The sequence below is a fragment of the Eurosta solidaginis genome, chromosome 2, assembly GCF_040869045.1.
Source record: "Eurosta solidaginis isolate ZX-2024a chromosome 2, ASM4086904v1, whole genome shotgun sequence".
NCBI lineage: Eukaryota > Metazoa > Arthropoda > Insecta > Diptera > Tephritidae > Eurosta > Eurosta solidaginis.
Window position 1 is genome coordinate 150,289,070 of NC_090320.1, and position 72,089 is coordinate 150,361,158.

General features: G+C 42.9%; 2 protein-coding genes across 2 annotated transcripts; both read right to left on the minus strand.

Moving 5' to 3' along the window:
* Positions 1–11,647: 11,647 nt before the first annotated feature.
* RpS27A (ribosomal protein S27A) lies at positions 11,648–43,373 on the minus strand. The gene is given in 4 exon segments (XM_067766328.1): positions 11,648–11,834; positions 41,935–42,024; positions 42,026–42,276; positions 43,245–43,373. Coding segments are annotated over 3 exon segments (471 nt in total). The 5' UTR covers positions 42,257–42,276; positions 43,245–43,373; the 3' UTR covers positions 11,648–11,684.
* Ip259 (NSA2 ribosome biogenesis factor-like IP259) lies at positions 42,329–43,376 on the minus strand. The gene is made up of 2 exons (XM_067766327.1): positions 43,245–43,376; positions 42,329–43,175 (listed from the first exon to the last, which is right to left on the minus strand). The coding sequence occupies exon 2, from the start codon at positions 43,155–43,157 to the stop codon at positions 42,378–42,380; it is 780 nt and encodes a 259-aa protein (XP_067622428.1). The 5' UTR covers positions 43,158–43,175; positions 43,245–43,376; the 3' UTR covers positions 42,329–42,377.
* Between the last annotated feature and the right edge of the window lie 28,713 nt (positions 43,377–72,089).

Sequence of the window (72,089 nt, forward strand, 5' to 3'; positions counted from 1 at the left end):
TTGGTGAACACACAGACGCAATTGTTCCGAGAATTCAGAGCCGTAACAAAATCCTCAAATCCCTCGCTGGCAGTACTTGGGGAAAAGATAAAGAAACGCTCATGACTACATACAAAGCAATTAGCTAGCCGATTACGTGCTATGCGTCACCCATATGGTCGCCAAGCCTAAAAATTACCCACTGGATGAAGCTACAGGCCTGCCAAAATACTGCTCTCAGAATCGCCAGGGGCTGTCTTCTTATGTCCCTAGAACACCATCTGCATAATGAGGCGAGAATACTCCCCATCAGGGAGACAAATGAGATGTTGACCAAACAGTTCCTGTTGAATACCCAGAAAGCTGAGCATCCCAACAGACATCTGATTCATGAGCCAGCACCGCCTAGGGCTTAAGGAGTCATCTCCGTAAGCATTTTGAGGAAATACGGCACCTGAAAACCCAGCCGTATGAAGCGAAAAACCCAAGCAGGTCCTTGGTGAACTCCACAAACAGGCGTCGGACCTTTATGCCGGGAATTGCCCGGTGAAACCAGTACTCAAAGAAAAGTATCCAAAACTCGCGGAAGAGGAACGCATACTCCCTAGGGAAACGCGTGTCACTCTTGCTCAACTTCGTTCTGGATACTGTAACAGGTTAACCTCTTACCTATCCAGAATCAAACCCGACATACAAAATGTATGCCCCGCTTGCAATGTGTCCCCACATGACGCCAACCATCTCTTTAATTGTAATGTGGAACCAACGCCTCTAACATCTCTTTCCTTATGGTCCCCCCTGTTGAAACAGCAAGTTTCCTTGGACTCCGGTTGGAGGATATTGATGACAATTTGTGATCGGTCGCGGCTGTTAGGTGGGGCGAAGCACTGCTACTACAACAACAACAAAAACAACAACAACAACAACAACAACAAGTCCCTATCGAATCCGTCTAAGCGCAAAGACAAAGTTTCCATCGCCTTTGGCGATAAAGTGCTGTCGGATGCGAAAAATGCGCGATCGCTTTCTGCCGACAATATATAATGCATTCTACGGTCGACAAAGATAGACGGAGGGCCAACAGACACGCACATAAACATAAGTTCAGCGCGTCACCAATTACCATCACCGCCAAAGAGGTTGAGGATGCCATCGGTCATGCTAAACCAGCCAAAGCAGTGGGCCCAGACGTCATAGCCATGCCGATGCTTAAAAGCCTAGGGAAAGAGGGTTTCAAATATTTAGCACATGTCTTCAACCTGTCTCTTTCCACCTTTGTCATACCCGAAAAATGGAAAATGGCCAAGGTAGTCCCGCTACTAAAGCCTTGGAAACCAGCTAACATAGGAGCCATATCGCCCGATATCTCTCCTATCGCCAGTAGCCAAGACGCATGAAGCCATTTTGCTCCCCTACTTCAAAGCAAATTTGCAGCTAGCCTGCCATCAGCATGGCTTCAGAAAACTCCATAGCACCACCACCACGCTAAATGTCATCAGCACCCACATAAATTGCGGTTTAAATCAAAACCCCCACCATAGAACAGTACTCGTAGCGCTAGACCTATCAAAAGCTTTTGATACGGTCAACCATGGCACGTTACTGCAAGACCTGGAAGGGTCTACCCTTCCCCCATGTCTTAAAAGATGGACCGCAAATTATCTGGGTGGTCGGCAGACATCGGTGCAATTTAGAAATGAAACATCAAAACCAAGAAGAATTAAACAGGGGGTGCCACAGGGTGTTGTCCTATCCCCACTTTTGTTTAATTTCTACATATCTAAGCTACCTTCGCCACCGGAAGGAGTTACTATCGTTTCCTACGCCGATGACTGCACAATAATGGCCACAGGCCCAGGCCAGAGATGTTGTTGTTGTAGTTGTTGTAGCGATAAGGTTGCTCCCCGAAGGTTTTGGGGAGTGTTATCGATGTGATGGTCCTTTGCCGGATACAGCTCCGGTAACACAGCACCATTAAGGTGATAGCCCGACCATCTTGGGAACGATTTATATGACCACGTTAAACCTTCAGGCCATCCCTCCCTCCACACCCCCAACTTCCATGGGGAGCTTGGGGTCGCCAGAGCCTCGTCTGTTAGTGAAACAAGATTCGCCGCGGATAGGTGAGGCTGACAATGGGGTTTGGAGAAGCTATATATTGCGCTGGCAACCTGAAAGGTTGCACTACACAACCCCTTGAATCTGGTATTTTAGTCGCCTCTTACGACAGGCATACCTACCGCGGGTATATTCTGACCCCCTAACCCGCTGGGAACCCAGGCCAGAGATCGATGAGCTTTGCAACAGAATAAACGGCTACCTCCCTGATCTCTCCAGTTTTCCCTCCCTGATCTCTCCAGTTTTTTCGCCTCGCTAAACCTGGCAAAATCACCGACTAAATCCTCCGCTACCTTATTTACAACATGGACGTCCCAAATGTCGACCATTTTGAACATCCACGTCGATGGCACTACGCTACCGACAGTCCTACACCCCAAAATCTTGGGTGTGACGTTTGATCAGGATCTACACTTTGGTGAGCATGCAGCCGCAATTGTACCGAAAATCCAGAGCCGTACTAAAATCTTCAAATCCTTTGCTGGCAGTACTTGGGGAAAAGACAAAGAAACGCTCATTACCACTTACAAAGCAATTGGCCAGCCGATTGCATGCTACGCGTCCCCTATATGGTAGCCAAGCCTAAAAATAACCCACTGGAATAAGCTACAGGCCTGCCAAAATACTGCGCTCAGAACGGCCACGGGCTGTCTTCTTATGTCCCAAGAACACCATCTACATATTGAGACGAGAATACTCCCTATCAGGGAGAGAAATGAGAAAACAGGTTAAACTCTTACATATCCAGAATCAACCCCGACATACAAAATGTATGCCCGCTTGCAATGTGTTCCCACATGACACCAACCATCTCTTTAATTGTAATGTGGAACCAACGCCTCTGACACCCCTTTATGGGCCACCCCTGTCGAAACAGCAAGTTTCTTTGGACTCCCATTAGAGGATATTGATGACAATTTGTGATCGGTCGCAGCTATTAGGTGGGGCGAAACATTGCTACATCAACAATAGCGCCTTTTGCGCTCAGATAAATTACAGATTAAATCAGGATAACCCCATCATAGGACGGTGCTCGTGGCACTTGACCTTAAGGTGCTAGCCCGACCATCTCGGGAACGATTTATGTGACCACATTAAACCTTCAGGCCATCCCTCCCCCCCCCCACCACCAAGTTCCATGATGAGCTTGGGGTTGCCAGAGCTTCGTCTGTTAGTGAAACAGGATTCGCCGCGGATAGGTGAGGGTGACAATTGGGATTGGAGAAGCTATATATTGCGCTGGCAACCTGAAGGGTTGCGCTACACATCCCCTTGAATCTTATATTTTAGTCGCCTCTTACGACAGGCATACCTACCGCGGGTATATTCTGACCCCCTAACCCGCTGGGGGGACGTATTAACAGTCGACCCTTATTGTCAGTTATTACCAATTTTATCCCCCTTCCACGAAATAAGAGTGAAATATTTCCACTGCTCTGCATAAATATTATTGCTGTGGCATTTATTTATCTTCGGGTTTTGAAAAAACGAATGTTAGTTGGCATTTTCCGCAATAATGTCTATCTTCGTGAGCTGCCATGAAAACGCCTGCCCCACAGTTTTCTCCCGGGCATTCCCGTCGAAGGCGATGAATTTTCCCGTTTTCGTCAACCTAAATGATCAAGTATTAACGTCGTGTTATTGAACAACAAAAATTAATTTCGCTCATTTGCGAATTAAAACTTTGGTCAAATTTTCGATTAGTGCACCTGTTTTTGACAGTAAATATAAATAAGAGTTCGCACAAAAAATGTTACTTATTCATGCCCGACGGAGCTCGCGCTTCAAACCCTAATTTTCCATCGTACATGTTCTATAATTAATAATTTATTATTTTATTATTATTTTCATAAAAGAAAACGTCTACCAATTTCTACGTTCATTAAAACTAGACCCTGTTAAATACTGATTACCCGTTTGATTGATGCATTTCTTTAAAAGCCATTTAATTGTTACTTGCTATTATTTTCTATTTTTAAACATTACCTTCCAAATGATTAAAAAAAATCAAGTCATGATTTTTTACGATTATTATTTATTTATTTTTGTTTTTTCAGCTTTGTTGAAAGAAACACTATCGTTTGTTACATGCAAGGGATAACTTTTTACATAAAAGAACATTTGAGGATGCAATAGAAAATTGTAGGCGCTTATAAATACGACACACGTATGACCTAGAAATAACTAAATCTATATTCCCCATGCCACCTGCTGTCCAAGGGGCTATCGCCCTGATATCAGGACGCTACTCTGTGGTGAAAACACACAGCAGAGCCAGCTCGCCTGACATCTCAATCGTCAGTGCAGGGCTCACAGTTGCGTTGATTGGCAGCCGTTGTTTACTTCAGCTTCCGAAAACCTGCCCATACTCCTTTCAATAGAGCGCCCTGCCAATTTCATCACCTCCGAAAAGCAGACTTTCATTAATTTTAAAAAAGCCAATTGGGAAGATTATACAACCTTTACAAATCAATCTTTTGCTGCTCTTCCTATTCCGACTGATGTCCGGCAAGCCGAGCGTGCGTACCGCAAGGGCATCGATTCAGCTTCTGCACGCTTCATTCCCGCATTTCCCGGCCAAAGCCCAAATTTAGCAAGATAACGTGACCTAGCGAAACACCTTTACCCTAAAGACCCCTAAATTAAGTCTTAACTTGGATATCATGTGGCTGGTAAATGGAAATAAACGTACGGTTCTATGTACCGGATTTTTCCCGACAAAGGGCTGTGATTTCAGTGTAACCCCATTTAATTTGTTGCGTCCCTGGTCGCACGTATTGGATGGAGCGAAGCACTGCTACAACAACAAATGGGAGGAGCACCTAAGGAACTGCAACCTCTCTGCGGGTGTATATTGTGGCCAACCGTCAAATCCTTGACTAATCCAACTAAACACAACGATAAATATAGCCTTCGGCACGAGCGCCTTTTGCCGCTTCCCAAGTCCGTCGGTTCTATGTACCGGAGCGACTTGGGATTTTTCACGACCAAGGAATGCCATTTCAGTGTAACCCCATTTAATTTGTTGCGTCCCTCCCACAAATTGTCATCCTCCCAGCAGCTCCTTGCAGCGGGACTGCTTCATATTCTTGCTCCGGGAAGGTATCGAACCCAATCCGGGTCCGTCTCCTGACCCCGGTCCTGAGAAATGGTTTTGCTGCATCTGCCGGAAAATAATCTTTTTAGGACGGTCATACTCTTGTCAGTGTGTCTCGTGTAAGGGATGGTTGCATCGGACAGGTTGTTCTGGGCTAGACCCCAAAACCAGACGTCCACGTAACTTCCATAAATCATTTGTGGCTCCTTGCTGTTCACGCCCTAGGACGTCCCGTAGTCTGCGCCTTAGCGCCCCGCCCCCCGCTACCTTCCAGCAGCCCCGCTGCTAAGCAAGCCACAAGTACCCGCTGTTGCTCGCGCCCCACGGTGTCACCAACTCACACGGCTGCTCCCACTCATACCTACAATCTCCGTAGTAGACTCGGGAGCAATGCCGAGCATCAGCCCCTGCCCCTCTTCTTCCTCTCCTGTTGTTGTTGTTGTGTTTGCCAGCACAGAATATATACGTTTGCGACATCCGCCCAATGCAGCTCCTGCCTTGGGTGGTGCCACTTTCCTAGATGTTCTGGTCTCCGCGACGGCAACCCGCCGACGGGTTTCATCACGCCATGTTGCCAGGTCGCAAACCCAAATCATCCGGGTACCCCAATGCTTGCCCAAGGACGCCCAGTCCCAATGCCACAACAGCAATTGCGTCCTAGCCTTCCTCAACCCAGGCGTAGTCACCCGTCACTTACCCCCAGAGTGGCAACGTCTCCCCCTATGCACTGCAGAATTCTGCAGTTAAACTGTAATGGACTAACTGGGAAGATTACGGAGATAGTCGATTTCATGAAGCGGCACAGCACCCGCATTGCTGCGATTCAAGAGACTAAACTCACAGCAAGATCTGCATTGCAGACCTGCTTTGGGTATAATGTCCACAGAAAAGATCGCGAGAGCGGAAATGGAGGCGGCCTCGCGTTTATCATACACCACTCTGTGCAATATTATATATTTGATCCTGGCATCGACCGCAGGGACAATGTCTTAGAACGTCAAGGCCTATCTGTCCGGTCAGGCGATGCAAATCTAGAAATCATCAACATCTACATCCCTCCTGCCACCTGTTGCCCACGTGGATGCCGCCCTAATATCAGCGCCTTACTCACTGGCAACAAACGCATTATCTTAGGAGATTTCAATGCCCATCACGATCTATGGCATTCAAATTAGCGGGGTGGGGTGAGATGTTGGCGGACCAAATAGAAGAAACTACGTTCTGCACAATAAACGGAGACGCCCCCACACGTATGGTAGGAAGCTGCCACAGTTCGCCAGATATATCAATCGTGAGCGCAGAACTCGTAAACTGCGTCAACTGGCACAGCCGATGGTAACATTGGCATCCGACCACCTGCCCATACTTATTTCGCTCGAGCGTACTGCCGACTTCATCGTCACAGAAAAACGAACTTTCATAAACTTCAAAAAAGGAAAGTGGGACGAATATAAATCTTTTACAGACAACCTCTTTGCTGCCCTCCCTATCCCGACTGATGCCCGTCAAGGGGAGCGTGCCTTCCGCAAGGTCATTGAATCCGCCTCGGCACGTTTCATTCCCGCCGGGAGAATTCCCGAAATTCGGCCCCACTTCCCGGCGGAGGCCGCAAACTTAGCGAGAGAACGTGGCCTTATAAGACGGCTTGATCCAGGTGACCCCCAAATAAGGGATATAAAACAACGCATCAGATTGCTTGTGGATGAACACAAGCGTGGGAAATGGGAGGAGCACCTAAGAGGTTGTAACCTCTCTAACGGTGTGGGTAAACTTTGGTCCACCGTAAAGTCCCTATCGAATCCGTCTAAGCGCAAAGACAAAGTTTCCATCGCCTTTGGCGATAAAGTGCTGTCGGATGCGAAAAATGCGCGAGCGCTTTCTGCCGACAATATATAATGCATTCTACGGTCGACAAAGATAGACGGAGGGCCAACAGACACGCACATAAACATAAGTTCAGCGCGTCACCAATAACCATCACCGCCAAAGAGGTTGAGGATGCCATCGGTCATGCTAAACCAGCCAAAGCAGTGGGCCCAGACGTCATAGCCATGCCGATGCTTAAAAGCCTAGGGAAAGAGGGTTTCAAATATTTAGCACATGTCTTCAACCTGTCTCTTTCCACCTTTGTCATACCCGAAAAATGGAAATTGGCCAAGGTGGTCCCGCTACTAAAGCCTTGGAAACCAGCTAACATAGGAGTCATATCGCCCGATATCTCTCCTATCGCCAGTAGCAAAGGCGCTTGAAGCCATTTTGCTCCCCTATTTCCAAGCAAATTTGCAGCTAGCCTGTCATCAGCATGGCTTCAGAAAACTCCATAGCACTACCACCGCGCTAAATGCCATTAGCACCCAGATAAATTGCGGTTTAAATCAAAACCCCCACCATAGAACAGTAATCGTAGCGCTAGACCTATCAAAAGCTTTTGATACGGTCAACTTGGCTCGTTACTGTAAGACCTGGAAGTGTCTACCCTTACCCCATGTCTTAAAAGGTGGACCGCAATTATATCGGTGGTCGGCAGGCATCGGTGCAATTTAGAAACGAAACATCAAAACCAAGAAGAATTAAACAAGGGGTGCCACAGGGTGGTGTCCTATCCCCACTTTTGTTTAATTTCTACATATCTAAGCTACCTTCACCACCGGAAGGAGTCACAATCGTTTCCAACGCCGACGACTGCACAATAATGGCCACAGGCCCAGGCCCACAGATCGATGAGCTATGCAATAGAATAAGCGGCTACCTCCCTGATCTCTCCAGTTTTTTCGCCTCGCGAAACCTGGCATTATCACCGACTAAATCCTCCGCGACCTTATTTACAACATGGACGTCCCAAATGTCGACCATTTTGAACATCCACGTCGATGGCACTACGCTACCCACTGTCCTACACCCCAAAATCTTGGGTGTGACGTTTAATCAGGATCTACATTTTGGTGAACACACAGACGCAATTGTTCCGAGAATTCAGAGCCGTAACAAAATCCTCAAATCCCTCGCTGGCAGTACTTGGGGAAAAGATAAAGAAACGCTCATGACTACATACAAAGCAATTAGCTAGCCGATTACGTGCTATGCGTCACCCATATGGTCGCCAAGCCTAAAAATTACCCACTGGATGAAGCTACAGGCCTGCCAAAATACTGCTCTCAGAATCGCCAGGGGCTGTCTTCTTATGTCCCTAGAACACCATCTGCATAATGAGGCGAGAATACTCCCCATCAGGGAGACAAATGAGATGTTGACCAAACAGTTCCTGTTGAATACCCAGAAAGCTGAGCATCCCAACAGACATCTGATTCATGAGCCAGCACCGCCTAGGGCTTAAGGAGTCATCTCCGTAAGCATTTTGAGGAAATACGGCACCTGAAAACCCAGCCGTATGAAGCGAAAAACCCAAGCAGGTCCTTGGTGAACTCCACAAACAGGCGTCGGACCTTTATGCCGGGAATTGCCCGGTGAAACCAGTACTCAAAGAAAAGTATCCAAAACTCGCGGAAGAGGAACGCATACTCCCCAGGGAAACGCGTGTCACTCTTGCTCAACTTCGTTCTGGATACTGTAACAGGTTAACCTCTTACCTATCCAGAATCAAACCCGACATACAAAATGTATGCCCCGCTTGCAATGTGTCCCCACATGACGCCAACCATCTCTTTAATTGTAATGTGGAACCAACGCCTCTAACATCTCTTTCCTTATGGTCCCCCCTGTTGAAACAGCAAGTTTCCTTGGACTCCGGTTGGAGGATATTGATGACAATTTGTGATCGGTCGCGGCTGTTAGGTGGGGCGAAGCACTGCTACTACAACAACAACAACAACAACAACAACAACAACAAGTCCCTATCGAATCCGTCTAAGCGCAAAGACAAAGTTTCCATCGCCTTTGGCGATAAAGTGCTGTCGGATGCGAAAAATGCGCGATCGCTTTCTGCCGACAATATATAATGCATTCTACGGTCGACAAAGATAGACGGAGGGCCAACAGACACGCACATAAACATAAGTTCAGCGCGTCACCAATTACCATCACCGCCAAAGAGGTTGAGGATGCCATCGGTCATGCTAAACCAGCCAAAGCAGTGGGCCCAGACGTCATAGCCATGCCGATGCTTAAAAGCCTAGGGAAAGAGGGTTTCAAATATTTAGCACATGTCTTCAACCTGTCTCTTTCCACCTTTGTCATACCCGAAAAATGGAAAATGGCCAAGGTAGTCCCGCTACTAAAGCCTTGGAAACCAGCTAACATAGGAGCCATATCGCCCGATATCTCTCCTATCGCCAGTAGCCAAGACGCATGAAGCCATTTTGCTCCCCTACTTCAAAGCAAATTTGCAGCTAGCCTGCCATCAGCATGGCTTCAGAAAACTCCATAGCACCACCACCACGCTAAATGTCATCAGCACCCACATAAATTGCGGTTTAAATCAAAACCCCCACCATAGAACAGTACTCGTAGCGCTAGACCTATCAAAAGCTTTTGATACGGTCAACCATGGCACGTTACTGCAAGACCTGGAAGGGTCTACCCTTCCCCCATGTCTTAAAAGATGGACCGCAAATTATCTGGGTGGTCGGCAGACATCGGTGCAATTTAGAAATGAAACATCAAAACCAAGAAGAATTAAACAGGGGGTGCCACAGGGTGTTGTCCTATCCCCACTTTTGTTTAATTTCTACATATCTAAGCTACCTTCGCCACCGGAAGGAGTTACTATCGTTTCCTACGCCGATGACTGCACAATAATGGCCACAGGCCCAGGCCAGAGATGTTGTTGTTGTAGTTGTTGTAGCGATAAGGTTGCTCCCCGAAGGTTTTGGGGAGTGTTATCGATGTGATGGTCCTTTGCCGGATACAGCTCCGGTAACACAGCACCATTAAGGTGATAGCCCGACCATCTTGGGAACGATTTATATGACCACGTTAAACCTTCAGGCCATCCCTCCCTCCACACCCCCAACTTCCATGGGGAGCTTGGGGTCGCCAGAGCCTCGTCTGTTAGTGAAACAAGATTCGCCGCGGATAGGTGAGGCTGACAATGGGGTTTGGAGAAGCTATATATTGCGCTGGCAACCTGAAAGGTTGCACTACACAACCCCTTGAATCTGGTATTTTAGTCGCCTCTTACGACAGGCATACCTACCGCGGGTATATTCTGACCCCCTAACCCGCTGGGAACCCAGGCCAGAGATCGATGAGCTTTGCAACAGAATAAACGGCTACCTCCCTGATCTCTCCAGTTTTCCCTCCCTGATCTCTCCAGTTTTTTCGCCTCGCTAAACCTGGCATAATCACCGACTAAATCCTCCGCTACCTTATTTACAACATGGACGTCCCAAATGTCGACCATTTTGAACATCCACGTCGATGGCACTACGCTACCGACAGTCCTACACCCCAAAATCTTGGGTGTGACGTTTGATCAGGATCTACACTTTGGTGAGCATGCAGCCGCAATTGTACCGAAAATCCAGAGCCGTACTAAAATCCTCAAATCCTTTGCTGGCAGTACTTGGGGAAAAGACAAAGAAACGCTCATTACCACTTACAAAGCAATTGGCCAGCCGATTGCATGCTACGCGTCCCCTATATGGTAGCCAAGCCTAAAAATAACCCACTGGAATAAGCTACAGGCCTGCCAAAATACTGCGCTCAGAACGGCCACGGGCTGTCTTCTTATGTCCCAAGAACACCATCTACATATTGAGACGAGAATACTCCCTATCAGGGAGAGAAATGAGAAAACAGGTTAAACTCTTACATATCCAGAATCAACCCCGACATACAAAATGTATGCCCGCTTGCAATGTGTTCCCACATGACACCAACCATCTCTTTAATTGTAATGTGGAACCAACGCCTCTGACACCCCTTTATGGGCCACCCCTGTCGAAACAGCAAGTTTCTTTGGACTCCCATTAGAGGATATTGATGACAATTTGTGATCGGTCGCAGCTATTAGGTGGGGCGAAACATTGCTACATCAACAATAGCGCCTTTTGCGCTCAGATAAATTACGGATTAAATCAGGATAACCCCATCATAGGACGGTGCTCGTGGCACTTGACCTTAAGGTGCTAGCCCGACCATCTCGGGAACGATTTATGTGACCACATTAAACCTTCAGGCCATCCCTCCCCCCCCACCACCAAGTTCCATGATGAGCTTGGGGTCGCCAGAGCTTCGTCTGTTAGTGAAACAGGATTCGCCGCGGATAGGTGAGGGTGACAATTGGGATTGGAGAAGCTATATATTGCGCTGGCAACCTGAAGGGTTGCGCTACACATCCCCTTGAATCTTATATTTTAGTCGCCTCTTACGACAGGCATACCTACCGCGGGTATATTCTGACCCCCTAACCCGCTGGGGGGACGTATTAACAGTCGACCCTTATTGTAAGTTATTACCAATTTTATCCCCCTTCCACGAAATAAGAGTGAAATATTTCCACTGCTCTGCATAAATATTATTGCTGTGGCATTTATTTATCTTCGGGTTTTGAAAAAACGAATGTTAGTTGGCATTTTCCGCAATAATGTCTATCTTCGTGAGCTGCCATGAAAACGCCTGCCCCACAGTTTTCTCCCGGGCATTCCCGTCGAAGGCGATGAATTTTCCCGTTTTCGTCAACCTAAATGATCAAGTATTAACGTCGTGTTATTGAACAACAAAAATTAATTTCGCTCATTTGCGAATTAAAACTTTGGTCAAATTTTCGATTAGTGCACCTGTTTTTGACAGTAAATATAAATAAGAGTTCGCACAAAAAATGTTACTTATTCATGCCCGACGGAGCTCGCGCTTCAAACCCTAATTTTCCATCGTACATGTTCTATAATTAATAATTTATATTTTTATTATTATTTTCATAAAAGAAAACGTCTACCAATTTCTACGTTCATTAAAACTATACCCTGTTAAATACTGATTACCCGTTTGATTGATGCATTTCTTTAAAAGCCATTTAATTGTTACTTGCTATTATTTTCTATTTTTAAACATTCAGGGCTGTCATGGAATCCAATTGTTGTCGGAATCGGATTTAAAAACGACAAAAAAATTACTTTGGTGTCATAAAATCCAATTTTACCGGTTTAATGTTCGGTTTTAGGTGTCACAGAATCCGATAATATCGATTTTGCTATCGGAAACAAACCAATCAACTAAATGCTGTTGGATTTCATTTTTTCATAGTTGTTTTTCTCTTGCAGTTGAATATTTTCTAAAAATGTAAGTAAATAAAGGTTTATTTTATAAAAATAAATGAAAATTTACATACTTTACATTACTCTTAATAGGGTAAAGCATAAAAATTCAATGCAAAACAGTTTTGATTGAATTTATGGAGAAACATCCAGATATTGCGAAGGGCTTCACGAAGCACATCATCTAAAACCGTTGACACAGTGCTTCTTCCTACACTCATGCTAGAATCCTTGCCAACCGATCCTTGATAGGATCCTTCAGCTAAATATCGTAAGGTAGCAGCTAGTTGCAGCACTGGTAGAACTTTCGAGCGGGTTAAGCGCCTTTCAATGGTGTCCAATACCATTCGGAAAGCCTCTTTGTTTATGCGATATTATTCAATGTAACTGCAAATCTTCTATATATATAAAAAGAAGTGTACATTTTGATTGTCACTCCATAACTCGAGAACGGATAGAAAGATTACCATGACATTTTTTGGAAAGATACAGGAAGGAGAGATGATGGTTAGTTGATTTTGAAATCCCAAATCGGTTTAGCCATTCTTGAGTTATGATTTTTTTTTTAGAAAAAATTCAATCTAATATATAAAATTTTTTTGTCACGGTTTTAGAGGCTTAACTCCTCCGAAACGGCCGAACCGATTCTCAAGAAATTTTGTGAGCATATTGGGTAGGTCTGAGAATCGGCCAACGTCTACCTTTTTTTTCGCTACGTGCCTAGGGTCTTGAGATCAAAACGTGGACCCGGGTACCCCTAGAATGTGTTTATACAATATGGATATCAAATGAAAACTGTTGATGAGTGCTATAGTACAGGATAATTTTCACACCCCTGGGTGACTAGGGTCTCGAGATATAGGCCAAAACGTGGACCCGGGTACCCCTAGAATGTGTTTATACAATTTGGATATGAAATGAAAGCTGTTGATGAGTGCTATAGTACAGGATAATTTTCATACATCTGGGAGGCTAGGGTCTCGAGATATAGCCCAAAACGTGGACCCGGATGCATATAGTGTGTGTATTATGGATATCAAATGAAAGCTGTTGCTGAGAGCTTTAAAGTAATTTTCATTGTGATATTCGATTTAGTCACATCAACCTGGCAAAACTGATAAATATGCATGCGAAGCCAAAATAAAGACATGAACTAATAATACCCACATACCTATTTACACGTCCTATTCGATTTGACTGAAATTTGGTATATAAATTTGCCTATATTAGTATTTACGATGCTTTTTTTCTGGGAAGTATACCAGAGACGGACTGGGACTGGGATTAGGACTAGGGCTGGGACTGATACTGAGACTTGGAGTGGGACTGGGACTGAGACTCGGAATGGGAATGGAACAAAATACATACCACCCTCTGGGACTGGCAATAAGGGATGAAGAAGAAGGAGAAAAACTTGAGAGAAAAGAAAAGAGAGAAGGAGGCTGATAAAGAGATAGAATGAGACGAAGATGGAGATGAAGCAAAAAAGACGGAGGGAGGAGTGAATAAAAAGATTAGGAAAAAGTGTAGAGGGGTAGGGCAGAGTTAGACGGAAAAAGGTTATTAAAGAGTATGCAGATAGGCCAAATTTAGGGCAGAACGTCTGCCAGGTCTGTTAGTACACTATAAATATTTAGAAACCCACATTAGGAAACATTTTTAATTACGCTGTCTCTGGCAACTCAAATGGATTGCTGCGATCTCTCACAATTTTTCTTTTGACCTTCTCGCAACTTTCTTCTTCCAATAACATAAATGCTACATCTGCTGATGCCACTTTAATGTCAATAAATTTGTTTATTTCTGTTTAGATGCACAAAACAATTATTTTATAAAATTTTGCCAAAAAAATTAACATCAAAATTGCCGGTGCACCGATAACACTGCAAAACAGCTGATTCGAACATCGCTTTTATTTACATTCGAAAACAGCAAAACCAATACGGTTTTATGACACCAATTTAAATCAATATTGGTTTGCAATTCCGACAAAACGCAAAACCGCCTTGGATTCCATGACAGCCCTGATTACCTTCCAAATGATTAAAAAAAATCAAGTCATGATTTTTTACGATTATTATTTATTTATTTTTGTTTTTTCAGCTTTGTTGAAAGAAACACTATCGTTTGTTACATGCAAGGGATAACTTTTTACATAAAAGAACATTTGAGGATGCAATAGAAAATTGTAGGCGCTTATAAATACGACACACGTATGACCTAGAAATAATTAACATCTATATTCCCCCTGCCACCTGCTGTCCAAGTGGCTATCGCCCTGATATCAGGACGCTACTCTGTGGTGAAAACACACAGCAGAGCTAGCTCGCCTCAAATCTCAATCGTCAGTGCAGGGCTCACAGTTGCGTTGATTGGCAGCCGTTGGTTACTTCAGCTTCTGATAACCTGCCCATACTCCTTTCAATAGAGCGCCCTGCCAATTTCATCACCTCCGAAAAGCAGACTTTCATTAATTTTAAAAAAGCCAATTGGGAAGATTATACAACCTTTACAAATCAATCTTTTGCTGCTCTTCCTATTCCGACTGATGTCCGGCAAGCCGAGGGTGCGTTCCGCAAGGTCATCGCTTCAGCTTCTGCACGCTTCATTCCGACATTTCCCGGCCAAAGCACAAATTTAGCAAGATAACGTGACCTAGCGAGACACCTTTATCCTAAAGACCCCCAAATTAAGAGTCTTAACTTGGCTATCATGTGGCTGGTAAATGGAAATAAACGTGTTCTATGTACCGGATTTTTCCCGATCAAGGGCTGTGATTTCATTGTAACCCCATTTAATTTGTTGCGTCCCTGGTCGCACCTATTGGATGGGCCGAATCACTGCTACAACAACAACAAATGGGAGAACCTAGGGGACTGCAACCTCTCTGCGGGTGTTGGTATATTGTGCCCAACCGTCAAATCCTTGACTAATCCAACTAAACACAACGATAAATATAGCCTTCGGCACGAGCGCATTTTGCCGCTTGCCTAGGCCGTCGGTTCTATATACCGGAGCGACTTGGGATTTTTCCCGACCAAGGACTGCCATTTCAGTGTAACCCAGTGTTGCGTCCCTCCCACGAATTGTCATCCTCCCAGCAGCTCCTTGCAGCGGGCCTGCTCCATATTCTTTTGCTCCGGGAAGGTATCGAACACAATCCGGGTCCGTCTCCTGACCCCGGTCCTGAGAAATGGTTTTGCTGCATCTGCCGGAAAATAATCTTTTTAGGACGGTCATACTCTTGTCAGTGTGTCTCGTGTAAGGGATGGTTGCATCGGACAAGTTGTTCTGGGCTAGACCCCAAAACCAGACGTCCACGTAACTTCTATAAATCTTTTGTGACTCCTTGCTGTTCACGCGCTACGACGTCCCGTAGTCTGGGCCTTAGCGCCCCCGCTACCTTCCAGCAGCCCCGCTGCTAAGCAAGCCACAAGTACCCGCTATTGCTCGCGCCCCACGGCGCCACCAACTCACACGGCTGCTCCCACTAATACTTACAATCTCCGTAGTAGAGTCGGGAGCAATGCCGAGCATCAGCCCCTGCCCCCTCTTCTTCCTCTCCTGTTGTTGTTGTTGTTGTAGCAATGCTCGCCCCACCTAATAGCCGCGACCGACCACAAATTGTCATCAATATCCTCTAACGGGAGTCCAAGGAAACTTGCCGTTTCAACAGGGGTGGACCATAAGGAGAGGGGTGTTAGAGGCGTTGGTTCCACATTACAATTAAAGAGATGGTTGGTGTCATGTGGGGACACTTCTTCCTCTCCTCTTTTCCGGCAGCAATTGTGTAGGTCAGGGAAACAGACTCTTAGTCCCTACCTCCCTTTGCACCGTTTGCCAGCACAGAATATATACGTTTGCGATATCCGCCCAATGCATCTCCTGCCATGGACGGTGCCACTTTCCTAGATGTTCTGGTCTCCGCGACGGCAACCCGCCGACGGGTTTCATCACGCCATGTTGCCAGGTCGCAAACCCAAATCATCCGGGTACCCCAATGCTTGCCCAAGGACGCCCAGTCCCAATGCCACAACAGCAATTGCGTCCTAGCCTTCCACAACCCAGGCGTAGTCACCCGTCACTTACTCACAGAGTGACGACGTCTCCCCCTATGCACTGCAGAATTCTGCAGTTAAACTGTAATGGATTAACTGGGAAGATCATGGAGATAGGGATTCAAGGGGTTGTGTAGCCCAATATATAGCTTCTCCAACCCAATTGTCAACCTCACCTTCGAGCGGCGAATCCCGTTTCACTAACAGACGAGGCTCTGGCGACCCCAAGCTCCTCAGGGAACTTGGTGGTAGGGAGAGAGGGGTGGCCTGAAGGTTCAATGTGTTGCTGTAGCGATAAGGTTGCTCCCCGAAGGTTTTGGGGAATGTTATCGATGTGACGGTCCTTTGCCGGATACAGATCCGGTACGCTCCGGTAACACAGCACCATTAAGGTGCTACCCCGACAATCTCGGGAACGATTTATATGGCCACATTAAACATTCAGGCCATCCCTCTCTCCCCACCCCCAAGTTCCATGAAGAGCTTGGGCCGCCAGAGCCTCGTCTGTTAGTGAAACAGGATTCGCCGCGGATAGGTGAGGTTGACAAATGGGTTTGGAGAAGCTATTTGTTGCGCTGGCAACCTGAAGGGTTGCGCTACACAGCACCTTGAAACTGGTATCTTAGTCGCCCCTTACGACAGGCATACCTACCGCGGGTATATCCTGACCCCCTAGCCCGCTGGGGGGCCCCGCGTTTATCATACACCACACTGTGCAATATCATATATTTGATCCCGACATCGACCGCAGGGACTGTGTCTTAGAACGTCAAGGATTATTTGTCCGGTCGGGCGATGCAAACCTAAAAAATCATCAACATCTACCGTCCTCCTGCCACCTGTTGCCCCAGTGGATATCGCCCTAATATCAGCGCCGTACTCACTGGAAACAATCGCATTATCTTAGGCGATTTCAATGCCCATCACGATCTATGGCATTCAAACTTGCGGGTGGACAGTACGGGTGAGATGTTGGCGGATCAAATAGAAGAAACGACGGTCTGCACAATAAACGGAGACGCCCCACACGTATGGTAGGAAGCTGTCACAGTTCGCCGGATATTTCAATCGTGAGCGCAGAACTCGTAAACTGCGTCAACTGGCAGCCGATGGTAACATTGGCATCCGACCACCTGCCTATACTTATTTCGCTCGAGCGTTCCCCCGACTTCATCGTCGCAGAAAAACGCACTTTCATTACCTTTAAAAAAGGAAAGTGGGACGAATACAAATCCTTTACAGACAACCGCTTTGCTGCCCTCCCTATCCGTACTGATACCCGCCAAGGGGAGCGTGCTTTTCGCAAGGTCATTGAATCCGCCTCGGCTCGTTTCATTCCCGCCGGTAGAATTCCCGAAATTCGGCCTCACATTCCGGCGGAGGCCGCAAATTTGGCGAGAGAACGTGACCTTATAAGACATGCTTCCGGCGACCCCAAAATAAGGGATATAAACCCACTCATCAGATTGCTTACGGATGAACACAAGCGGGCGAAATGGGAGGAGCACCTAAGCGGGCTCCTACGAAGACAGTCACCTTGTAGCGGTGCAGGGGCTTATGCCGATCGCATTTGATACTAATTGGTCAGATGGGAGCGGCGCAACCGCGCTCACCTGACAAATGTGATCGAATGCTATCGGTAACCAGGAACTGTCACCTCCTAATCCAGGGTGTCATGCGTCACCGTGCCCATTGGACTGGTTTGCAGGCAGGAGGTCCACAACACCGGCTGTATTATAACGGCGCCTTCCCAACACTGGGCCACCTTGGGGAGTAATCATGGCCTTACCGCGTCAAGGGGCTCTGCCGCGCCGGACGAACCCAGTTCCCCATATAAATAATTTGACAACTACGCTTGCCACGTCAAGCATGTTGTCGTACGACAAATAATGAACAAACAACCCAAAACAACAACAAAAAAACAAACAGCAACAGCAACGCAACAAAGAAAACGGGCTCCAAGAAGAGCAGCGGGCAAAGCAGTAGCAGGCCACGCAAGTACTCCAGGAAATTCCTGGAGAGCCTCTCGAGAGAGGAGGCAATGATCTTTTTAGAGCATATGAGGGACAATGAATCTCCCTCTACCAGCGCTGGAGTGCGTAGAGAACCGGCTCTTAAACCCGCAAACCCTAAGGGCAACACAGAAACCCAAGGAAAGCAACGCGGGCCAGAAGAGCATAATAAGCAAAAGGCGACGAAACCCGCGATCCCCAGAGGCATCTCGGCCACTGGTGAGCAGCGCGGGCAAATCAAAAAAGGGGAGCAGGAGGGGCAGGCGTCCAGAAATAAACCCGCGAACCATGGAGGGCCCAGTACCACCATAGAGCATCGCGGGCCCCCGAGGAAAGAGGTACACCAACTAAGCGTAGCTCCGACGGTACCTCTACACAAATGAGCGAAGGTAGCAAAAACAACCATAGCAGGCCCTCTAGGGAGCCGAGTAAACATGGGCGCTCACCGTCGAAGCAGGCTTCTGGAAGCAGCTCACAAGGCAGCTGCGATAGGTCCCAGAAAGGGAGCGACACCGAGCGAAACCGGGAAGAGTGGAAGCGGCCCAACAGAAGGCATAACAGGGGCAGGCAACCTGCACTACCACCACCGTGCAGACCAGGATCGCTTACAGATAAACGGCGCCTGGGACTAAGTGGGTCTGGTATAAAATGGTATCTCCGATATCTTGAGGAGGGCCTGTCGCCCAGGGAAGCAAGAGCCAGGGCAGACGAGCACAGGCATAAACCAGCCCACGAGCACAGTACAGCGACCGCCGAACGGAGAAATAGAGTCGGAAGTAAAGAACAGCCAGCGGCAGCTGGCCAGCATACACCCGCTCCCGCTGAAAAGCGTAGGATCGGTCAGATCACACCGGAGGAAACTCCCAGTTCAAAGAGGCAACGGGCCCATGCTCCGCAGAACACGGCAACCATGCGCCTGGAGAATTTGACCAGGGCGACTGGGAGACCCGCTGAAGCTGCACCAAGACAGCAGAGCTACTCGGATGCCCTCAGGGGTACCTGAGTGGCTGTGCTGCCCAGGAACTACCCAGCGGATGCCCTAAGTCAAGAGGACCTGACAAATCTCCAGGAGCTGATTATGGATGGAATGTTCAGGGGGTGTGGGCATACTCTAGTATTTTGCGGGGTGTACTTCCGAGCAGGGCTCCTCCTTGTTGACTGCGAGGACGAGAAAACCGCAAGGTGGCTCGAGGAACTAGTGCCAACACTCGAGGGGTGGACAGGGACAGAATTATGCACAAGGCGCGGGGATGACATACTGCCCACGCATAACGTGACAATGTTCCTCCCCAGGAGTGCGGACTGCCCCAGAGAATTTGCGATCCGGCTCCTCGCTAACCAGAACGAGGGCCTTAAGACGCAGAGGTGGCGCGTTATAAACAGCAGCGCGGAAGAACGGGCCTACGTCTCGACGTGGGCATTGATGAAGAATCCTACCAGCTCACACGTAGGAATGGATTCAAGCTGCACTACAGGTACGGCTTGATCCAAGTAAGACCCTGGAGGCAGAAGCTACCAGGGAATAGTGAGCGGCAGGAAGACAAGGCGGTAGAGGGCGTCGACATAGACAAGATGCGGACGAGGCCATGTCGGACGCGAGCACCGACACCATCAGGGCTCGGGTGACTACAAACTCTCCTACCCCAGCGAGTAATAGCGATGAGGTCGCGGAACAAACAGACCAACAAATACCCACCACACAGGAGCTCATTGAGGGCTTGGACCTCCAAGAGCTGGCACTGGACAAGCGGGATGATAGCGAAAGCGGGCTGTCGGATTACGAAGACCCGATGAGGCCGGCCGGGCCAAAATGACCGGCTTAAGCATGCAGATAGCCCAGATCAACCTCCACCACGCCATTGCAGCTTCGGCTGTACTGGCGAGGAGGTTTGCCTCGGATGATCTGGGAATAGCCCTCATACAGGAACCTTGGCATACAAGGGACAGGGGAGGGGCCTTAATGTAAATAACATTAGAGTAATTTGGGATCTCTCCCAGCAGAGACCTAGAGCATGTGTAATGCTTAAAGCAAATATTAACTATTTTCGCATTACAGAGTTTTTAAGTCGAGATCTGGTGGCGGTACAAATAGATGCGAAAGTCAATGGTGGAGACTCCAGCATTGTGCTAGTCGCAGCCTACTTCCCGGGGGACGACAACATGGTCCCCCCAGATAACGTACAGAAGCTGGTAGCTCACTGCAGAAGAGCGAAACTTCCTCTAATCATAGGAAGCGATGCTAACTCCCACAACACGGAGTGGGCAGCAGTGATACCAACCAAAGGGGTGAGTGTTTGCTAGAATATATAGCCAGCAATGATTTAAGTATATACAACGTCGGGGGTAAACCGACGTTTGTTACGAGAGCTAGGACAGAAGTCCTTGATATAACACTCGGTAACAACCTAACTGAAAATATGATCTCGAAATGAAGGGTCTCAGAAGAACCCTCCCTTTCAGACCACAGAATCATAAGGTTTGAGCTGGGCGCTATATCGGGGCAAACCAACCCTAGAAGAAATCCCAGGAAAACAGACTGGGGCAGCTACAAAAGTATTTTAGAAGCTAACATAGATAGTCTTAAGAGTAAAGGCAGAAGTACCAATTGTACCGAGTTAGAGAGCAGGGTGGAAAGGGCAAACCAAATAATGATAAGATGCCTATGACTCCAGTTGCCGTGTCTCATTGATTAAGGGTAAAAAGGCAACCCCCTGGTGGTCGTATGACCTTACGTTGCTAAGGAGGAAAGTGAGGAAACTCTTTAATGAGGCAAGGAGAACCGGCAACTGGGAGGAATACACCCAAAATCTAACTAAGTACAATAAAGAGATAAGAAAAGCAAAAAGGGAAAGTTTTAGGAATTTCTGTGAGGGAATTTCCAGCACGCCTGCAGCGGCAAGGCTACACAAGGCCCTAGCCAAAGAGCAGAGACAGACTAACATAGCAATTAGGCTCCCAGACGGTACCTATACCGAAACGGTGGAAGAGCGAGCAAAGGCCTTGCTGCAAGCGCATTTTCCTGAGGCCTCCCCGCAAGTACCGGAATCTGTATTCCCCAGAGTTAGACCAACCCCATCAGACTGGCAACTAGCCAACTCCCTCTTTTGTGAGGCCAGAGTCAGATGGGCAGTGGAATCTTTTGAGAAATACAAATCTCCGGGGGTGGATGGCATCTACCCGGCGCTAATGCAGCAAGGGACACAGATCATCCCACATCTCGCCAGGATCATGAGAGATAGCCTGGCACTGGGATATATACCCATGATGTGGAGAAGAGCCAAAGTAGTATTCATACCAAAAGTAGGTAAAAAGGACTATTCACAAGCAAAGTCCTTCAGACCAATAAGTGTAACCTCCTTTGTCTTGAAGGCAATGGAAAAGATAATAGACCAAGAAATCAGGTCGAACGCCCTCAAGAGCTAGCCAGCATGCCTACAGAGCGGGTAGGTCCACGTTCACAGCTCTGTACCAGTTAACATCTGAAATACAGAGGGCGTTCGAAACAGAGGAAACAGTGCTTTGCGCTTTCTTTGATATCGAGGGTGCCTTTGACAACACATCTCACGAAAGCGTAAACATAGCACTGCATAGAAGGGGAGTTCAGATGCCTATCCAGAGATGGATTGACTATCTACTCCGTACAAGAAGCCCAAGTAGGCAGCAGCGCAGTTAAGGTTATTACCACGAGAGTGTGCCCCCAGGGAGGTGTCCTGTCAACCTTTCTGTGGAGCCTAGTAGTGGATGAACTCCTGCAAAAGCTATCAGACAGTGGCATAAGATGCCAAGGATATGCTGACGACATCGTTATAATTGCAAGAGGTAAATTCGAGAGTACGCTCTGTCACATAATACAAAGAGAATTGAACATTACAAGGGAATGGTGCGCCAATGTGAGGCTTAACATCAACCCATCTAAGACAACCATCATCTCCTTCACCAGAAGAAGGGTCCTACCAGCCCTGAGAGCAATAACAATAGATGGCGTGGCACTAGAATATGGAGCCGCAGTGAAATACTTGGGGATCATTTTTGACACCAAGCTCTTATGGAAACAACACTTCGACTCCATGAAGACTAGGGCCACGGGGACCATCATGGTATGCAAATGTCTAGCAGGCAAATCATGGGGCTGTAGCCCACACGTGCTAATATGGATGTATACCATGATAGTAAAACTTATGATAACACATGGCTCAATAGCCTAGGCATCGAGAACAACTCGGGCGACGACGAGGCAAGCACTGTCAAAAGTTCAGCGACTGGCATGTGTGTGCATCACGGGAGCTATGCGCACATGCCCCACAACAGCGCTGGAAGCTATCCTCGATCTAACCCCGCTGCATATATCGATAGAGCAGTCAGCCAAGCGAGCCCTCCTTAATATCGTCAAGGAGGGCTCGGGCAAAGGTAGTCATATCGTCCCGGAATGTGGAGGAATTGAGAGAGATCCCAATCTCTCAACTCCCGAGGGATGATATCTTCAGGCAGATAGTATATGAGACAAGATATAAAGTAGAACTGGGAGACAAGGTACGTGGGAGGAAAACAGAATTGAGAGCATTCAGCAGCTAAACAGGATAGTATGGTATACCGATGGCTCGAAGACCCCAGAGGGGACTGGATCTGGAGTCGTTGGACCCAGAGCCGATATCAATACCCCTGAGAGCAAACCTGAGCATTTTTCAAGCGGAGATATTCGCCATAAGCCAGTGCGCGGACCTGAACCTTCAGCGAAAATACTCCAATGAGAAAATTGTCATACTCAGTAACAGTCAGGCCGCCCTCAAGGCCATTTCGGCATTTGAAATAAAATCAGCACTAGTCCTTGAGTGCGTGGAAAAGCTCAATCAACTAGGAGCACACAACGTACTACTGTTGGCCTGGGTTCCTGGCCACAAGGGAGTCGAGGGAAATGAGCAGGCGGACAGTCTGGCCAGAGAGGCAGCAACGATACGACCTATTGGTCCTGAGCCGTTCCTGCCAGCAGGCCCGCAGGAAATTAGGGGGCATCTATTAGCAGAAGAAAAGGAAAAGAGGGAAGAACAATGGCGTAATATATCAGGCCTGAGACAATCTAACCTACTGTTAGGGGGTTTCTGCACTACTCGATACAGGGCATTTATAGGCCTCACGAAAAATAACCTAAGAATTCTAACAGCTATTCTTTCAGGACACTGTAGACTGAACAGCCACATGCAAAAACTGGGTATAATATCGAACAACACATGCCGATTTTGTGATCTTCCTTGAGTGTGATGCAATATCAAGACTTAGAGCTAAGTTTACGGGCTCACCATGGCCAGAGCATTCTCACATCAAATCCCTCACGCCAGGTGAACTGGGTTCATCAGAGATGTCGGCTTGGATGAGGTGTTGTGAAGCAGATGAGGGCACAATAGACCAATGGTCGCAGTGGGATCCTCAATTAATTATCTATCTTACAGTGGACCAAAGTTTACCTACACTGGCAGAGAGGTTACAACCGCTTAGGTGCTCCTCCCATTTCGCCCGGTTGTGTTCATCCACAAGCAATCCGTTATTTGGGGGTCGCCAGGATCGGCGGGACGCTCGAGCGAAATAATTATAGGCAGGTGGTCGGATGCCAATGTTACCATCGGCTGCCAGTTGACGCAGTTTGACGATTGAAATATCCGGCGAACTGTGACAGCTTCCTACCATACGTGTGGGGGCGTCTCCGTTTATAGTGCAGAACGTCGTTTCTTCTATTTGATCCGCTAACATCTCACCCCTACTGTCCACCCGCAAGTTTGAATGCCATAGATCATGATGGGCATTGAAATCGCCTAAGATAGTGCGATTTTTTCCAGTGAGTACGCCGCTGATATCAGGGCGGTATCCACTGGGGCAACAGGTGACAGGAGGGATGTAGATGTTGATGATTTCTAGATTTGCATCGCCTGACCGGACAAATAATCCTTGACGTTCTAAGACACTGTCCCTGCGGTCGATGTCGGGATCAAATATATGATATTGCACAGTGTGATATATGATAAACGCGAGGCCGCCTCCATTTCCGCTCTCGCGATCTTTTCTGTGGACATTATACCCAGAACAGGTCTGCAATGCAGATCTTGGTGTGAGTTTAGTCTCTTGAATCGCATCAATGCGGATGTTGTGCCGCTTCATGAAGTCGACTATCTCCGTGATCTTCCCAGTTAATCCATTACAGTTTAACTGCAGAATTCTGAAGTGCATAGGGGGAGACGTCGTCACTCTAGGAGTAGGTGACGGGTGGGCGCTGAGGCGCAGACTACGAGACGTCCTAGGACGTGAACAGCAAGGAGCCACAAACGATTTATAAAAGTTACGTGGACGTCTGGTTTTGGGGTCTAGCCCAGAACAACCTGTCCGATGCAAAATATCCCTTACACGAGACACACTGACAAGACTATGACCGTCCTAAAAAGATTCTTTTTGCGGCTCCGTCTGCAGGGCCTGCTGCTGTTTCTACTGACGGCTGCCCTGTTTCTTCTGCTCGGCCCGTAAAAGATGCTGCTAAACTCAGCAAGGTTGCCTTTGCAAGTGCTTCCTTAATTGCTGCAGATAACATTGTGGATGAAAGTATTGTTGAAATCGAAACTTCTACGTATGGGGATACTGCTGCAGCCCGGCCTGCCGACTTGGGCGGTGATTCCAATTCTCCAGCTGCGTCCCGACGAATGGACTCTGCAAACATCATTGGCATTACAGGTGCTGGCATTTTGGGCCAAGATCTTAATCATGTGGCCTCCATTTCAACACAGCCTGCTGTTTTTCAAAATGATCGAAGATAAGTGACAGCCGTTCCGCCTCGTAAAGTGATCTTTGTATCAAGGCTGCATGCATCACTATCGGAAGATGACATTTCTAATAATATTATTAATCAATAATATCTTTATCGTTTCTTCTATTTGATCCGCTAACATCTCACCCCTACTGTCCACCCGCAAGTTTGAATGCCGTAGATCATGATGGGCATTGAAATCGCCTAAGATAATGCGATTTTTTCCAGTGAGTACGCCGCTGATATCAGGGCCGTATCCACTGGGGCAACAGGTGACAGGAGGGATGTAGATGTTTATGATTTCTAGATTTGCATCGCCTGACCGGACAAATAATCCTTGACGTTCTAAGACACTGTCCCTGCGGTCGATGTCGGGATCAAATATATGATATTGCACAGTGTGGTGTATGATAAACGCGAGGCCGCCTCCATTTCCGCTCCCGCGATCTTTTGTGGAAATTATACCCAAAACAGGTCTGCAATGCAGATCTTGGTGTGAGTTTAGTCTCTTGAATCGCATCAATACGGATGTTGTGCCGCTTCATGAAGTCGACTATCTTCGTGATCTTCCCAGTTAATCCATTACAGTTTAACTGCAGAATTCTGAAGTGCATAGGGGGAGACGTCGTCACTCTAGGAGTAGGTGACGGGTGGGCGCTGAGGCGCAGACTACGAGACGTCCTAGGATGTGAACAGCAAGGAGCCACAAACGATTTATAAAAGTTACGTGGACGTCTGGTTTTGGAGTGTAGCGTAGAACAACCTGTCCGATGCAACTATCCCTTACACGAGACACACTGACAAGACTATGACCGTCCTAAAAAGATTGTTTTTGCGGCTCCGTCTGCAGGGCCTGCTGCTGTTTCTACTGACGGCTGCCCTGTTTCTTCTGCTCGGCCCGTAAAAGATGCTGCTAAACTCAGCAAGGTTGCCTATGCAAGTGCTTCTTTAATTGCTGCAGATAACATTGTGGATAAAAGTATTGTTGAAATCGAAACTTCTACGTATGGAGACACTGCTGCAGCCCGGCCTGCCGACTTGGGCGGTGATTCCAATTCTCCAGCTGCGTCCCGACGAATGGACTCTGCACACATCATTGGCATTACAGGTGCTGGCATTTTGGGCCAAGATCTTAATCATGTGGCCTCCATTTCAACACAGCCTGCTGTTTTTCAAAATGATCGAAGATAAGTGACAGCCGTTCCGCCTCGTAAAGTGATCTTTGTTTCAAGGCTGCATGCATCACTATCGGAAGACGACATTTCTAATAATATTATCAATCAATAATATCTGCACTAAGCTTGGAGTTGAAAATAGTGGCATCAATGTCTTCAAGTTTACTTTTAAATATGCGAGAGACATATTTTCCTTCCAAATATCGGTTCCTGATAAATACTTTGATAAGGTACTGGCGGCCACCCTGGTGTGATGGTAGCGTGCTCCGCCTATCACACCGTATGCCCTGGGTTCGCACCCCGGGCAAAGCAACACCAAAATTTTAGAAATAAGGTTTTTCAATTAGAAGACAATTTTTCTAAGCGGGGTCGCCCCTCGGCAGTGTTTGGCAAGCGCTCCGGGTGTATTTCTGCCATGAAAAGCTCTCCGTGAAAACTCATCTGCCTCGCAGATGCCGTTCGGAGTCGGCATAAAATATGTAGGTCCCGTCCGGCCAATTTGTAGGGAAAATCAAGAGGAGCACGACGCAAATTGGAAGAGAAGCTCGGCCTTAGATCTCTTCGGAGGTTATCACGCCTTACATTTATTTATTTATAAGGTACTGGATACTTACTTTTGGCCGACTCATTCTGTGGTTCATGTATACTATAAAAAGCATGTCAATACGTCAAAAAACTAATGCCCCTATTACGGTATACAACTCAACTTAGTTGGGTTGCAATTAAAACAACTCAACTTTCAGGCAACTCAACTCCTGTTTGGTATTACGCATTACAACTTATTTCAGTTGAAGTTGAATTGGTGCTGCCAACCTAAGAAAGTGATGATTTGACAGATAAATGAACAGCTGATCAATTTGTGACGAAAATTTAAGCATTTGCAAAAGTGATTTTGTTATTACAGATATTATATGATATGAAATCTATTTTATAATGGCGAAAATGTTGGTGATTAACATGTCGCGAATACGGAAAACATTCGCTTGATCATTCCAATCCCTTGGAGCTCTCAAGCACCAAGTAGGAAAATGTTTATTTCACAAATGATGAGCTTCAAATGAAGTTATTTTGCAGATTTGAAAGGAAGCATTTTGCTCATTACTAAACAAAATTAAGGACCATTTCCGGATACGCGTTCTAGGGAAGGCTGTACACCTATTTTAAAATTATGCACCACACTCCGATTCCTTGCTGATGGCAGCTATCAAAAATGCTGTGGAAATGATTTTGGTGTTGGACTGGTTTTAGATATTATTGAGGAGCATATTTGTACGAAGTGGATTAAAACCCATACACCAAAAATTGTATTTTACTCGAAACAGGATTCCCAGGAGTAGTGATAAGTATCATAGGGACTCAGGTTCGCATTATTTCACCTATTTTGCCTATATCCGAACTACGGGCAGCCTCGTCCAACTTCGAAATGTCACTCCATAAAGTCAAAAAGTTATTCAATGTAATCCTTCGTTTAAACGTTATTTTTTCTATAAATGTGTACAAAATTGTTGATTATTGTTTGATTAAAAAAGGTGTAACTAACGGCTTTAAATTTTTTGTTTTTTTTTTTGGTAACGTTTTATGAGCCCGTGTACTATCTAACTCTTATCAAAGGTGGTATCAAAAGACGCGTTTCGATCTCCGTTTTTGGGATTCGAAAGCGGAAATAAAAAATTTTATTTCTGTCGAAAAATATTTACAAAAACCCACAAAATGGCCCGAGGGTCCAAAATATGAGGCCCGATCCACAGTTTTTTTGCACATAACATCTTTCTGCGTTGGCGGTCTTTGGCCGCGATTTGTAAAAATAACCCTGGGTGGGTCTCACGCCTTCCTGCATTAGTGTGTACAAAAAATTTGGCAAAATACAACAACCACATGAAATTAGATTTTTAGAAATTAAATTTTTAATTTTCTTTTCGGATTCTTTAATCGGAGGTCGAAACGTGTCTTTTGACACCAACTTTGGAAATTTTTGTTAAAAATTAGGTCGTGAACCGTCTTGTAAAACGTTACATTTTTTCAAAACAACTGCAAAATTGTAGGAGACAACTGCTACTAATCAGTTGTAAGATTTTGACGTCTTTGACAACTACACCAACACAAGGTTGTAAACGGTAATGCCACAAAAAATTGTTAGACTAGACAACTCAACCGACATTTTTTTTGACAGGTTGAGTTGTAATCTGTAATACCAAATTGCGAAATTTCAACCCAACCAGAGTTGAGTTGTAAACGGTAATAGGGGCATAAGAGACCTGTGCTGTGAGAGCAGCACATACCTTGATAGCTGTCAAGTTATCCTGTTCAAAAGGTCGGGGAGTTGACAATATTTCCATAAATGGCTAACAAAAGCAATTGAGTATCTACTATCAAAATGTCTCCGGAATTCGAACTAAGTCTAACGTAATGTACAATATGAGTTCGCATGCGGACTATTACGTGTTCGTTCTTATCGAAACCTGGCTAAATCCTTAGTTCCTTGATGCTGAGTTTTTTGACTCTAACCTCTTTTCTGTATACCGCAAGGATCGCGATTTTTCCAAAACTGACCTCTCTAGAGGTAGTGGAGTTTTAATTGCCATACGCCGGCACATCAACTCGTCGCTTGCGGAGCTGAAGGATCAAGACTCGCTTTTGGACCAACTGTGTCTCAGTTCGCGGCATCTCTGAAATTTTTATCTGTGCGTCATACATTCCACCGTCTAGTCTAGACTCACTTTATAAGTCTCATGTAGATAATATTACTGATTTAGTTCGTTATTGTGATAGTGGTAACTTTTGCATATTGGGTGACTTTAATTTACCTGTTGTTGTTGTAGCGATAAGGTTGCTCCCCGAAGGCTTTGGGGAGTGTTATCGATGTGATGGTCCTTTGCCGGATACAAATCCGGTACGCTCCGGTACCATAGCACCATTAAGGTGCTAGCCCGACCATCTCGGGAACGATTTATGTGGCCACATTAAACCTTCAGGCCATTCCCTCCCTCCCTACCCCCAAGTTCCATGAGAAGCTTGGGGTTGCCAGAGCCTCGTCTGTTAGTGAAACAGGATTCGCCGCGGATAGGTGAGGTTGACAATTGGGTTTGGAGAAGCTATATATTGCGCTGGCAACCTGAAAGGTTGCGCTACGCAGCCCCTAGAATCTGGTATTTTAGTCGCCTCTTACGACAGGCATACCTACCGCGGGTTGTTGTTGTTGTTGTTGTAGCGATTAGTTACTCCCCGAAGGCTTTGGGGAGTGTTATCGATGTGATGGTCCTTTGTCGGATACAGATCCGATACGCTCCGGTAACACAGCACCATTAAGGTGCTGGCCCGACCATCTCGGGAACGATTTATATGGCCACATTAAACCTTCAGGCCATCCCTCCCTCCCCACCCCCAAGTTCCATGAGGAGCTTGGGGTCGCCAGAGCCCCGTCTGTTAGTGAAACGGGACCCGCCGCTCGAAGGTGAGGCTGACAATTGGGTTGGAGAAGCTATATATTGCGCTACACAACCCCTTGAATCCCACCTACCGCGGGTATATTCTGATCCCCTAACCCGCTGGGGTAATTTACCTAACATTGATGGTCTTACGTCGACAATAACTACTTATTGGTTCCGAACAATGTAAACACCACTTCTGAGATTTACCTTATTGACAGTTTCTCAAGTGTTAGTCTTTCTCATATCAACGGCTTCACCCATCAACTGTCGAAAATTCTTGATCTTGTCTTTCTTAATGATAATTTTAGCTGTACGGTCACTGAATGCCTGGAACCGTTGTCGTGCTCTGGTTTGCACCACATTCCGCTTATCCTCGAAGTAGAATTCTATAACTTCGAAAGTATTGGAACTCTAAATGAGGATCCTAGTTTTTCATTTAGACGTAGAAATTATGACTGTATATATCAGGAAGTTTTTTCCGTTGATAGGGAAACCCTTTTTCTGAGATGTGATCTTGCTCGTTGCTTCAGTTTATTTAAAAACGTTGTAAATCAAATCTGCATAAATATATACCTCAGAAAATGAAGCGGTGTTATAGAATACCATGGTATACTAGAAAACTAAAGAGGCTTAAGAATCAGAGGAATAGGTTTTACAAAAAGTTCAACGCCACTAAGCTAATGGCGTATAAAGAAAAATACCTGCGTTATTTCAAATCATTCAAAGCGTTAGGCAAGAGGCTCCATGGTAACTATGTTCGTAATTTTGAATCTGACATTAAAGAAAACCCTCTTATGTAAATTCCAAAAAAAGATGCTCAAGTATCCCGGCTTCAGTCATCTATAATTCTGAGCATGCTTCATCAGCAGCTGAAGCGGCCAATCTTTTTGCAGCCTTCTTCTGCTCCAATTTCGTTACGCCACCGCAGGAGACCCGCAGGAGTTGCCCACTGTGGTTGACAGTCCCATTAACTTTGGTGCGCTGACTCTATCGATTGAAGATATGGTCGATGGAATCCAGAATATTAAACCATCTACCCATACTGATATTGACGGCTTATCGTCTTATCTTTTGAAAAATTGCTTGGCTCTGGCATCCCCCCTCCTTTTAATTTTCAACAAATCTTTAGAGTGCGGCGAATTTATTGATGCGTGGAAGATAACCTTCATCAGCCCGATTTTCAAGTGTGGTACCAAGAACAATGTCGCGAATTATAAGCCCATTGCAAAATTATCATCTGTTTCAAAATTATTCGAGTACATCGTGAAACAAAAAATGTACTTTGCTGTTAAACCTCTAATCACTGAAAATCAGCATGGTTTTATGGCCGGTAGGTCCACTGTAACAAAGCTATCTTCTCTGATTTTTGCATATCTTCTTTTAATGACCGTTGTCAAGTTGATACTGTGTACACCGATTTCTCAAAAACATTTGATAAAGTTAGTCATTCAATCCTGATTTCTAAATTGACTCGCTTGGGCTTCCACTCGATGTTTTTATCATGGATTAAATCGTACCTCCACCAGCGTAGCTGTGTTGTGGTTATAGACAATAACTCTTCAAACCCATTCACAGCCACCTCCGGGGTCCCTCCTCAAGGTAGCATACTTGGCCCGTTACTTTTTGTAATTTTTATAAACGATATTTCCACCTCCTTCCAGCACTCTAATTTTCTATTATACGCTGATGACCTAAAGATTTTCAATACCATCACAAACTCGGACGACGTGATTAAAATTCAATCTGATTCAGATAACGTTGCTGTCTGGTGTCGTGCCAATAACTTGCCACTAAATGATAGCAAATGCTTTCTTGTAAGCTTTTCTAAATCACGTGGCCTCATTCCCACTTCCTACTCTCTTGATGGTATCCACCTCTCAACTCTTAAGGAGATAAAGGACTTGGGTGTTGTCTTTGATTCGAAATTTTCTTTCACGGCCCATATAAATTCTACTATTGCTAAGGCGTATTCACTTATGGCTTTTATTAGGCGTTCCTGCACAGACTTCACGGATCCCTACACCCTCAAGTTATTGTTCACTGCACTAGTTCGTTCGAAGCTGGAATATGCCTGTTTTATTTGGAGGCCATATTATGAATGCTATATTGTTAGGCTTGAACGTGTGCAGAAAACGTTTGTTCGGTTCGCGCTGCGCTCGATGAACTTTTCTGAACCGATTCCATCTTATAAATCCAGGTGCTCACTTATCAAACTAGAGTCCTTGGAATGCAGAAGAACTGTCCTATCGCTCACGGTTGTTTGTGATCATTAATGGTGTGGTTCATGCACCTTGTCTCCTTAGGAGTCTCCGATTCCATATCCCTATAAGGCCTCTTCGTAATGTACCTATTTTCTATACGGATTGTGTCCGAACCCTCTATGCCTCAAACGCACCTTTGCTTAGAGCTATGACCGACTTTAATCGCATCTCTGATTCTTCAGCTATTGATTTTGCTCTTCCTAAGTTTACTTTTAAAACAATACTTATTGATATCTTTTCAAACTGATTAATGTTCTGGTCAATCTCTTCATAGTATGTAAGTTTTATTGTGTATATACTCAACTTATGTACTATACTATTAAATAATTATCTAATTTTAATTAAACATTGTTATCTAGTCTGTAAGGGCTTTAAATGCCATAGACTGAAATAAAGAAATAATAATAATGTCCGCAGAAAAGATTTCGATTGGAAATGAAGGCGGTATCGCGTTTATCATACACCCCTCAGTGCAATACAATGTATTTGATGCCGACATCGGCCGCAGGGACAGTGTCCTAGAACGTCGCGGCTTATCTGTCCGGTCAGGCGATGTAAACCTATAAATCATCAACATTTACATTGCTCCTGTCACCTGTTGCCCCAGTGGATACCGCCTTAATATCAAAGCACTACTCACTGGCGATAACCGCATTATCTTAGGCTATTTCAATGGCCATTACGATCTACGGCATCCTAACCTGTAGACGGACGGGTGAAATGTTGGCGTATCAAGACATTATGCAAAATAAACGTAGACGGCCCCACTCGTATTGTAGGAAGATGTCACAGTTCGCCAGATCTGTCCATCGTGAGCGCAGGTGTGTAAACTGCGTCAACAGACAGCAGATGGTAACATTGATATCAGACAACCTGCCTATACTTATTTCGCTCGAGCGAACCGCCAACTTCATCGTCAACGTGCTTTCCGCAAGGTCATTGAATTCGCCTCGGCGCGTTTTATTCCCGCCGGAAGAATTCCTGTCGAACATTTTGAACATCCACGTTAATGGCACCGCGCTACCGATTGTCTTACACCCCAAAATCATAGATGTGACGTTCGATCAGGACCTGCATTTGGTGAGCATGCAGCCGCAATAGTACCTAAAACCCAGAGCCGCAATAAAATCCTTAAACCTCTTGCGGCAGTACCTGGGGGTAAAGATAAAGAAACGCTCATTACCACTTACAAAGCAATTGGCCGGCTGATTGCATGCTAAGAGTCCCCGATATGGTCGCCATGCCTAAAGACCACTCACTGGAAGAAGCTACTGCCCTGCCAAAATACCGCCCTCAGATCCGCCACGGGCGGTCCTCTTATGTACCCAGAACACTTTCTACATAATGAGGATTGAATACTCCCAATTAGGGAGAGAAATGAAATGCTTGCCAAACAGTTTCGGTCGCTTCCCAAGGCAGTCGGTTCTATGTACCGGAGGGACTTGGGATTTTTCCCGACCAAGGACTGTCATTTCAGTGTAACCCCATTTAATTTGTTGCGTCCCTCACACATTTTGTCATCCTCCCAGCAGCTCCTTGCAGCAGGACTGCTCCATGTTCTCTTGCTCCGGGAAGGTATCGAATCCAATCTGGGTCCGTCTCCTGACCCCGGTCCTGAGAAATGGTTTTGCTGTGCCTGCGGAAAAGAATCTTTTTGGCATCGGACAGGTTGTGCTGGGCTAGATCCCAAAACCCGACGTCCACGTAGCTTTTATAATTCTTGTGTGGCTCCTTGCTGTTCACTCCCAAAGGCGTCCCGCAGTCTACGCCTTAGCGAATCCCCCCCCCCCCTTCTACCACCAGCAGCCCTGCTGCTCAGCAAGCCCCAAGTACCCACTGGTGCTCACGCCCCATGGCACCACCAACTCATACGACATCCGCTCATACCTACAACCTCCGTAGTAGAGTCGGGAGCAATGCCGAGCATCAGCCCACGTCTTCTTTCCCCCTCTTTCATTTCATTTATTTATTGACAGTATTAGCACACTAAGATCTTATATGATCTTTTATTGTGCAACAATGGTTACATAATAATGAGTATAATTTTTTAAAACTTAAAACTTAAAAATGTATATATTATTCCATAAAGTAACAAAAGTGAAAACATATAAGTTTAACAAGAATTGTGACAAAGACATTTAGCAACAATGATTGACTAGATTAATAAGTAGCTGAGGGTCAATTCCCTAACTGTGAAAAAATTAAAAATGTACACTCATTGAAAACTCATTTGCACACATAATTTACTCTTTAAATTTTCATGCGATTGTGTAAATTATTGTGCACATTGTTTTGCTGAATGAGCGCTGAACGTAAAAGTCTTATGTCAGTGAGAAAATATTCATCAAACGCCATGAAAAAAATGTCATTCTGTAACAGTGCGTATGAGTTTTGAATGTCACAATAGTGTACACTGGCTGCCAAGAAAACGCACGAAGTTTTTATCAGTGAGTTTTTTTGTTCACAGTTTTGCTTTACAGAATCAGAATTTCAAAGTTTACACAATTTCTTGTGTACACTTTAAAACTCACAGTTAGCGAATAGGGCCCCTGAACTCATATTCTAATTTGTATAAACCTTACCAAAGGAAGAAAATATAACATTCTTAAGGTTGCTTCCACTTAAGCTATTGCGAACCAAGTTGGGGATAGAGTTCCAAATGCGGATAGCATTTCTTTTCCGGCAGAAATCGTGTAGGTCAGGAAACAGACTTAGTCCCTACCTCCTTTTGCACCGTTTTCCAGCACAGAATACATATGTTTGAGACATCCTCCTAATGCAGCTCCTGCCTTGGACAGTGCCATTTTCCTAGATGTTCTGGTCTCCGCGACGGCAACCCCCCGACAGGTTTCATAGCGCCATGTAGCCAGGCCGCAAACCCAAACACACCGAGTACCCCAATACTTACCCAAGGACGTCGAGTCCCAGGGCCACAACAGCAGTTGCGTCCTAGCCTTTCAGAACCAGGGCGTAGTCACCCGTCACTTACTCCCACAGTGACGACGTCTCCCCAGTTGCACTTCAGAATTCTGCAGTTAAACCGTAATGGATAACTGGGAAGATCACGGAGATAGTCTATTTCATGAAGCCGAACAACATTCGAATTGCTGCGATTCAAGAGACTAAACTCACAGCAAGATCTGCTCCGCAGACTTGTTCTATGTGCGCTACACAGCACCTTGAAACTGGTATCTTAGTCGCCTCATACGACAGGCATGTTGTTGTTGTTGTTGTTGTAGCAATGCTCGCCCCACCTAATAGCCGCGACCGATCATAAATTGTCATCAATATCCTCTAACGGGAGTCCAAGGAAACTTGCCGTTTCACAGGGGTGGACCATAAGGAAAGGGGTGTTAGAGGCGTTGGTTCCACATTACAATTAAAGAGATGGTTGGTGTCATGTGGGGACACATTGCAAGCGGGGCATACATTTTGTATGTCGGGGTTGATTCTGGATAGGTAAGAGTTTAACCTGTTACAGTATCCAGAACGGAGTTGAGCAAGAGTGACGCGCGTTTCCCTGGGGAGTATGCGTTCCTCTTCCGCGAGTTCTGGATATTTTTCTTCAAGTACTGGGTTCACCGGGCAATTCCCGACATAAAAGTCCGACGCCTGTCTATGGAGTTCACCAAGGACCTGCTTGTGTTTTTTCGCTTCATACGGCTGGGTTCTCAGGTGCCGTATTTCCTCAAAATGCTTACGGAGATGACTCCTTAGGCCCCTAGGCGGTGCTGGTTCGTCAATCAGATGTCTGTTGGGATGCCCAGGTTTCTGGGTATTCAACAGAAACTGTTTGGTCAGCATCTCATTTCTCTCCCTGATGGGGAGTATTCTCGCCTCATTATGCAGATGGTGTTCTGGGGACATAAGAAGACAGCCCGTGGCGATTCTGAGAGCAGTATTTGGGGCAGGCCTGTAGTTTCTTCCAGTGGGTGGTTTTTAGGCTTGGCGACCATATGGGTGACGCGTAGCACGTAATCGGCTGGCTAATTGCTTTGTATGTGGTCAAGAGCGTTTCTTTATCTTTTCCCCAGGTAATTCCAGCAAGGGATTTGAGGATTTTATTACGGCTCTGAATTCTTGGAACGATTGCGGTTGCGTGCGCACCAAAATGTAGATCCTGATCAAACGTCACACCCAAGATTTTGGGGTGTAGGACAGTCGGTAGCGTAGTGCCATCGACGTGGATGTTCAATATGGTCGACATTTGGGGCGTCCATGTTGTAAATAAGGTCGCAGAAGATTTAGTCGGTGACAATGCCAGGTTTCGCGAGGCAAAAAAACTGGAGAGATCAGGGAGATAGCCGTTTATTTTATTGCATAGCTCATCGATCTCTGGGCCTGGGCCTGTGGCCATTATTGTGCAGTCATCGGCGTAGGACCACTAGGCTACCCTGCTTCTATTTGTCTCCTTGCTTCATTCAGTTTATCTTATTACTACTCTAACAACACAACTGAGACATTCTGCCTCTATTAATTTGTGTGTATGTAGATTTGTTTTCGTAAAGATTCTTTTTCATTGCTGCCGACCACCCAGATAATTTGCGGTCCACCTTTTAAGACATGGGGGAAGGGTAGACCCTTCCAGGTCTTGCAGTAACGAGCCATGGTTGACCGTATCAAAAGCTTTTGATAGGTCTAACGCTACGAGTACTGTTCTATGGTGGGGATATTGATTCAAACCGCAATTTATCTGGGTGCTAATGACATTTAGCGCGGAGGTAGTGCTATGGAGTTTTCTGAAGCCATGCTGATGAGGGGCTAGCTGCAAATGTGCTTGGAAATAAGGGAGCAAAATGGCTTCAAGCGTCTTTGCCACTGGCGATAGGAGAGATATCGGACGATATGACTCACCTACGTTAGCTGGTTTCCCAGGCTTTAGTAGCGGGACCACCTTGGCCATTTTCCATTTCTCGGGTATGACAAAGGTGGAAAGAGACAGGTTGAAGACATGCGCTAAATATTTGAAACCCTCTTTCCCTAGGTTTTTAAGCATCGGCATGGCTATGCCGTCTGGGCCCACTGCTTTGGATGGTTTAGCGCGACCAATGGCGTCCTCAACCTCTCTAGCGGTGATGGTAATTGGTGACGCGCTGAGTTTGTGTTTATGTGCGTGTCTATTGGCTCTCCGTCTATCTTTGTCGACCGTAGGATGCATTATATATTGTCGGCAGAAAGCGCTCGCGCATTTTTTCGCATCCGACAGCACATTATCGCCAAAGGCGATGGAAACTTTGTCTTTGTGCTTAATCGGATTCGATAGGGACTTTACGGTGGACCAAAGTTTACCTACACCGGTAGAGAGGTTACAACCTCTTAGGTGCTCTTCCCATTTCGCCCGCTTGTGTTCGTCCACAAGCAATCTGATGCGTTGGTTTATATCCCTTATTTTGGGGTCGCCTGGATCAAGCTGTCTTATAAGGTCGCGTTCCCTCGCTAAGCTCGCGGCCTCCGCCGGGAAGTGGGCCGGATTTCGGGAATTCTCCCGGCGGGAATGAAATGTGCCGAGGCGGATTCAATGACCTTACGGAAGGCACGCTCCCCTTGGCGGGCATCAGTCGGGATAGGGAGGGCAGCAAAGCTGCTGTCAGTTGCAGATTTATATTCTTCCCACTTTCCTTTTTTGAAGTTTATGAAAGTGCGTTTTTCGGTGACGATGAAGTCGGCGGTACGCTCGAACGAAATAAGTATGGGCAGGTGGTCGGATGCCAATGTTACCATCGGCTGCCAGTTGACGCAGTTTCACGATTGAGATATCTGGCGAGCTATGACAGCTTCCTACCATACGTGTGGGGGCGTCTTCGTTTATTGTGCAGAACGTCGTTTCGTCTATTTGATCCGCCAACATCTCACCCCTACTGTCCGCCCGCAAGTTTGAATGCCATAGGTCGTGATGGGCATTGAAATCGCCTAAGATAATGCGATTGTTGCCAGTGAGTAAGGCCTCGATATTAGGGCGGTATCCACTGGGGCAACAGGTGACAGGAGGGATGTAGATGTTGATGATTTCTAGATTTGCATCGCCTGACCGAACAGATAGACCTTGACGTTATAAGACATTGTCCCTGCGGTCGATGCCAGGATCAAATGTATAATATTGCACAGAGTGGTGTATAATAAACGCGAGGCCGCCTCCATTTCCGCTCTCGCGGTCTTTCCTGTGGACATTATACCCAGAGCAGGTCTGCAATGCAGATCTTGCTGTGAGTTTAGTCTCTTGAATCGCAGCAATGCGGATGTTGTGCCGCTTCATGAAATCGACTATCTCCGTAATCTTCCCAGTTAGTCCATTACAGTTTAACTGCAGAATTCTGAAGTGCATGAGGGGTGACGCCGCCACTATAGGGGTAAGTGACGGGTGACTACGCCTAGGTTGTGGAAGGCCAGGACGCAATTGCTGTTGTGGCCTTGGGACTGGGCGCCCTTGGGCAAGCATTGGGGTACCCGGATGATTTGGGTTTGCGACCTGGCAACATGGCGCGATGAAGCCCGTCGAGGGGTTGCCGTCGCGGAGACCAGAACATCTAGGAGCTGCATTGAGCGGATGTCGCAAACCTATATATTCTGTGCTGGCAGACGGTGCAAACGGAGGCAGGGACTAAGAGTCTGTTTCCCTGACCTGCAGATTGCTGCCAGAAAAGAGGGGGGAGAAGAAGACGGGGGCAGGGGCTGATGCTCAGCATTGCTACCAGCTCTACTACGAAGGTAGTAGTTATGAGTGGTATCAGCTGTTTGAGTTGTTGGCGCCGTGGGGCGCGAGCAGCAGCGGGTACTTGTTGTGGCTTGCTGAGCAGCGAAGCTGCTGGAAGGTAGTGGGGATAAGCTTAGGCGTAGACTACGGGACGCCCTTGGGCGTGAGCAGCAAGGAGCCACAAAAGATTTATAAAAGTTACGTGGACGTCGGGTTTTGGGATCAAGCCCAGAACCTGTCCGATGCAACCATGCCTTGCACGAGACACACTGAACAGAGTATGACTGTCCTAAAAAGATTCTTTTCTGGCAAATGCAGCAATACCATTTCTCAGGACCGGGGTCAGGAGACGGACCCGGATTGGGTTCGATACCTTCCCGGAGTAAGAGAATATGTAGCAGTCCTGCTGCAAGGAGCTGCTGGGAGGATGACAATTTGTGGGAGGGACGAAACAAATTAAATGGGGTCACACTGAAATGACATCGTCACAGAAATACTCACTTTCATAAACTATAAAAAAGGAAAGTGGAAATGAATAGAAATCCTTTACAGACCGCTTTGCTGCCCTCCTTATCCCGACGGATGCTGGCCAAGGGGAGAGTGCTTTCCGCAAGGTCATTGAATCCGCCTCGGCTCGTTTCATTCCCGCCGGTAGAATTCCCGAAATTCGGCCTCACATAGCGGCGGAGGCCGCAAATTTAGCGAGAGAACGTGACCTTATAAGACATGCTTCCGGCGAACCCAAAATAAGGGATATAAACCCACGCATCAGATTGCTTATGGATGAACACAAGCGGGCGAAATGGGAGGAGCACCTAAGCGGTTGTAACCTCTGCCGGTGTAGGTAAGCTTTGATCGACGTGAAGTCCCTATCGAATCCGTTTATGCAAAATGACAAAATTTCCATCGCCTTTGGCGATAAAGTGCTGTCGGATGCCAAAAAATCGCGAGCGCTTTCTGCCGACAATATATAAAATGCATTCCACGGTCCTCAAGGAACTTGGGGGTGGGGAGTGAGGGATGGCCTGAAGGTTCAATGTGGCCATATAAATCGTTCCCGAGATGGTCGGGCCAGCACCTTAATGGTGCTGTGTTACCGGAGCGTATCGGATCTGTATCCGACAAAGGACCATCACATCGATAACACTCCACAAAGCCTTCGGGGAGTAACCTAATCGCTACAATAACAACATAGACGGAGGGCCAACAGATACGCACATAAACATAAATTCAGCGCGTCTCCAATTACCATCACCGCCAAAGAGGTTGAGGATGCCATCGGTCATGCTAAACCATCCAAAGCAGTGGGCCCAGGCGGCATATCAATGCCCATGCTTAAAAGCCTAGGGAAAGAGGGTTTCAAATATTTTGCGCATGTCTTCAACCTCTCTTTCCACCTTCGTCATTCCCGAAAAATGGAAAATGGCCAAGGTGGTCCCGCAACTAAAGCCTGGGAAACCAGCTACCATAGGAGAGTTGTTGTTGTTGTAGCAGTGCTTCGCCCCACCGAATAGTTGCGACCGATCACAAATTGTCATCAATATCCTCTAACGGGAGTCCAACGAAACTTTTTGTTTCAACAGGGGTGGACCATAATGAGAGGGGTGTTAAGAGGCGTTGGTTCCACATTACAATTAAAGAGATGGTTGGTGTCATGTGGGGACACATCCCCGGTGAATCCAGTACTCAAAGAACAGTACCCAAAACTTGCGGAAGAGGAACGCATACTCCCCAGGGAAACGCGAGTCACTCTAGCCCAACTTCGCTCTGGATACTGTAACAGGTTAAACTCTTACCTATCCAGAATCAACCTCGACATACAAAATGTATGCCCGCTTGCAATGTGTCCCCTCATGACACCAACCATCTCTTTAATTGTAATGTGGAACCAACGCCTCTTAACACCCCTCTCATTATGTTCCACCTTTTGAAACAAAAAGTTTCGTTGGACTCCCGTTAGAGGATATTGATGACAATTTGTGATCGGTCGCGGCTGTTAGGTGAGGCGAAGCACTGCTACAACAATGACAACAACAACAACAACTAACGCCTCTAACACCCCTCTCGTTATTGTCCACCCTGATGAAACAGCAAGTTACCTTGGACTCCCGTTAGAGGACATTGATGCCAATGTAATAGGTCGCATCTATTGGATGGGTCAAAGCACTGCTACAAGCACAACTTTTTTAAACTTGGGAGTGTCAAAGATCTGCTGTGATCACAGAAACATCTAGTAACTGAATTATGTGTTACATCTACGAATGTACTTGTAAGTACAAATTTTCCTGTGAACAAACGGCAAAAACAATCAAAAGTAATACAAAAAAAACATTATCAGAGGTTAAAAAAAAATCAAATATTAACCAAAAAAATCAAAAGTAATCAGTTTTTTTCAATGGGAATCAATTAGTAAATACATTATTCGGAGAAAACAGTTGAAATAAACATTGGCATTTAAAATAGGCATCCAACTCATTGATTACTAAGGCTAATTCAAAATTAACAGTAGCCAGTTTCTGTAACTTTTCGTTATTTTTTATCGCTTGTCTAGTAACGATTTCGTCAATACCATTGTTTCTATATCGAAAGAATTCACCTTCGATATGATCGTGGTGAGCTATGTGAAAATGATAAATGATGATTAGCTGTGTACCATACGCCTAGGTACCAAATATAGCATTTGGCAAACGGAGCGTATTGGTCGCACTAGCCCGTACCCGTGGTTATGTTCTTGCGCAAGTCAGCAAAGGCTCACGGGATCCAATCGTGGCAACTATAGGGTATTAATATTTAATTTTTCTTTATCATGATTTTATTTTTATACCAATTAGTTTTAAAAAAATTATCAATAAAACTATAAACTAGCGGTTATTGCAATTAGTTTGCTTTTAACAATAGGCAGCGTTATTATCTCAATCTATAAGAAAACACATTTATACCACACTTATAAAACTACTACCCAGCGATAACTACGGAGTATTGCATTTTCCGTTAAAATTTGTTTCGAAAGTATACAGAAACGGGCTACAGGTCCGATCAAAACAAATCGCATATATTTTACTCGGAATCGTGAATGGTGCACTAATCGAACATGCAGTCAAAACTTACAGGTCATACCTTGTAATATTTTAAAACTGCAAGCTTAACCTTCTTTCTTTTATGTTTGATTTTCTTTGGAGTGGAGTAGTTCTTCTTCTTTCGTTTTTTTAGCTCCTCCTCTGAGACGCAATACTAAATGCAAAGTAGATTCCTTTTGAATGTTATAATCGCCCAAAGTTCGTCCATCTTCCAGCTGTTTGCCAGCGAAAATTAAACGTTGCTGATCAGGTGGAATTCCTTCCTTATCTTGAATCTTTGCCTTAACATGTTCAATAGTATCGGAAGGTTCAACCTCAAGTGTGATGGTTTTACCGGTAAGGGTTTTAACGAAGATTTGCATTTCTGACCAATTCTAAAATCCTACGGAAAAAAAACAAATTTGCTATCATGATTATACAGAGAAAAATCAGAGTTAATTAAAAATATTTTCAACTTTATTTATTGACAAATTTGTGTTTAATTTAAAGGAGCAAAACTGCATTTATGACACCATCATTCTCGGGATTATTTGTTACTTGGGCATATTTTCCCCACACCACCTTCCCCGTTTGTGTAACAAGACCAAGATCTGAAATATTTACTTCAATGACAGTTCCTTTTGTTATTACTCCTAGCGAAGTTAACATAGAGGAATTCGGGTTTTTCTTAACACCTATTATAGGCAGGTAGAAAGTTGTTTTTAGTTCTGGATGTGTAACATGAGCTTTGTTCATTCTCAATCCCGAAGGTCTTATAAACCTTTCAAATTTAGGAGGTTTCCTTGTGAAATTCCCTCCAACGAATGTTACTTTGGTTATCAAACGCTTCCAAGACTTTCGTTTCGATTTTCCAGTTTTTATTTCTCTGAATACTTCTGAATCTGATTGTGCTCTCACTTTTGGTATTGGTACATCCCATTTTCCCGACTTTTCTTTTCGTTTTTGTTTAATCATACTAGACAGGATTTTAGCATTAGATTTCAACCCTCTATCTAATAAATAGTGTGGGATTGCACCTTCGTCAAAATTTTCACTTCTTTTTTTGCACTTTTTCTCTTGATGCGCCTTGATAGCTTTGGATATTTGTATTTTTTCATTTTTACGCTCTTTATTAAAAAGCTTTGCTTTAATTCCCCTCAATTTCTGAGCTTTGCGGGCTCTTTCTTTAGGAAGTCGCGCCTCTTTCTTACGCTTACGCTCATCATAATCAAGTCGCCGACCATAAAGCTTACGGTGGCGTTCCATATATTCATTTTGTGGCATGTTTAATTGCTCTTAACCCTAAAAATTGGATTATATTTAACGACTATGGCAATGACCTAATATATTTCACTTTACTATTTGACTTACCGAGTGCCTTTAACCCGACGGAAGAATAAAACCTTCTAGAAACTAGTTAAATTAAAATTTCTATCCAAAACCATAATCAACTCACCGATTTACTTTAAGGGCACGAAAAGAAAAGGAAGTCCAAATTACCTACACCGGAAATGCTTTACTTTATCACATTATTTCTACAAACGCATTTTTGATTTAAACACTAGCTACGTAATATTGTAAACTAATAACCACTGATGACATGATATGAAACTTTTATTATCTCTCAATTCGTTTCCAGAAATGGGTCTTGAAGTTCATTCGATTGTAAACAAAAGTTCGTTCGTTTCCAAGAATGGGTCTTGAACATCAGATGGCTATAGAGTTGCCTAAACTACCAAAAAAAAAACTCCAAGAAATCCGTTCGGTTTCATTATTTTCAAAAAATCAGCAAGTAAGGTGATAAAAACTTATTAAAATTTATAAAAAAGGCAAAGTTTTGTAGAAATATTTTGTGGTAGATAAGTGAAAAAATATGAAATAATATATTTCGATTGCGTTGCTTTGCTTTGTTGCGCTGGCACCGCCATAAGATAATAATGAACGGCTAGCCCCTTTTTCACTTTGATGCGACCAAAATGTTTATTTACATACATATGTATATCCACATACAATAAAAACGCAAAAAATTTATAAGAAATTACGAAATTATATCACTTGGTGAAGTATCTGCGTTGTCGTCCGCAAAAGGCTGTTAATTATACATGTTGCGTTAACATATACATATACCTACAATTTATATCAGCTGTCAAAAGTGGAATGTTGCAACGCTCCACAAAAACCTGGCCTTTATGCATCCATTTACATCAATGCGAAGACGAAGAAGCTGACTTTTTCTCCAATCGAAAGCTGCTATCAAAACTCGTTTCGTGTGCAGCCCTTCGATGAAAGGTGTTGTCACTGATAAATTTTCCACGGGTGAAAAATAGTTATTTTGTCTTCGGATTTGTAATCCTGACAAAATATTGAGTTTTTTGATATCCCATTTGACAATCTTGAGTAAGTTTTCAGTGAAAATTATAAATTAAACCTTTAGCATGTAAAATACCCCAAAGTTATTCTGAAATGCCCAAATTTGATTTTGAGTATGATGGTATCTATGGCCAATATTATAAAAAATGCACATTTTCACGCGCTCTCAGAGAGCGAGAAGTTTCATATCATGTCATCTGTGCTAATAACTGGGGATCAATTCAAGGCCCCCGCACAATGATTTCCCCTATTGCCATTACAACTCAACTTAGTTGGGTTGTATTCATGGTTCAATTATATGGTTGGCTCGTCTGTAAACCCACAAAATATGTCTGTTCAAATTGTCAAAATCTTTGTATTGGTGTTGAAGCGAATTATATGGAATGGAAACATAAAACTTAGGGTAATATTGCAGTTTACGGTACCCACCCAAATTTGGGCCAGGTATCAAAAGACGCGTATTCACGTCTACATCAAGAATCCGAAAGCGGAATTTAACTTTTTTTACCCGTTCAAAAGTTATTAACGAAAAACCGAAAAAAGACCCGCGGGTCCCTCCGAAACCGGGGGTGGGATCCATAGTATTTTTGCGCAGAACACCTTTCTGCGTTGGCGGCCTTCGGCCGCGCTTATAAAAAATAACCCTGGGCTACGCCATGCCAAGTCCGGGTGTGTGGTATAACCGTGGCTATCGCCACGGTGATGGACAATTTTTTTTGTGGGTATGAACACAACAACAACCACAATAAAGTCGCCAATTTCAGCTGCAAATATCTCCGAACAGAGATAAATTTTTTCTTTTCCGCCTTCGGATTATTCTTCTCGAGATTAATACGCGTCTTTTGATACCTCACTCGAAAATCTTGGCCCAAATTTCGGTGGGTACCGTAAACTGCACTACTACCAAACTTAGCAGTTCTTGTATATGTAAGAAAATGGGTAATTGTGCAGTTTAGGGGCCCCACCCTTAAATTTGGCCTTTTATTTGAGTGAGGTACCAAAAGACGCGTATTCACGTCTACATCAAGAATCCGAAAGCGGAAGTTAACTTGTTTTACCCGTTCAAAAGATATTAACGAAAAACCGAAAAAAGACCCGCGGGTACTTATGTAACTGGGGGTGGGCTCCATAGTATTTTTGCGCAGAACACCTTTCTGCGTTGGAGGCCTTCGGCCGCGCGGGTTGGATTTTATATAAGGTGCCACGATTTTCAAACTTTTGCTGATTTGTAGGGGTAGAGGGGGTCCTAAAACTCACAAAATTATCATCCGCAACTCTAGGAAACCCTTAGTTTATGAAATATAAGCTTTTTAATTTCCAAATTTAGTAAAATTTCAACTTAAGTCTTGCACTTAAAATTTGGATCGCACATGTCGATAGCGGTATCAAAAGACGCGTATTTGCGTCAAGATTCAGAATCCGAAAGCAGAAACTTCATTTTTTATCTCGCTTAAAAGTTATTCGCGGAAAACCTGTCGTTACTATTGTCGCTTTTTCATTGTTGCAATTAAACAAATGACGGTGGTGAATAGTGTTGCCAGCTCCGCAACAATATCTTTTTTTCTTGGTAGAACATTATAAGGTGGTGGCACGTCGACTTAAATGCAAACAAACATACACCATTAATGTTTTTTTTTTTTTTGTAAAACAATTTTAATAATTGTAGTCTAATATTATTTGGGGTGCTGCGCAGAAGGGTGTACTACGCAGAAGGACATCAATGTGGCGGTAGCCACGGTTACACCACACACCCGGACTTGGCATGGTGTAGCCCAGGGTTATTTTTTATAAGCGCGGCCGAAGGCCGCCTATGCAGAAAGGTGTTCTACGCAGAATTACCGTTGGAATCAGCATAAAATCTCTATAAAGTCCAATTTTTTATCCTTTTTTTGACAAATGTATGTATTCTGCACTTGTTCCAATTAAATACATTAATTTCAAATTATTCAGAGAATTACAAAACAAAATACATTGATAGTGTATGCTTGTTTGCATTTTTGTCGACGTGTTACCACCTTATAATCTTCTACCAAGTTAAAAAGATATTGTTGCGGAGCTGGCAACACTATTCACCACCGTCATTTGTTTAATTGCAACAACGAAAAAAGCGACAATAGTACCGACGGGTTTTCCGCGAATAACTTTTAAACGAGATAAAAAATGTAGTTTCTGCTTTCGGATTCTGAATCTTGACGCAAATACGCGTCTTTTGATATCGCTATCGACATGTGCGACCCAAATTTTAAGTGCAGGACTTAAGTTGAAATTTTACTAAATTTGGAAATTAAAAGGCTTATATTTCATAAACTAAGAGTTTCCTAGAGTTGCAGATGATAATTTTGTGATTTTTACGACCCCCGCCACCCCTCGAAAAAAAAGAAAAGTTGGAAAATCGTGGCACCTTATTCTAAATATTCTCCGAAAATGTTGCCAATGTGTTGGTTTCATTTCGAGTTTGCCATCTCCTTATGACAATCCCCTCGGCCATGCAATGAAATAAATAAAATCAGCTGATGAGACGAGCCAACCATATAACTGAACCATGGGTTGTATTAAAACAACTCAACTTTAACTTTGTGGCGGAAATTTAGCCATTTGCAAAAGTGATTTTGTTATTACAAGATATTATATGATATGAAATCTTTTTTATAATGGAGAAAATGTTGGTAAATAACATGTCACAAATACGGAAAACATTCGCGTGATCATTCCATATCCTTCCCTACAAGACAGGTACCCGTTACCTAATCGATTACTTAATCGTCACCAATAACTTGTTCACCAATTATCGTCTTAATGACTTTTACATTGCTGTCGTGAAAAAGGTAACGCATGCGCTCTCTCAAAATAGTGTACGTGTGACTCGCTTTCTCGCTCTTACCTATTGTGTTTTCGACATTCCTTCTCGCTCGATGTTATTTACATTTTTATGTTACTTCATCAGTTATGTTTTCGTTATCGCTAACCAAAACATATGCAACAACAACACGGGTAACTGGCCTATCGGTTACCCGTACCGCTTACCTTCTGTCAATTCACTTTTTCCATGAATGAAACGCGTCCTTTTTGTTTAAATAATATTTAATTAACAAATAATTCATATTTATAAGTTATTTCACTATGACCCTAATAAACTTAACATATAAATAAATAAATAAAATATTGATATGTACAAGCTACATAAATACTTTAACGTCCATTCATAGTCGTGCCCAATCTGAAACCTTTTTTCGAAGCTCAGAGTGATGCTGCCCAATTTTTCCCGTGCTGGTGTTGTTCAACATCAGTTTGCAGGGCCATATGAGTTTTGTAGGTAAAATACCGGAATATAGGCAGCCCCAATTCGTGCTTTCAAAGTTGATTCACAGGTGATGTTGAGCATTTGGCCTTGACCCTTTCCATTATATGCTTGGTAGGGCAATATATGTGGTAATAAAAAGGCGGAGGGATAGTTGTCGCAGTTTTCCTGTTATTTGAGCAAATGTCTGTTCTTCTTACAGCCAATGCTGAAATATTTGGAATATTGCTATGCGCACATCGTCATAATTAAATTACCTAGAATGAAAAAGTAACTAATATCAGTAAGGATAGATTAAAAGTTTTTAATATAACCGGAAAAGTGCTCTATAAATAGGACTCCATGAGTAGCTCTTTTCTGAGATGCCAAAGGCTCAAGGGACTCAATGAGATTTCAGATAACCAGAATCAGGCCATTGTAAAGTAAATTCAAGTGAACCGCCACCATGCCAAGGTATCTTCCGATGGCAGGGGTACCCGAAGATACTTCGCTGTTGTATTTATAGAAAGCATAAAATTATAACAAGGGTTAATTGATGTTACGAAGTAAATTAGGCTCGCTACAAAAACAAAAACAAATAAATGCAGATGGCTGTTTAATCTATTATGCGAAGTTCTTGAATGGATGTGCAAATTGAAAAGGGCAAATTATTGCTAAAATTGCTTTCCCCGAGTAACCCGGGAACGAGTTGATATGATTACGCCTATCCTTCTTTAGCAGCAGTGCAGTGCACCAGTTCTGTGTTGGACAGGTAAATAAACGTTTGGTTGTCTCCAAGTTGATCATATGATACAGAGTGTACTCGTTTGCTACATCTAATTTTCCCCGATTTTCTGGGCTCTGCAAGGGTATCCTACTGAAAGGTGCATATGTTGCACCCTGCTGTCTGGCGGCTCACCCAACAACACCAAGCATGACGGAACTTGTCTTGGGACTCCCAAAGTCACGGTGGTCCTCGATCGGATTTGACCTTGAAGTGCTTGCCCTTCAAATTTTCTTTCGAAATATGATTTGGGAATATGTTACGATTACACTTCAGCAAAAACTGAAATCGAACAATGAGCCGTTTTTTTTTATTCAGTTTTTAAATTTTCAATTGATAGTTTAATCATGAAAATACGCTATAATCGCCACAATTATGTATGTGTATGTGTATGTGTGTACGCCTGTGTGTGAGTTTATAATGTATGTGAGTTTATAATGTCAAAACAAAAAATAATTACATTTTAACATTTTACATATGCAGAGAATTATACTCGCATACAGCTCTTAATAAACGTTGTCCATAGTCAGAATTGCTTGGAGATACTTTATATTTGGCCACGTTGCAGAAAAACCGTAACGCACGGCCTTCATAGCTTGTTCACTGTAAAATCCGATGCCATTTCCGTGTTTGGTACAAAATTCTTCCACGTGAAAGAAAACCGTATGAACTTTTGGTGTGACTGCAATATCTAAAGATAAATATGATGCTTTAAATTCATTGATGTATTAAATGAATTTTTGATTCAGCCTAACTGAAAATGATGCTTTGACAACTTCATTGAACTTCTGGAAAGCGTCAACGTATTTTAAACAGCCTATGGTACAGTTTGAACGCAACAAATCAAGTTTCTGCAACAAAATGCGGCAACTATTTCCTTTGAACGAAGGGCTCCCATGGGTCATTTCACGTTGAACATTACAACGCTCTGCCCAAAGAAGAGCTTCGGCTTCAAATTCTTTGGACATGTGAGAGAACAAGGTATTTACGACTCCTAATAATAAATGTAACTCCGGTGGAGGAATTAGATCCAAAATGAATCGATCCTCGAGAGTTTGAATGACTGGGGGCTTTACACAGTTCATGAAGTTTTTGGCATTCTTCTTGTTGATCCCTGCATCGCACCATTCCATATAATTTTTTAATAAGTTACCAATCGTTCTACTTTCACCAACACAAGAAAGATTACTCTTTTCTTCATAACACCAACAACATGGATGTAAACTTGCATGTGACATCTTTCCAACAATTATATTGGCGAGTTTCAAATCAGTTGCTATTGTTCCTTGGAATTCATTAATATTAAGTTCTGACCATAAATGTGCCACATTATCGTAGTTCTCTTCAATCCGAATCTCATAATCAATTTCATCCGATAATCATCAATTTCTTTACACTTGAGTCTTTCAATTTCTTAGCAGCTATACCATCATTATATGATTGTCGACTAGATTTCTTCACGTTGCAATGATCCATTGGAGCTTGGATACTTAGAGAAACTTTTAAAAAACCAGCGCCGCCAGCTATACCAAATTTCAAGTGTTTTTCTTCAATGTCACGTGACTCGATTGCTCTACCGATCAGCTTATACAAATCATTGCAGCATATTAATGGCGCTGACGTTTTCCTTTTTGAACTACAGATAAACAAAGTGAACACTGTGTAATAACTTCTTGCTTCCTTACACTTGAACAACGCTTTTGTCTCCTTTGAATGGAGAAAATATTTCTCGGAATAATTTTTGTCTGTCCATTTGTTCTTGATGTTTCACATAAGCAGCAGTTACATTGCATCCCATCAGTTGCTCTAGTTTTCTTCTTCAACTGGAACTGTGAGAAATCTATTTGGAGAATTTTATCTTTGTCGAGATTGGGCGATAGAGATTTCTCTTGCATGATTGACACAACACTTTTGGAAGACACTAATTTTGATCATCGTAGTTTTCGAATATCTCAAGAATCCTTGCTTTCAAGGCTGTTCCTATAGTAACCATGGATTTAGATTTACTCCAACACAATAAACAAAATTTAAAAACTGAATAAAAAAAAAAACGGCGCATTGTTCGATTTCAGGGTTTGCTGAAGTGTAATCGTAACATATTCCCAAATCATACTTCGAAAGAAAATTTGAAGGGCAAGCACTTCAAGGTCAAATCCGATCGAGGACCACCGTTCTTATGGATCTACATTTGAAGGCGCTTCGTTAGCTGACATCGCTTACTTAACCGTTTGATTCTAAAGTAAAAACCAAAACAAAATATGGGTTAGGTTGAACTGACCGGTTCATGAGGACCTCACATAGACTGAATGAGTCTGTAGTGTTACCAGAAGTTTGTTTTAACTACCAAGCTGAAAACCCTATCAACAACCAGGACCAATGTTATAAAATAACTCCGTCCTCTTGACAAATACTAGAAGCTTCCTAGGACTTAAGCCACTTGCTGCTTCTACATCTGACAGCTGTATCACTCCTAATAGTTGGAGTCTTAGCTTGGCAAACGCAGGGCACGAGCACAGAACGTTATGGATCGTTTCCTCCTCCAACCCGCACTTCCTAAATCTGCTATCACTGACCAAGCCTAATTTAAAGGCATGTGACGCCAGAAGGCAGTGTCCAGTAAGAATACCCGTCATGAGTCTACAGTCTACAGTTTAATGATAATGAAAATATAAGAATCAGTGTTTTTGAATAACATATTTTAATTAATCTCTTACAACAACCTGATCGGTGGCTACATCGCCATGTAGGTAGTGTGGTGTTCCACCTTGTATAAACGTAGGTACCGTATGTGCTCAACCGTGCAAATTGACATTAGCAGTAACATTATTTACATAGCATAGCTTGGTATTTGTGCAGGCATCAATATAGCATACATTGGTCCAGTTCGGTGTGCACCAGCCACTGGTACAAACACTTTTGAATGCATAGCTTTCATATAGATTTGATGTCCAGCAGTGCTCCGGTTGTGCCAATATGTAATGGGATGCTCCGTCTCTTGGTACGGCTGTATAGGTATGGGCGAGTGCAATGTATTACTAGTCTGCTCAAGATATGGTACATAGATAGCTCAAATACGCCAGAGGGGATTGGAGCCAGAGTTTTCGGACCCAGAGCCAAAATATCAGTACCTCTAAAAGCACATCCGAGCATTTTTCAAGCGGATGTATTCGCCATAAGTTAGTGCGCTAAGCTGAACGTTCAGCGCTGATACCCCATTGAAACAATTGCCATACTCAGTCAGACAGTCAGGACCCACTAAAGGCATTTGCGGCGTTCGAAATAAAGTCAGCACTGGTCCTTCAGTGCGTAGAAAAGCTGAATCAATTAGGAGCACACAACGTAGTACTGTTGCCCTGGGTTCTAGACCACAGGGAGTAGAGGATAATGAACAGGCGGCCTCAGTGTTTAATTTGTTGCGTCCCTCCCACAAATTGTCATCCTCCCAGCAGATCCTTGCAGCGGGTCTGCGCCATACTCTCCTCTTCCGGGAAGGTATCGACCCCAATCCGGGTCCTTCTCCTGACCCCGGCCTGAGAAATGGGTTTGCAGCGTTTGCCGGAAAAGAATCTTTTTAGGACGGTCATAAATATAAGGGCCTGAAATATTTCAATGAACTTCCTAATCACATAAAAAGTAGTAATAACTTCAATACTTGAAAAAGTTTATGGGAGCATTGTAAAACCCTTCGAATAAGATAAAGTTTTTCTCCTCTTATTTTTTACATGATATATCCGATACTGGAGCGCGAAAACGGAATGCTAATATTGGAAGCAGCAAAATACAATGCATCCGGCCCTAAGGAAAAGAAAATCGGTCGCCACCTGTAACTCCAGACAGTTCCAACAATTAATTTCGCTGGAATTCGGTATTTTCAGCCGATATTTACTGTTGCTGATCATAATCACTCGCATTCCGACAGCATTAATATAACAATAAAATTATATAATGTGTAACGAAAATAAGGTCAAACAAAAGTTGGAGCAGGGGAGATTGGAAACATGTCCTTTTCAACCTCCCATTATATGTTGAGCTGTGCTGATCGGAATCTTCATGTATTCCGCAGCGTCTTTACTAAACAAAGTTGAGGGGTGATTGGATACACGTTATTTTCAATTTCCAACATCCAAAGACATGTTTAGCTGTGTTGATCGGAGACTAATACATTCCGACATCTTAAAATATAAATATAATTGAAAAATATAAGTTCCAAATTTGGTTGCCTTAAGCTGGGGGCACTGGAGGATTGGAAACGCGCCCTTTCCAACCTTCCTTAAATGAGTGGCTCCCAGACTCGTCCGTTTGTCGCGCTAGTAAATATGCTGATCGGAATCACATGGCATTCCAACAGCACATTCAATAGAAATAAGTGATTATAACAATGAATTGTACTTGGTAGTTTAAGTTTTAGGCCTAAACAGCCGTAATAATAAATAAATTAAATTAAAAAAATAAATACCCTTGTCAGTGTTTCACGTGGAAGGGAAATCCAGCGTCCTCGTAACTTTTATAAATCTTTTGTGGCTCTTGTTCTTCATGCCCTCATTACATTATGAGGAAATACGGCACCTGAGAACTCAGCCGTATGAAGCAAAAAAACACAAGCAGGTCCTTGGTGAACTCCACAAACAGGCGTCGGACCTTTATGCCAGGAATTGCCCGGTGAATCCAGTACTAAAAGAACAGTACCCAAAACTTGCAGAAGAGGAACGCATACTCCCCAGGGAAACGCGAGTCACTCTAGCTCAACTTCGTTCTGGATACTGTAACATGTTAAAATCTTACCTCTCCAGAATCAACCCCGACATACAAAATGTGTGCCCCGCTTGCAATGTGTCCCTACATGACACCAACTATCTCTTTAACTGTATTGTGGAACCAACGCCTCTAACACTCCTCTCATTATGGTCCACTCCTGTTGAAACAGAAAGTTTCCTTGGACTCCCGTTAGAGGACATTGATGACAATTTGTGATCGGTCGTACCTATTGGATGGGGCGAAGCACTGTTACAACAACAACAGCAAGCGGACAACCCTGAAAGAGAGGCAGCAACTGCATGACCCATCGATCCTGAGCCTTTCCTGCCAGTTGGCTCACTCAATAAATGCCCCTATTAGTAGAAGGGAGAGAAAAGAGAGAAGAACACTGGCGCAATATGCCAGGCCTGAGTCAATCTAAGTTACTGTTAGGGGGTTACAGCACAACTCGATATAGGGCATTAATAGGCCTCTCGAAAGATACGGCTAGCGGCTATTCTTACAGAACATTGTAGACTGAACAGTCACATGCAAAAGATGGGTATAATGTCGAACAACACATGCCGATTTTGTGATGGATCAGCAGACGGCGGGCCATATCCTTCTAGAATGCGACGCAATTTTAAGACGTAGGGCTAAGTTTATGGGCTCACAATGGCCAGAGCATTCCCACATTTAATCCCTCAAGCCAAGAACACTGCTAGGGTTCATCAAGGAAGTCGGCTAGGATGAGGTGCTGTGAAGGAGATGTGGAAGTCACTGGGCAATCATCAATAAATTATATATCTATCTACGTTCCGGTAACAAGCACCATTGAGGTACTAGCCCTACCATCCCGGGAACTATTGATATGACTATACTCAACCTTCTAGGGATTGAATATTAATAATGACCGCAATGCGAAAGTCTGCTAAAATGTACAATTCTCCATGGAATGCTCGATATATAACTTTCCACGTTTTGAAACAGTGATGAAAAGAGCAAAATTTACTAAAATTTTAACTGGCTGTGGGTAATAAGGTGTTTATGTCCTCTCCTAACGCAATGTAATGACAACTGCGATGCAGGGAAAATGACAAAAATCTTGTAAATCTACTGATAATAATTAATTAATTCTTCCCCTTCTATGCAGTTCTATGCATACATACATATGTAGTTTGCTCTCCAAACGCTAATTAAAAAATCAATTGGTATTTACATGAACTTCGAACTCTGTCGTATTTGCATTCTTCAGTTGATTATCAAAAAAGCATGACATATTATCACTAACAAATTCATACATGTTGTATATATATTTAATATGGTAGACAATTTACTTACCCTTTCTGGTGCGATGATTCCTGGACAATCGGGCCTGACTAGACGCGATTTTGTTGCCTTAAGAGAGCGTGCTCACGCCCTTTGGTGATGCAAACAATCAAAGAAATTTCTGCTTCTAATGCTTCTAGGATAGCAGCAGCAGCTCGCGGTGGCACCACATAAATAACAGTTGCATGCGGATCAGTTGCCTTTTTTGCTCCGGCTACCTATTCAATTTTAATTAACATTACATTATCTACTATTGCAATTTTTAATCAATACAAATCAATATAAATTACCGAAGCAACTACTGTGAAACCAAGATGCGTAGTTCCACCCTCTTTTAGGGAAATACATCCAACCAGTTTGGTACCGCATTCCAAAACATGTTGGTTGTGTAAAGTACATTGTTTAGCGGTAAATCCTTAGCAAATGGCACGTGAATCTGCATTTAATTGTAGGTTTCCTGTGGTTTTGGCATATTCTGAGCTGAATCGCACTCCGGCGGAGATGCTATCTATTAGAATAATATACAATTTTTTTTTATTATTTAAAAATGCACATACGTATGAATGAAAAGCAGAAAGTAAATAATGTTGTTGTTGTTGTAGCGATAAGGGCACTCCCCGTATCGACTTTGTTGGTCCTTTGCCGGATTCAGATCGGGTACGTTCCGGGAACCATTAAGGTACTAGCCCGACCATCTCGGGAACGATTTAGTATGACATGAAACCTTCTAGGCCATCCCGTCGATTCTATACAACTTAATATGGTAACGATTTAAAAGACGGTACACCACCTAATTTTTATCTAAAATTATCAAACGTGGAATCAAAATACGCGCCTCGAGCTCCGTTTTTAGAATCCAAAATATCCGAAAATATAAATTTTTATTTCTGTCAAAACATAATTTTTAAATTAGGTGGTGCACCGCTTTGCAAAACGTTACCCTTAATATTATTTTGGGCGAAGGCTGCCAACGCAAAAAGGTGTTCTCTGCAACAAAATTTTAATTTCCGTCACATGTCACAACTAAAATTAACTTAATGTGATTTTTGGCGAAGGCCGCCAACGCAAAAAGGTGTTCTCTGTAACAAAATTTTAAAATCCGTCACATGTCACAACTAAAAGCACACGAATTTTTACTTTTTACACACCAGATTAAGCGAGAGCTTGTAAGAGTTTTATTCATAATGTAATAATAATAATAATTGCATCATGGTTTTATTAACATCTTTTTTTTTTTTTTTGGGTTCAAGATTTATTGGCCGCCAGGATCAGTATAATCTCTAATAGGCCAGGTTATATTCCAAGTATGTTGCGCTTCCAGTAATCTTGTCGTTTCAGGATGTGCGTTCAACTTTGAGCATCCCGGTTATTTTCCAAGTGTATGAAGTTTTGTAAATTTTTACAACTTTTGTTGTATGAACCAATGTGATAGTTTAAGCGAAATGACATTTAGTCAATTTGCAGTTGTTTAGTAAGCGAAATTTATATGACATTATTGGGTCATATTGCCAGGGTAACCGAAGTGCTTTTGTTTATGCTTGGTGGATGAGATAAGGACTACAGAAAAAATGTTGTCGTATCCTTGATAAAAATTATTGTTTTATAAAAGGAATGATCAAATTGGTAAACATTATAAATTCGAATTAATCAATAGCTAGTCAACCTACTTAAAATTTACAAGCGGTTTTTTGAAAAAATTTTGTGAGTTCAGTGATTTTGGCTAAATTGTAATCATAAAGTATATCTCTAAAATTATGGTAATTGTTAAAAAGATTGAAGGTGTCACGGGTGTTACTGAGAAGTCTACATACAAAGGTTTGATGTACATAGTCATCAATATGGCCACATCTACACCTTTCGGATCTGACGGCGCCTATTTTAAATAAATAGGATTTGTCATACGTGTAACCTGTCAAGATTCTGTTTAATCTCTTGGGTTCCGTTGTTGGAAGTTTAAGTTTCCTGAACCAGCAGTGATTTTTCCTACTTCTATGTATGTCTGCATATAGATTTGGGTGTTCGCTTGAGAATTCCAAAAATTCGTTGTACCAGATATCGCATATTTCATTTCGAATAAGTCTAAGACCTTCTTGGATAGTAAGTTTGATATCTTTGAAGGTGTTAGCTTCAGTTGCTTTCTTAGCAATTTTGTCAGCTCTTTCATTACCTGGTATACCCATGTGACTGGGTGTCCAGTGTTACGGTCTGCTGTTATGGTCTACGGTTACGGTCCACTTGGGAGCGTTTTCGTGCGAACACACCTAGTGACTGGTGATGGGGCGAAAGTTGCGATACAAAAGTATCGAAAACAAGAAAAGGACCGATCTGCGATCACTACCGAAAATTGCCATGAGTTTCCGGCCGCAAGTAAAACGAGGAAGACGTGGAAAAATTTAGAAAAAGGAAAGCAAAAAGATAGCACGTTTTTCCGGCCGGGAAAAAGCAAGAGTTGGCTTTTCTTTTGCGCAGTTAATCGGAAAATTTTATAAACAAAAGGCGTCAAGCACAGCTCCTGCTTCATTAACACTATTGCTTACATCAACTGCACATCCCCGACTATATTCAACTCATCGCAAAACACCCTCGCCGTGCTGTGCACATATTCAAGAGAGTATTGTGAAGAACCACGAGACCGCAACGAGGAATTGCAGGCCGATTCCTTCACCCAACTACCAAAATAACAAACGGGAAAATGCCCAGAAACTAGGAAAGAGTCGATAGCGCAAAGTACCGACCAGTTCATTCCGACAAAGCTCGTTTTTACTCGTCTATTTTGGGTGGTAATAAACCTTACAACGGTTGTGTTGTGTGGACACAAGCTCAACGTAAAGAATATCCAGTTGAAGTAGTAGGTCGGCGTTTCACAGTCACACCTAGTGAGGAAAGTTCTAGTAATTCCGATTCGGATTCGGACGGCACTAAACAAATTGTTGATGAGAAACCCTTGGTATCCGAAGATAAATTCCTTTCTCTACGTTTACAACGTACACCACCACCTTTGGATAAGCGTCCAACACCACCTCCGCCTCCAGGGCCAGCAGTACACTGCAGCGTAATACAACGAACGACAAAGTTAGCACTAAGTCATCCAGATCGTAAAGGACAACACGAAGTTTTATTGCCACCAGGTTCACTGGATCACCTCGGACCAGAGCGCAACAACCACCAACAGTACCAACACAGCGCGCCCAATACCGCGCGCCATAACCAACAACAGCGACAACTTCACCAGCAACAACAACATCACCAGTAACCACGCCGGCAGAGGCCCACGGTACGTACTCTGGCGGCCATGTAAGTACCAGCCATGTATGAACTTCAAAATGATTACCCTACAAAAAAATTTGGTCATTAAACTTACCCACGCCCATGCAAATGTGACTAGGAATATAACCTATGACTATATAATAGCTAGTCAAATGACGTGGAATGACGAGAGCGTTTTTGCAGGGTAGTTAAATAAACTTCTAAGTGGTACTTAGAGGGTTTTATACAGTCCGGTCGAACCATTTAACAAGGGTCGATTTTTCCCGTCAAATTTTATTATTGAATACTTGAAATTGTTAGCTTTACAGCAAAGGGCATACATCCTTTTTTTTATATAATTTTAATAATATATTTTGTCGCTTTAAAATGTTTGAAGTTAGCTCTATAAATTTTATTGATAATAAGCCGTCCTTATCACGTGAAACGTTTTAACGATCCATTTTTGGAGCTCAACCGTGAGTTGTTAGAAAAAAAATTATGCACGAATTGGCTAGAATATTTAAACTTTCTTTTCTTATATCATTCAAATACAATATATATATATATATATTTATACATATGACTCACTATTGCTAGCAATATCGTTCGAACAACCAGAAGCAAATAATATACGTGCATATAATATATAGCGCTATACAAATTTAATCTTTATTGCTTTTATAACAAGTTTTCTTGGTACATATTACATGTTAGTGTCATTATACTATGCGTTATACCAAATTGATATTTTGTTAAACTCAAAAATAAGTTCTACTACAACAACATAATAATTTTGTAAGCGAGCCTCAATTATCGGAATTTGTATCCCAACTTTATAGCCCTAAAATATGTTTTGTGAAGGGAAAACAGAAAAGGGGTACTCGACCAAATTCTTACGTTGTATGTAGTATATTTACTATACATAAGTACATTTAATTACATATTTTTCTCACACATAGCGCTTATAACGATTATAAAAAAAGGGGGAGACGTAAATAATTGTATAATTTAAAATATTACGAGCAAAAGTAAGAGAAAAGAAAAGAACCCCCAACAGAACAAGCTTAGTCAGACTTAAGTATTCATATTAGATTTCGTTTCGCTTTCGGCCCAATAAAGAGTGATCTGTTGGATCATTTTTTTTCTCTCTCACTTATGCACTACACACAATTACCTACATTTTCATAGTGTAATTAGCTATTCGTAGTTCAACGATGCTGTAGCCCTGGTTAAGAAACCTGCATTATCTTATTTTTTTTGTTGCTTACATACGTTAATAGAAATGAATTATAAATAAATTAGTATTTAAAATGGGAATGCTGGCGTCGCCATTTATTTAGAAGGCACGTAGGTTCTACAGGTAAGGGGCCACCGAACAATAGGTGCGTCGGTGGCCATGGATTTTGAGGGTGGGCATAGCACCGGGCGTCGCGACACTACCCGCGGCGTCCCTCTATATATTCGGCCCTTTTCCCTTTCTTTTACTTTTCAGCTTTTTTTTTGTTTTGAATTTCAGCTTTAGTAACCGGCCGTGTCCGGTTCGGTAATTTTTTTTGCGTCTGATTTTTTTTTGAAGTTTAAATTTTTTGAATGTTAACGGTCTGTCCGTGACATCCGGTTCGGCCGGATGTTGTTTTATTTTGAATTATAAGCGTTTTGAGTCGGTCTCTGCGCTTCTGTCAGTTTTTTTTGAATCTGACAGCTGAGTTTTTTTAAGGCATGATATGACATTTTTTCTGATTATGGCGCAGCAACAGTAAGTTTGGCAAGGACCCGCCCCAGCCGACAAAGACAAGCCACTATGCACCACCACATCATGCCGACCGCCTTCCTTACTGCTTCCATCAAAGATGCGTCACCATAACACCAGATAATATGAACTTGATTAAAATTGTGATTGTGAATAGTTCGAAAAATATTTTCAGCTATGCAGTTGTTGGTTTGACGATTTTTTAGAATGTAACAAACCGCTAGACTATCTGCGAAGATGGCTATGTTTTCACTACCATTGATAATGGTCAAATTTATGGCTTCCTCTATGGCTAATATTTCGGCAAAGGTAGAAGAGGCTTTGAAAGGCAAACAAAAGTAGTGTTCGCTGTTGGTGTTTAAGTAAAAAATCCCACAACCGGTTTTATTTTCAGAAGAGAAGCATCTGTAAATATAATATCAAAACCTAAATTTTTATAATTGTCAATTATCTCATGATAATTTGCAGTAGCATATTCATTAGACATATTGGCCTTCTTTAAGTTTAAAATTTTGTCTCGGATGATGATATTGGGATAAGGAACAGCACTCTCAACCGTACCAAGACTGTCAAAAATCCATTTGAACTTATTGTAAATTATTGTGTAATTTGTGTTTATTTGAGAATAATTTATTATAGAGGATCTTATGGGATCATTTGTAGTGAAAATAGTAATCATTTCTTTAGCCATTAGCCATTTACATATTTCTTGGGGAGGAAGTTCATTAGCAATAGCATACAGGAGGGGGATAGGCGTAGATGGAGTGAGGCGTAAGGCTCTACGTAGAAATTTATTTTGTAGTGATCGAACTTTGTTATGTGAAGATTGAGCAGAAATTACACAGGTTGTGCTACAGTATTCAATTTTTGATCTTACTAAGGTTTTATATAGATTTAAAGCAGTTTGCGGATGAAGTCCTGATTTAATATTTGTTAGACATTTAAATAAATTGATGTTCGATTTTGTTTTTTCCATGACATTTGAGAAATGTTCTTTGGCACTAAGGGATGAATTAATGAAACGTCCTAGAACTTTAATGTTACGGACTTGAGCTATACTAATGCCATTTACCTCCACTCTCAATTCTTTCCTACTGCTTTGGTTGATATACATGGCTTTTGTTTTGTTTGGATTGAAACTGAGGTTTAGTAGATTACATTCTTCCATTAAGATGTCTAATTTTGATTGAAGATTGAAATTCGCTTCAATGAAGTTGTTTCCTGATGAGATTATAAAAAAATCATCAGGAAACTGGTAAATATGTGTGCTGTCATCATTGAGATTGTGTAAGGAGGCTGTATATAAATTAAATAGAGGAGACAGACAGCTGCCTTGGAGAAGGCCATTAAAAACTTCCGTTTCGTCATTTCCTAGCCTTAATTTCCTATATGATAAGAAATTACATATCCATTCTATGTAAGCTTCATTGATTTGCATGTCAAAGAGTATGTTTTTAAGAATATGTATATCTACACAGTTGTAAGCCTTACTGAAATCGACTGTACATAAAATGGAGTGTGCTTTATTACTTTTAAGGACTTTAAGTTGATGTAATATGTGATTGACACATTGAGTCGACGATCTATTTTTCCTACAAGCAAAGGTTGATAAGGGTAATTTGTTATGTTTTTCTAAAAATTTATATATTCTGTCTTTAATGCATGTATTTAATAATTTGAGAGGAACAGATATTAATGATATAGGTCTAAAATTTTCGAAATTATTTAGATCTTTATCCTTTTTGGGAACAGGAACAATTTTGATTGTTCTCCAGCTTTCTGGAATTTTGTTGGAGAGGAAATTGTCATTTAATGCTGCACGGAATTTATTTAAGGTAACATCCGGGAGTGACTTTATCGTACTATAGGAGATTTTATCCACTCCAGTAGCTGTGTCTTTTTTCTTTTTTAAGCGCATTTTGGAGTTCTTCGTATGTTATTATTAAGTTTGGATGTGTGTATATGTGCATGTTAATTTCTAATCTGTTAGATATTTGATGAACTTGATTTTGTAGCATGGTCAGGAAATTTTGATTATTTTCACTGTTCCATGCATTTTTACTGTTTGAACTGTAATCCCCCCTGATAGATTTAACGAACTTCCACCCATTTTTATCAATACCGGTGTTCAGTTCTTTAATTCTATTCTCAAAATTTACCTTTATTACGCGCTTAATTTCTTTTTTCCACCATTTTCTAGCTTCTGTTAGAGCGTGATAGTTTTCAGGATTTGAATATCGTTTGGCTTTTTTGAAAGCAATAATGAGAAACCTATAGGTTTTTTCAGTATTGTCATCACACCAGCTTTTTAGTACTTTTGCATCCCTTCTAGTGACAGTAGCATTTTTAATTTCTTCCTGGAATTTGTTTTCAAACATTTCTAAATTTGATTCGCATTCAAGATTGCTTGTTTTTTAGTAGCTTTTTTTTGGAAAGAAAGGTGGACATGTTTGTGCTAATGTTGTTTATGTCAATTGTTATAGGATAGTGGTGGCTACCGCCAATTCTAATTTTATCCACTGACAATTTAAAGGGGGCATTGAAGTTTGAAAAAGCGAGATCGAGTACCGATCCACCTGGAGATCTGATATCTCTTTGAAAAGTGTAGTCACCATTGTTTAGTATATGAAAGGTAAATTCCTGAATCAAATTAACAAGATGATTTCCTTTACTGGAGCTTAATATATCACCCCAGTTACTATGCCTGGCATTAAAATCTCCAATGAGTAGGGTGTTTGGAAGCGCATCGAGAAAATTTAGCGTTCTTTGAACTTCATTGCTGAATTCGGAGGTATTTACGCTGGGTGGAAAGTATGCAGTGCATATAGTTAGGTTTGGCTTAAGATTAGTTGTTTGTACAGCTAAAATGTCAAAGTTGGTAAAAAAATTTATTTTCTTGAATTTTATGGTATTTTTGAGGGCTATGGCCACACCACCGTACCCATCTTCTCTATATTTCTTGATTAAATTGTATCCTATAAGTTTCCTATGTGTACTTAATCTAGTTAAAAAAATTTCATTAAAGCAAGCTATGTCAAAGTTGTATTTAGATAAATAAAATTCAATGGCGTCTAAGTTCGCTTTAAATGATTGGCAATTTAGTTGTAAAATTAACATTAAGGTTTATTGGAATGAGACAAGGCATTTATTTTTTCCTCGTCCAATTCTATCATTAGTTTGTCAAATTTGGATTTAACTTGGAAGAAACCTTCCAGAACCTCCTTGTTATTTATTTGGAGGGATATTGTTTGAGTGATTCTCATGAGGTCAGTCATGATTTTTTCAAATTCTTTTACGATACCTTTTTGGTATTCATCGGTTTCAAATACCGGTCTTGTTGTTAATTTTTTTTCCCGTTTATCAACAGGTTTTAGAGTTATTTGTTTCCTGGCAGCTATTTCATCACCTTTGCTGTCGATTTCGCTATATAACTTTCTTGTTAAACTTTTATTTACTACTGCTTCCCTGTCATGAAAATCATCAGAGTTGTGTGGAGTTTTTGGAAAATGTGTTTCCTCGTCCAAATCGAGAATGTCGAAACTGTTTTTGGTAGGGAAGTATGTATTTAATACTTCCTTCCTGCTGAGGCTCTTAACTGTCTTGATACGGTTTATTGTAATTTCCTTCTCCCACATTGAGTATTTGTTTTTGTCTTTTGCACTGTGTCCAGTTTTACCGCATAGTATGCAGTTTTCACTTCGACAATTTACATTTTTGCATTCATTATTACCACAAGTAATACATCTTTCCTTGGCTTTGCATCCTAACATGGTGTGACCAATACGACCACATATGGAACATTGCCGTAAAGGCGGAATGTAGTAATCTACATCAAGTTTGGTATGTTCGTAAAAAATTGATTTTGGCAGTTCTCTTCCAGTAAACCCGATTTTTATTGAATTTTTGAATTTAGTGGAGTTTGCTCACCGGTTATGGGATCTTTCCTTATGAATCTGCGTACAGACGTGATTGGTACACTCGATTCAGCTTCTTTTAAAATATCCTGTTCAGAGTAGCAAGTGGGAACGCCTCTAACTACCCCATATATTTCTAAAGCTGTTCTAGGAACAAATTGTCTTAATCCTCTTTTGCCTAGGCGTTCGTCCATTATGAAATTGTTTGCTGAATAGTTATTTTTAAATACGACTTTATAGAGAGTTCTTCCTAAGGCCTGAACATGATCAATGTCACGAAAGCGTAAATCTTTTATTTGGCTACATAAAGTAAGCCCAGTTGTCAATTTTTCATTTATTAAGCTGGGGCATTGGGAGCTGTCTACCAATACGAAAATTTCACCGGCAAATCTGGGTGGGTATAAAATTTTTATTGAGTCGTGGATATATTTTTTTGGTACGTTAATGTGTGTTTGTGTATTGGGAACACTGCTTTCTGCAGTAGTTTTGTCATTTGTTATGTCTGTTGTTCGTTGTGTTAATGTTTCGCTTGCCGTTTTTCCTATGGCTAACGGAACCTGAAGAGACTTAACAGAATCCCCGTTACCTTCGTTTTTTTTCCTTTATTTTAAGAATGCCGTTATTCGTCATTTCAAAGAAGCACGTCACATTTTTATCATTTAATATTTTAGGCTTTTTTGTAGGACCACGTTCCCCATCTTTACGTCCAGCCGATGGGGCCGCTATTTTGCTCTTTCTTTTGCGTGTCCTGACGGACACTCTATCTTTAACTTTACCCAGAAGTGCGCTTTTTGGGCTGCACTCTTGGGTTGAAATATATCAATCTTTCTTAATGATTTACACTTTAGCCAATATTCACTTACCCAGACTTTTCAAAATGATCAAAATGTTTTTTTGTAAGCTGTTTAGTAAATTAAAATTTACGCGCGGTTTTATTTAAAACTTTTTAACATCACTTTTGTGCCTATAAAAGCACTACACATTTTTTGCAAAACATTTATTTTACGACTTTTTACTCAATTTGAACATTATAAGAAATATTTACGTCAAGAGAAAAATTTTATAAGCACTTTATGTGCACAAAAAATGTACTTGTATATTTGACTTTAAAATTTATTTAACACATCCACTATCGCTGATAGTTGCACTCGGAATGTTTATTAACATCTAACAATTATATTTTTTCTGCGTTTCAATGTTTTCCGGAATAATTAATGAACTGTCATTTCGATGACAGCATGAAACGTCGATGTGTTAGTGGAGAGCGGAAAAAGCTTTGAATGTTTGGGTGAACTAGTTACCTCCGTCTTGTAGGGTTGGAACTACCAAGCACCAAGTAGGAAAATGTTTAAGGTAAGGCCACATTAGGCTGCACTACGCAGCACTGCACTGCACTACAAAATATTCTTTGCATGTATTCTTATGAGGTAATTCACACCTAGCGTCAGCAGCACTGCGCGACCCGGCACAGCGCGGCAAATTTGATCAACTACCCTACAAAAAATTTGGTCACAAAACTTACCCGCGCCCAAGCAAATGTGATTATGAAAATAACCTATGACTGTCAAATGACTAGTCAAATGACGTGGAATGACGAGAGCGTTTTTGCAGGGTAGGCAAAAAAGCCGCGTTTGGAAGTGTCGCGCAGTGCTGCTGCCGCTAGGTGTGAATCTGGGCAAAAGATTGTGGAACTCTCGTTCCTCATATCTTGAGGATGAGATATCTTGGACCCATAGCCACGACCTTTTTCTTTTCCTTTCCTCTTCTTCGCACAAAAATGAAATAATTACAGCTTCAAAAACTGTGTCCTCCATTTTGCAAACAAAAATAAACACAAACTTTTGCCGCAATGTGTCGCTCGATTGCCGCTTAATGTGAATTGCCAAAATATGTTGCTCTGTGAGGCGCCGCTGCTCTACGTGTCGCGTACCTTTAAGTGACAAATCGTGAGCTTCAAATGAAGTTATTTTGCAGATTTGAAAGGAAGCATTTTGTTCATTACTAAACACAATTAAGGCCCATTTCTGTAAACGCGTTCGAGGGACGGCTTTATACCTATTTTAAAATTATGCGCCACACTCAAATTCCTATCAAAAATGCTGTGGAAATGATTTTGGTGTTGGACTGGCTTTGAGTATTATTGAGGAGCATATTTGTGCGAAGTGAATTAAAACCCAAACAGCAAAAATTTTATTTTATTCTAAAATAGGATTCCCAGGAGTAGTGATTAGTATCAATGGGACTCACGTTCGCATAATTTCACATATTTTATCTGCGTCCGAACTGTGTCCAGCCTCGTCCAACTTCGGAATGTCGCTCCATAAAGTCAAAAAGTTATTAGCTAAGCGTGGCGCAGTTGAGGGCGAGCAGTTTAATATTAGTTATAAGGGAGTAATTTGATGCGCTTGTAGGCGTATGAGTCGTGGCACAGTGGATGACGTACCCGACTCACACGTTTGGGGTTGCGGGTTCAAAGCCCACTGCAAGCAAGCATTTTTTTAATTTATTATCTTTTTTTTTTTTTTTATAAATTATTATTTTAATGGGTTGTATGTTATTTTACTTAGAGAGAGGTCACTATGTACCTGTTACACCTTGTATTTATTCATTGAAGGCGAGCACTGGAGGCTCCAAGGTATTGGCTGCGGAATGAGCCACCTTGTTTTGCTTTGAAAAACCCCTATTACACCTTGTATTTATTCATTGGGGGCGAGCACTGGGGGCTCCAAGGTATTGGCTGCGGGATGAGCCACCTTGTTTTGCTTTGAAAAACCCCTATTACACCTTGTATTTATGTAAGTCGGGTGAGGAGGCACTGTGACAGCACGCATATACCAACACATATGGCAGCGCAAACGTAAAACACTCAAGGCGAATAAAGAGCGCGCAGCCTGAGTAAAGTAGCTCGGAGAAAAACTAATAGCGAGCGGACAAGTCAGTCGTAATCAGCCGTCGACCAAAGCAGCCGTCGTTACTATAATTATTCGCTGTACCAACCTACTTTCATTGTAATCCACTTTAAACCATAACTTTAATTGTACTTATTTTTGAATACTCAACTTTGAATTGAATAATAAACGTTATTAATTGCATAACTTTACATTTGGGGGCTCAACCTGCCGAACCTTAATACAAATTGAATCAAACTTATGTAAGTTGCAGCCGAATTGAAGAACAATAGGCAAGCAGTGCAATAAAGTGAAGTTGGCAAAACAGTACTTCTACAGTTGCAGTTCAGTCGCAAAAAAAAAAGGGTCGTTGATCGGTCAAAAAAAAATTCCGATCAACGCATATGACTCGTGCTAGTCGCCAAAGCGCAGGCGATTCAAAAAACATCACCAAAGTCAAAAAGCAGATAAAGCAGGTAGAGGAAGTGAGACGGCGTTACAACACACGCTCAACAAAGCAGGCAACGAGGTGGAGAGAATACGATCAGGCAGCTTCCAAGAAAGTCATGGCCGAAGCAGAGCAGCAGAAAGCAGTAAAAGAAGCAGCGGTAATGGCAGAACAAAACAAAACAGTGGAATGTAAGAATAATGAATTGCTACAACAGCTGGTGCAATTGCTTACATTGAAAATCCAAGCAGACTAAACAAAGCAGGCCGAAACCAAAATTACGGCAGAAAGTTTTGGCAAAATTATACCCGAATTTGATGGAGGAAATATGCCAGTGAAACACTGGTTTACTAACTTTGAATTAAACGCAGCTGCATACGGTTTGAACAATGTACAGAAGTACGTGCAAGCAAGGGCGAAAATGACGAAAACTGCGAAACTTTTTCTTGAATCGGTAGCTGTTTACGAATATGGTGCAATGTGCACAATGTTGGAAGATGAATTTGACAAGTCAAAAATGTGTAGTGCTGATGTTTACGCAGAGCTACGAGAACGGAAAAAACAAAAGAATGAGAGTTTCCACGAATATGTGCTGCAGATGAAGAAATTGGCTACACGTAGTAATATAGACACGCAGTCGGTGATTCGTTATATAGTTGGTGGACTGCAATTAAAAGACGAATTTAAATACAACCTTTGGAGCTGTAAGTCATATAAGGAATTGCAAGATCAATACGAAGTTTACGAGAAAATAGTTTTGCGGGAAAAAAGCAACAAAGAGCATAAAGGGCAAGTACACGTAAACGAGAAGCGTTCGCACATTTCAGGCGAAAAGGAAATACATTGCTTTAACTGTGGCGCTACGGATCATATGCGGAAAAATTGCCAAGCAGAAACAAAGTGTTTTCGTTGCAATAAAAGTGGGCATATGTCGAAAGACTGTCCAACTGTAGCTGCTGCTGTAAACCTGGTTCATAATTCGAAACGCTGTAAAAACATAAAGATTAACAACGCCGAAGTAAGCGGGTTAGTAGACACGGGCGCAGATATAACTATTATGAAAAAAAGTACATTCGAAAAAGTTGGTGGAGGTGTGCTGCAAACATATATGCAACAGCTTCGCGGCCTCGGTACTAAATCTACAAAACCAATTGGGTGTTTCGTTGCTGAAGTAGGTGTTGACGACTTACTGACGCAGCAAAAATTCGTTGTAGTATCTGACAAAGACGTTATGTATGATGCGCTACTGGGTTACGATTTTATTTCGAAGTTCAACTTGGCGGCGACGGCAGATGGATATAAGTTTTCTCCGCTAAACGTGGGGGAAACTTATGAGGATCTTAATCAGATAAGTATTTATAATGTAACCGACACAAATTCTCATGTTGATGTTCCTCCGCAGTACGAAGCCGAAATTCGCTCCTTGATTGCCAACTACAAGCCAGTCGATTATGTTGAGGAATGTCCAGTTGTATTGAAGATCATTCCGGATGGTAACGTTGTCCCGTTCAGGCACGCTCCAAGTCGCATACCATTCCACGAAGTTGAAGCAGTCAACAAGCAAATTGATGAGTGGCTTAGAGCTGGAATCATAAGACAGTCTACGTCCAACTTCGCCAGCCGCATGGTTATCGTGAAGAAAAAGGACGGTACGTGCCGCATTTGTGTGGATTTTCGAAAACTTAACTCGTCTGTACTAAAAGATTGTTTTCCGGTCCCTATAATTGAGGACGTACTCGAAAAGTTGCAGAAGTCGAAATTTTTTACAGTTTTGGGTTTGGAAAATGGGTTTTTCCACGTCCCCATTGAAGAGAGTAGCAAAAAATACACCGCTTTCACAACAACAAGGGGGCTTTACGAATTTAATAGGGCTCCGTTTGGCTTCTGCAACTCTACCGCCGTTTTTATACGTTTCGTTAACTACGTCTTCCAGAATCTAATAAATAATAACGTATTAGACTTATATATGGACGATATTATCATTCACGCAGAAACAGCTGATGATTGTCTTCGTAAAACAAAGCTGGTTTTTGCAACGGCAGCAGAACACGGTTTGAAAATCAAATGGCCAAAATGCCGTTTTATGCAGGCATCTGTAAGTTTCCTGGGCCACTTTGCTAAAGATGGATGCGTGTGGCCAGGCAAAGAGAAAACGGATGCGGTTAACAAGTTTGCAATCCCGAAAAATGTTAAGGCCGTGCAGTCGTTTTTAGGCCTAACGGGATTTTTTCGAAAGTTCATTGAGGGATACTCACACATCGCCAGACCATTAACAAATCTACTACGTAAAGACTCTGTGTTTGCTATCGGTCCAGCTGAAGTCGAAGCTGTACAAACTCTGAAAAATTGTTTGACTAAAGAGCCAGTACTAAGGTTGTACAACAGAAATGCAAAGACCGAGGTACATACAGATGCGTCGAAGGATGGGTTCGGTGCAACACTATTGCAATGGTATAGCGGCCAGCTATACCCAGTGTACTTCTGGAGCAAAAAGTCGACGGGGGCAGAGGCGCGACCGCACAGTTATGTTTTGGAAGCGAAGGCGGTATACCTCGCTTTTAAAAAGTTTCGTCACTACCTGTTGGGCATTCATTTTAAGCTGGTGACTGATTGCGCGGCGTTCAAACAAACGTTAAGTAAAAAGGATGTACCCCGAGAAGTTGCTTCGTGGGTGGTTTATTTACAAGACTTCGACTTTAGTGTAGAACACCGAGCAGGCGAAAGGTTAAAGCATGTTGATTGCCTCAGTCGATACCCACAGCAGGTTATGATAATAGCGTCGGAGTTGGCGGCTCGTATTAAAAAAGCACAGCAAGAGGATACAATGACTAAAGCAATCGCAGATCTACTGGATAGCCGACCATACGGAGCTTTTAAAATAAAAGGTGGGCTGTTATATAAAAATATTGAGGGTAACGATCTTTTGGTGGTTCCAAAGCAGATGGAAAAAGAAATTATTGTCGATGCTCATAATGTTGGTCACTTTGCGGTGCAAAAAACTATGAATGCTATACAACAAAATTATTGGATACCACACCTGGAACAAAAAGTTACGCAGGTAATCAACAATTGTGTGAAATGTATCATTTATAATAAGAAGTTGGGTAAAAAAGAGGGTTATCTGCACGTAATTGATAAAGGTGACCAACCATTGCATACGTTGCATATTGACCATCTGGGACCAATGGACGCTACCTCAAAGCAGTATAAATATATCTTGGCAATCGTCGACGCTTTTACCAAATTTGTGTGGCTGTACCCCACAAAGAGCACAGGTTGCGAAGAAGCGGTTCAGAAGCTGGAGTCATGGTCTGCGGTTTTTGGAAACCCCGCACGCATAGTTACCGATAGAGGTGCCGCGTTCACGGCACATATGTTTTCCGAGCACGTAAAGGAGAGGGGTCTTGATCACATCTGGAGCACTACCGGGGTCCCACGTGGAAACGGACAGATCGAAAGAGTGAATCGAACGGTTATGTCGATTATTGCAAAGCTCTCGGCAGAAGAACCTGCAAAATGGTTCAAGTTAGTTCCAAAAGTACAGCAAGCTATTAATTCACATACTCATGCGTCTACAAAGCGGCCGCCGTTTGAACTTATGTTTGGTGTCAAAATGAACCACACATGCAGTGATCAGATACAACTTTTACTCGAGCAGGAGCTATATGATGCATACGACGAAGGGCGGCACAATTTGCGGCAAGAGGCGAGGCACGAAATCGAGCGCGCTCAGAATCAATACAAAAAGCAGTTTGATAGCAAACGAAAGAAGGAATACGGGTACAAGATCGGCGATTTAGTAGCAATACGACGCGCGCAGTTTGTAGCCGGACGAAAGCTGGCTAGCGAATGCCTCGGCCCGTACGAAATCACACAAGTTAAACGAAATGGCCGGTTCAACGTTAGAAAGGCGGCAGATGTAGAGGGGCCCTGTAATACGTCCACGAGTTGCGATAATATGAAACTTTGGAAGTATACAGTCAACAACGAAGAGTTTTTGTCATCTGAGGCAGATGACTAATCAGGATGGCCGAATGTAAGTCGGGTGAGGAGGCACTGTGACAGCACGCATATACCAACACATATGACAGCGCAAACGTAAAACACTCAAGGCGAATAAAGAGCGCGCAGCCTGAGTAAAGTAGCTCGGAGAAAAACTAATAGCGAGCGGACAAGTCAGTCGTAATCAGACGTCGACCAAAGCAGCCGTCGTTACTATAATTATTCGCTGTACCAACCTACTTTAATTGTAATCCACTTTAAACCATAACTTTAATTGTACTTATTTTTGAATACTCAACTTTGAATTGAATAATAAACGTTATTAATTGCATAACTTTACATTTGTTCATTGGGGGCGAGCACTGGGGGCTCCAAGGTATTGGCTGCGGGATGAGCCACCTTGTTTTGCTTTGAAAAACCCCTATTATACCTTGTATTTATTCATTGGGGGCGAGCACTGGGGGCTCCAAGGTATTGGCTGCGGGATGAGCCACCCTGTTTTGCTTTGAAAAACCCCGCTTTGGGATAAAAAATGTAAACTATGTCTTTAGAATATTTCACTAACAAGTTGAGAATTACAAGCACACTCAATGGCTAATGAAACAAACGAAAGAAAAAAAGTCATAGTTTAAGTCGCTTAAACAGTTATCCAATGTAATCCTTCGTTTAAACGTTGGTTTTTCTATAAATGTGTACAAAATTGTTGATTATTGTTTGATTAAAAAAGGTTTAACTACCGGCTTTAAATTTTTTGTTTTTATTCGGTAACGTTTTAAGAGACCGTGCACCATCTAACTCTTATCAAATGTGGCATCAAAAGACGTGTTTCGATCTCCGTTTTTAGGATTCGAAAGCGGAAACTAAAAATTTTATTTCTGTAGAAAAATATTTACAAAATCACACAAAATGCCCCGAGAGGGTCCGAAATATTTGGCCCGATTCATAGCTTTTTGCACAGAACATCTTACTGCGTTGGCGGTTTTCGGCCACGATATGTAAAAATAACCCTGGGTGGATCCAACGCCTTTCTGCACTAGTGTGTACAAATAATCCGGCAAAATATAACAACCTGTAAATGTAACGTAAGCGGTATGTTGTTGTTGTTGTAGCAATGTTTCGCCCCACCTAATAGCTGCGACCGATCACAAATTGTCATCAATATCCTCTAACGGGAGACCAAGGAAACTTGCTGTTTCGACAGGGGTGGACCATAATGAAAGGGCTGTTAGAGGCGTTGGTTCCACATTACAATTAAAGAGATGGTTGGTGTCATGTGGGACACATTGCAAGCGGGGCATACATTTTGTATGTCGGGGTTGATTCTGGATAGGTAAGAGTTTAACCTGTTACAGTATCCAGAACGAAGTTGAGCCAGAGTGACTCGTGTTTCCCTGGGGAGTATGCGTTCCTCTTCCACAAGTTTTGGGTGTTGTTCCCCGGGAACTGGATTCACCGGGCTATTCCCGGCATAAAG

What these genes read in the sequence shown, in the direction of transcription:
- Ip259 (XM_067766327.1), bottom strand. Translation starts at nt 43,157, where the DNA reads ATGCCACAAAATGAATATATGGAACGCCACCGTAAGCTTTATGGTCGG.